At 40.6% G+C, this 60,185-nt stretch overlaps 2 protein-coding genes and 1 long non-coding RNA gene across 13 annotated transcripts; 2 read left to right on the top strand and 1 right to left on the bottom strand.

Moving 5' to 3' along the window:
• Positions 1–418: 418 nt before the first annotated feature.
• tmem183a (transmembrane protein 183A) lies at positions 419–6,781 on the top strand. 2 transcript variants are annotated; one of them, XM_074630831.1, is made up of 8 exons: positions 419–640; positions 1,858–1,947; positions 2,067–2,237; positions 2,355–2,514; positions 3,273–3,453; positions 3,957–4,037; positions 4,149–4,301; positions 4,939–6,781. In XM_074630831.1, the coding sequence occupies exons 1-8, from the start codon at positions 577–579 to the stop codon at positions 5,122–5,124; spliced, it is 1,086 nt and encodes a 361-aa protein (XP_074486932.1). In that variant the 5' UTR covers positions 419–576; the 3' UTR covers positions 5,125–6,781. The 2 variants fall into 2 exon arrangements, with proteins under 2 accessions (XP_074486932.1, XP_074486923.1); XM_074630822.1 differs by having other exon boundaries at positions 430–640; positions 4,146–4,301.
• Positions 6,782–8,936: 2,155 nt separating this feature from the next.
• Positions 8,937–51,316, top strand: tfeb (transcription factor EB). 10 transcript variants are annotated; one of them, XM_074631129.1, is made up of 12 exons: positions 8,937–9,155; positions 37,586–37,692; positions 38,100–38,285; positions 40,337–40,435; positions 41,422–41,610; positions 42,285–42,374; positions 48,161–48,278; positions 48,493–48,549; positions 49,114–49,187; positions 49,299–49,457; positions 50,538–50,821; positions 50,867–51,316. In XM_074631129.1, exons 1-12 carry the CDS (start codon positions 9,080–9,082, stop codon positions 51,168–51,170), a joined length of 1,743 nt encoding a protein of 580 aa, XP_074487230.1. In that variant the 5' UTR covers positions 8,937–9,079; the 3' UTR covers positions 51,171–51,316. The 10 variants fall into 10 exon arrangements, with proteins under 10 accessions (XP_074487230.1, XP_074487194.1, XP_074487212.1 ...); XM_074631146.1 differs by adding an exon at positions 28,107–28,198 and having other exon boundaries at positions 9,014–9,155; positions 50,538–51,316; XM_074631157.1 differs by lacking the exon at positions 8,937–9,155 and adding exons at positions 24,903–25,237; positions 28,107–28,198 and having other exon boundaries at positions 48,499–48,549; positions 49,114–49,189; positions 49,310–49,457; positions 50,538–51,316.
• Positions 49,037–49,437, bottom strand: LOC141765174 (uncharacterized). The gene is made up of 2 exons (XR_012593398.1): positions 49,299–49,437; positions 49,037–49,187 (listed from the first exon to the last, which is right to left on the bottom strand). It is a non-coding gene; the product is annotated as an uncharacterized LOC141765174 (long non-coding RNA).
• Positions 51,317–60,185: the final 8,869 nt, after the last annotated feature.

The following is a 60,185-nucleotide window of genomic DNA, read 5'->3' on the forward strand; positions in this document are numbered from 1 at the left end:
CCCCGCTGCCTCAGCCTGCACTTAGGCAGGAAAAGTCAACACTAGGATCAGATCTAAATCATGTTCATGGAGAGACCTTCGTCTGGTCAGCTAACATTACTGCCAAGCAGCTGAAATATAGAGTGATATTGTGGTTTTAGCTGACGTGTGTCGCCTCACTGTTTTGAGTGATGCTCGTTCAGGTATATTTAGAGCGAGCAAGCGCGAGCCTGACGCTGACTTTCGTTGATTTCACGGCCACAGGTGTCACTGTTAAGAAGCATTTCTGAAAGTTACAAATAGTCCCTTTAAGGAAAGTCTTAACTTGCTCTTGGTCACAAGAAATCATTGAAATGTTGGAAATGACCAGCAGGTGGCAGTAAAGCAGCAGAGGGGGGGGGGGCGAGAAAAAAAAACCCGACAACGATACTCTCGCGATACTTGCACCATTACGTCATTCCATGATGGCTGAAGATCCTGGCGGAACATTTTCCAATTTCTCTCTCATTTTTCTTTCTTTCTCTCTACCTCCGCTTGCCATAGAGACATGGCAGGACCCACAGGCCCGTTAAGCGCCCACAGATCATTGGTGTCGACATGCCCAAGAAAGGGAACCGAAAACGGCTGAAGTTTAAGGCCGGAGACGTTTGTTCGGAATCAGGTAACTAAGGTTACTACATTCGCTAGCATGCTAGCACGTTATCTGCACGGCAAGGCAGCGTTATCTGTAGAGCACATTGCAGCGACACGGCAAGCCAAAGTGCTTCACAGAAACATCCAAGGACATGGCAACAACGTGCAAAAGAACATTAAGACATAATTAAAACAGTTTAGAAGATTATAAAATAAAAACAAGCTAAAAATAAAAGCTAGGATAGAATATAACACAAGAGTAAAAGTGAAAGTGCAGTATAAGATCATTATCTGGTTTAATAAAAGGCAGAAGCAGCAAACAGGACATTTTTAAGCTTTGTTTTTAAAGAACTCAGAGTTGGAGTTGCAGGTTTCTGGGAGCTTGTTCCAGATATTTGGTGCATAAAAACTGAACGCTGCTTCTGCATGTTTAGTTCTGACTCTGAGGACACTAACCAGACCTTGCTTAATTTATTATAAAGGTACAGTGGGGTCACATTTGCGTTGCTGGCTCTCTGCGGTCACATTTCGGTGTAACACCTGTTTGTAACCTTAGCCTTCTGTCAGTGGTGGTCATAGCTGGTTTTCGCTGAAAGAAATATGACTTCTAAAGAGTACCAGGCAGCACTGCTCCCAGTAAACCACTTATACACTTACACACTTAAAACTGACAATAACCTGATAATTTCAGGTGGAATTTCATTTCATTCTCACTGTGCAATATCATTTTCCACTTGTGCAATTTTGTTAATGGTCTGTTTATTGTAAATACTGTATATACTGCTCCTATTTTTATACTTCCTTCTATTTAAATGGTTCATATTTTGTTACACTTTGTTTAGCTCTTTTTTTTATTTTTAACTGTGTTAGCTGATGCATCTTGTTTTTTGCACTATCCCCTTTGCTGCTGCTGTACACTGCACATTTCCCCACTGCAGGACTAATAAAGGAATATCTTATCTTATCTTATGATTCTTTGAAAATATGTCTGTTATTCTTAGTGACTGTTGCTGATTATGCTGATGGACCCAGTTAGCCTACTGTCAGTAGTTGTCATAGCTGGCTTTGCTGATGTATTATTATTAGAAAATACGTCTGTTATTCTTAGTGGCCGTTGCTGATTATGCTGATGGACCCAGTTAGCCTACTGTCAGTAGTGGTCATAGCTGATTTTGCTTATATATTTAAAAGAAATATGATTTCTAAAGAGTATGATTATTATAAAATGTGTCTTGTTTTTCCTAGTGACCGTTGCTGATTATGCTGATGCCGACCCAGCTGTTGTGAAGTCAGGGAGGCTGAAAAAGGCTGTTGCAAATGCAGTTGAAAAAGAAGGTAAATGGTGATGATGTACAGTCAGACATTTCTGTGTATTAATGATTTGAGATTACAGTGTGACTTGGCCATGTCTGTGCACGCGATTCAAGTGCTTAACTTAACACTGTGTGTTTCAGCAAAATTACTCTGCGGCCTGGAAGCATCTCAGGGTGCTGTAGAGGAGGTCCTCTCGTCTTCAGTGAGTGTCACAGCCGATGCTTTGGACAGCAGTGATGACCTAGACCCTGAAGATGATGGAGAAAATGAAACTCAAGTGACCCACAAGAAGAAAAACAAGAGGAGAAAGGGTATTATTTGTAATTTGTTTAAAGTATGCACATCGAGCAGTGAGTCGAAAATGGAGTCAACCTTTTGTGCAACTTTACCAGGGTGTTGACTGTGACGTTTGCATGTTGTCTTCACAGAAAGTAGTGAGCCTAGTAATGGAGGGGAGTATCCAGTGGATATCTGGTTAATGCTCGCCTCCTACATTCGGCCAGAGGATGTGTGCAGATTTGCTCTAATCTGTAGGAATGCCTGGACAGTCACTTGCACGGCAGCTTTTTGGACCAGGCTCTACAGAAGGTGAGGTGGTTTTATTGATCATGTGCATGCAGTCAATGGTGAACAGCAAAGTGGAGTGCTTCTATTTTTTCCTACCAGTATTTTTCTTTTCCCTGCTGCTTTTCCTTTTCCTATTAGCTATTAGATTTGCTGAGTCATTTAGCATGGAAAAGGAAATGAAAAGGTATTTTTAAATGATGTACATATTGAGTGTTTTATTGTGTTTTTGTAAATTGATGGATTAATATTTTATTTGTAAATTATTTTTATAATTCATCTTTTTATTGCCCTCTTTTTATTATTATTTAATTACTTTGTGATTTAGTCGATTTATTCATAGATTAATAAGTTAATTTGTAAACAAATGTATTAATGCCTATATTTATTTTAGAAATAGTTATTAATTAATGACTTGCTTTATTACTATTTCTGTGACTCTTGTGGTCCTCCATAATTGTGAAGTTAACCAGGAAAAACTTGAACGGGGTCTCTTCTCAAAACCAAATTTAAATCTATTGCGTCTTTGCCTTCCATGCTTTTGCTTTACTAATTTTTTTAAAAATGTAAAAAAATATATATACATTTTATCAGAATGGAAACTACCATACATGTCAAGTTCATGATTTGTTGTTAAATTGAGGATCATATCCATTGTTAGTAGTGTGTGTCAAGATAAAAAGTCTTGAATGTGGTCCAATAAATTACCAAAGTAAGGAAGTAAACTGACCATTTGTACAATTAACATGTTTTCTTGCCCTCCCACCTTCCATCTCTCACAGGCACTACAAGATTGACACTGACCTGCCGTTCCGCCTCCAGCCTGAGTGTATTGACAGGATGTGCTCTTTACGTGCCCGAGTGATTCGCTCCCTTTTCCATTTGTATGAGCCGTTCAGCTTGCGTGTCTCGAAAATTCCTGCCCTGCCAGAATCCACGCCCACAACCTTGCTCAACTCCAAGGTAAATAATCTGATGTGTAGTCAGTCACCTAACTCCACGGATTTGGAGCTAAAGTTCTGTTGTTTTTATTTTTTTATGATCTATTAGTATTGCAAGTGATTAGCTTGTATTTAGAGATCCATCTTTTTCATGTGAATGCGCCTATGGCTAAAAAAGAAAACTCAGGGCTAACCAACCCTGCCAATAAACAATTTTGTGATATCCAGGCTATCGACGACCACCAATGTTAGGCTTAGTGGAGCCAGGTAGTTCAAAGAGAGCCAGACTAAGTTGAACTCTGCATGATAGAGGCCCCTTGTGTAGTATTTGGTTGGACTGAAAACTGACCTTCACGGTACATGGTTTGACACATCTGGGTTATGTGTATGTATCGTTTAGTCTCATTTTTGCGTTTTAATTTTCAAAACAAAGAAACCAGTAAAAAACACATATGCATGTCCATAAAAACTTAAACTGGTCTTTCTCATTGTGGAAATGTTGATTTTATGTGTTTTCTGTTGCAGTGTTTACTGTTCTGGATCAGAAAAGTGTCAGGGACTCGGCCTGAGGCATTGTGGGAGTTCAGCTTCAAGTTTCTAAAGCAGGTAAATCGGGTTGTTTAAAACACTCCTTTCCTAATTTGATAACCTTTCAGTAATAGCCTGTCATCATTGCTGCTGTCATATTTTTTTTTCTGGTCATCTCCATCCCAGCAGGGGCACAGTAAGAATGGTTGTGCCAACTCCTTGTGCAAGCCCAGACAATACGAAGACGTCCACACGAACCCAGACTCTGACTGCTACATGCTTCAGGTCACCACCCTCAACTTCATCTTCACACCTGTGGTCATGGGCATGACGCTGAGCCTGGTTAGTAACTCTTGTGTTTGGTGGATATTGGCTACTACCTCATATGGCAGAGAGCACAGATTGTTCTTTGAACTTTTGCATGTGTTACCCTATAGCTGACCCGTGTTGGTAGTAATAGGACCTAGGGAGCAGGATGTTGTTTTTATATGAGCTACAGTCTATAAGGAATTGTAGGTGTTTCTCGCAGCCACATAAAAGGTTGTGTGTAGAAGGTATCCTGCGAGTTGGGAAAACTCGTGAGATGGTTAACTTTAGGCATTGATCTTGAGTAGTTAAGGTTAGGATAGGTTGTCGGGCAGTCAGTAACGTGAGAGTTTTTGCAGATTTCGTAATTTGCGGGTTACCACTAGACATAAAAGCTAACAATGAATGAAGAAAGAGACGGGCAGTCTTAGGTGAATCGCATCAAAAAACATCCAGAATCTCCTCACCTACTGGCAACATGTTTGTCATGATATGCTAACATTTGTATCTTTATTGTTTTTGCCAATAATTTGCTTTATCTTATAATATCTTCTGCCCCAAAGATTAAAATACCACTTTTGATCATGAACTGGTGCACCAAGTAGAATATATAATATTAATAATATTAACTCCTCTCCTAATCTGTACTGGTCTGTCTTTGTTTTTCTCATAGTTCACAATCAACGTTAGCACAGACATGCGCCACCACCGCGTTCGTCTAGTGTTCCAGGACTCGCCGCTCCGACGGGGGAAGAAGAGGGGGGATCATGGCGGGACCCAGGTGGTGCTGGATCCCGTACACAGTGTAAAGCTCATGGACTGGTGGCACCCACAGTACCCCTCTTCACCCCAGACATAGGAGTCCTGCCCCCTTGACAGAACATCACACCAAGAATCCTGCTGATATCTCATCCCACTCACCAGAAATGTGATATCGAGTGACGCTGCAGAACCCTGGATTGTGTTCATTTACATTTTGATTCGGCATTTCAATTGACATTCAAATTTCGATTGTCATTGTTAGATGTTAAAGTCTGAGATGGGATGCAAACCTCACCTTCCAGTGTCAAGATTAAACATGTTGCATGCCCATCTACCACCGCAACCTCCACACCCTACTTGTAGTGTTATTTAAACATTCATAGATCTTCCTGGAAGTAAATCATGTACTGCAGAATTGTCCAGTATGAACATTATTCCTAGGAAGACTGGGCTTTATCTATGTAAACAAATCTGCCACATGGGGACCTTGGCAGTCCCTCTGCTCTTTCAACCATCCTCAGGAGAAATCTAACTTCAGTTTGTTTTGCATTGTTATCTCAGAAAAAAGTGCATGATGTTTCACAAAATAGAAAATACTGTGATATGATCACAGTGATAGTTGATAGTTGATAGATGATAAATATTGATAATATTGTTCAGCCGTACAGAGTCAGGCCTGAGAGGAACCCATTTAGAGCTACCAGTTGCATAAAAAAGATTCACAAGTTCCCCATTATTCTACATTAGTCAACATGTTGCATGTTGAACCTACATGTGCAACACGTTTTCGAGAAGTTTTAAAACTCGTGGATTAACAGGGAACATTTGAACTGACTGTCCTTTTGTTTTTATGCTCACTTGAAAAGTTACTCGAAAAATATCTTGATTTTGCATTGGTTTGAATTGACAATGTTGCATCAACAGATTATTCTTTTAAAACTATGTTTTTTTTCTTGATCTATTTAATTTAAGGCAGCCTCACTTAGTATTATGTGAACATTAATGACACTTATCTTTACTGAAGGGGCCAAAGAGATGATTTACCTCAGACGTCATCTGCTGATTTGGGCAGTGTTTCTTTTCTATACTGTTTCTTGGCTAAAAACATCTTGATTGTCTCCTTGCTGACTATGTGAGTCATGTACCCTACTGCCTCCTTTTTGAATCTTTCACAACTTTGAATGGCTCAAAGTGTTTAAAATGGTCTGTCTTATAAGTGTTGAATCACACCAATCACATGCTTGATTATGATGGGGAGAGAGAGCGACCATTGACATTGATTTATCCATCCATCAGACACAATTATATGATTGATTTGCACATATACATATATTGTGAATGGAAAAAAATAGATTGACCACAAACAGTTTACACTCGGTGCTCCAGTAGCTCACCTGGTAGAGCGGGTGCCCATAAACCAAGGCTGAGTCTTTACCGCAGCAGCCCGGGTTTGAATCCGACTTGTGGCCCTTTGCTGCATGTCGCCCCCCTTTCTCTCTCTCTCTCTCTCTCTCTCTCCCTCTCTCTCTCCCCCTCTCCCCCTTTCCAGTCTATCACTGTCCTAACAAATAAAGGCCAAAAAAAGTTATAAAGGCCAGTTTACACTTCTAGAAATATGAAGTAGAAGACAGCTGGATGTTCTGGTTAGCAGCAGTAGATTGTTTTAGTGGTTGGTCTAGTTTTATCAGATTGTGTCACACTGATAAAAAAAAACATACCGCACTGAAATAAAAACAGAAACTGCCCATTCAAAATGCCTCCAGACAGTCTTCTGTCATGAAATGTTGATTTACTGTATATTATTGTTGATCTTTCTGCCCTCTTGTTGTCATACTGGGTATTACCGGTGTGCTCCAGCAGTCACTGGATAGCACAAGGCCCTCCTTCACATCTCTTTATATGTGTGAATGATTTTCCTCGTACCAGTTAACATGCCATATTCTTTTCAGACCAGTGAAACAAATAAAAACATATACAGAGAGCTGGACGACCTAGAACCTGAAATAACAGCAGATGGACATTGTGTCTTTACAGTCATACAGATGCACTCGTGCTGTGAAATGTCAATAGGTGTAGATTATAAAACTTACAGATATGTGAATTTTAGTTAAACATTATGTCGGTCCTATGATTAAAGGTTTTCACATAATATAAGAAAGACCTGTGCAATCTGGCCTTAGAAATACCAGTCCACTTCCCTATAACAGTCTTCACTAAAATGATAACATTTTAAGATTAAAAATGCAAATATATTGGATTATATCTAAATCAGATTTATTTGCAAAGTACATACATAAAAGGGATTTGACTCCGGTTTTATGCATTTCTCTCAAACAGTCATAGGAATAACAGCTAGGGACAAGGACAACAAAGCTGGACAAATTAAGGTAAAATTGTTGTAAACAATACAAATAGTGCAAAGAAATAAATATTGAATGGATAAACATGGACTGGATTATTATGCACAGTATGTACATGTAAAGATGTCTATATACTGTATGTAAAGTGAATAGGATTCATATTGGTGACAGGTGATATGTACATATATATATGTGTGTATATATATATATATATATTGAGGAAGACACAGATACCACCCCACGAGGGTGAGAGGGAGATTTTGTGCATTCAAGATTATATTGCACATGGTTTCATCTCAACCCCTGCATGCTAACACTGACACATTACACTGAAACGTAACTGGGACTAAACAATCTCAAATATCTTTTTATTGAGCGGTTATATTTCACTTTTTTCTCAATTGACGTGTGCATTCAAGGCTCATTTCATTGTTTTTACAATTGTGCATGTAGTATTGGAGTCATTAGAAAATTCAATAAAGTAAAAGGCACAAAGGTGATATCTAAATAAAATAATAGCAGACAGAATAATAAACATTTAAATAAAGAAAAGAAAAAATAATAATAATACAAAATAATATATATACATACATATATATATATATATATATATATATATAGAGAGAGAGAGTTTTATGAGGTCCTCTAAGTTTAGCCAAAGACTTCCAACACGACTAAAGGGAGACAACTTCATCTTTATCGCTTCTTCCCTCAGTCTACTTCTATATTGTACTCGGTACTCTGTACTTTTTTATTCTTATCATTATTATTATTATACATATATATATATATATATAATTTTGTATTATTATTTTTTCTTTTCTTATATTGTTTGTGAAGGTTCTCAGTCATCCAGGTCATGGAAGGGTTAAATCAGCAGCAACTGGACTTGGTTTAGGTTCTTGAAACCTAAACCAAGTCCAGTTGCTGCTGATTTAACCCTTCCTCTGGTTTTCTTATATTGTTTCATATTTATGATGCATTTAGTTCAGTCTGAGGGGGGGGGGGTATTATAGGGAGAGAGGGGGGTCAACGCAGTACTTTTTTTTAATCATTATATATAAATGATATAATATATATATATATAATAATATATATAAATGTATCATTATATATATACATATATATGTATATAACAATACATTTATATATATTATAATAATTATATATATATATAATTATTATAATATATATAATAATGATAAAAATAAAAGTTCACCAGGCCCCCCTCTCTCCCTATAACAACCTCCATCAGACTAAACTAAATGAATCATACATATAAAACAATATAGAAGTGTAGACTGAGGGGAAGCGATAAAGATAATGAAGTTGTCTCCCTTTAGTCGTGTTGGAAGTCTTTGGCTAAATTTAGAGGACCTCATAAAACTCTCCATACAGTCAACAGGCATCACGTCATGCCCTCAAAATACCAGATATGAGGAAAACTACATTTCCCACAAGCCCCTTCTGCGCTTTGCCATTGGTGGTGGTGGTGGCACAGGTGACCGCGGACGCTCAGAGAGTTATGACAACATCTCGACGGACGAAACGAAAACAAATTAGCCCGAGAGAAGTGTCGGCGGTGCTGCACGCTGTAGCAGTCTGTGTAAATACAGAGAAACCTGAAACTATTATTTATCTTTTAGAGGAGACTTTTCCCTCCTGATAGAGCAGCTTGTAGTCCCAGAGCGCATGAGAGGAGTGAGCACTCACTCTTTCTCTAGTGAGGCTGACTTCTCTACTTCGGTGTGTCTGACCTTCAGAGCTGGTAAGTGATATTTCACCACTGAAGTTGAGCTTCTGCTACAACACCACCACCTCTGGAAACCACGCAGGGCACTCACTTGAAGTGCGTATTTCCCTATTTACATGCAAAGTCTGGTGATTTTAGTGAGTTAAAAATGAAAAGTAGCCAGTTTATTATTTGTCTTTAGGGGAATTAAAGGCAACACTGGCTTGCACTTGTCAAGTTAACTGTTGTTAAATCATTGCAAAATAATTTCTGCATTGAAGACGACACATGTTAACTCACAGCCATGTGCTATCCTTAAACTTTACTTATAGGCATCACAAATCACAGTTGCACCATTTGTTAATTTTATTATGAATCTGAAAAGAATATAGAAATATTTAGACATCCACCAGCACATTATAGACATTTTCACATTATGTTTAGAAGGTATTTTTAAGTTAATATTCTCACATTACATGATTTGTACAAATATAAGGAATAACTATATAATAGTTTGAAATAAAATAGTGCTGAAATCCTGCTGTTTGCCTTTGCAGTGGTACCACTTTGGTTTTGGACCATAATGCACCACTTTCCCCTTTTTACATTCATCACTGGAGAGCTATCCCTCTTGCCATTTATAAGCTGCAGCCAAACTGGTATCAGTAACAACACCTCAGCCCCGGGGTATGCTGCTATGTATAAGCAGTGACTGTAAAGTGTGCACACTTTACTCGGCTGCTGCTTTAGAAGTGCTGCACTAAAATAATGAAGGCAGTCACCACTGACCATTTATGCCCCCTTTGTCACCTCTGCAGAGTGGGCTTTATTTACATACTGTGTGTTTATTATTAGTGTGCGTGTGCAGACAGAGTGGAGGGTACAGTTTTGTTTTTTTGCCTGATGCTATTCAGTAATGCAATGTTTTATTCCAATAATAATATTTGACATACCTGGGATTTAGCTGTGATTTTTTAGAAGGAACTGCATGTTATTTTCCTGCAGAATATGGTCAAAGTTGCTGCTTAAAAGTGTGATATTTGTATAATAATTCACCGAGAAAACTTTATTATTAGGTGTAGTCCTGATCACTTTTGCCATACAAAATTATTTACCATGATGAATGTAGATTTGAAGACTTACAGCTGGTCTGTGTGAAGTCTGTAGGTCGACCTGCGTGTCTCCTCCGAGTATGTGTTCAGCTTAGGCTTGCTTACCTCCCTGCGAGGATGTGATGGTACGTGTCCACAGGATCTGTTCTTTCCAGACTTCCCATTCATTGTCTATGAGGTCTAGGCTACTTTATGCAAACCAGGGGCGTCTGGCACAACTCGCCACCTCTGGAAACTCCCAAGAAACCTTTAAACTAACCACTGTTGATCTAAAACAAAGACAGATTCAGCTACTGCATGGCTTATTTCTCGCATAAAATGTTTTCAGAAACACATTTCGGCGAAATATTTTCGTAACAAAAGGAGAAAAAAAGTTCTCAGATAAGCAGCCATGCTGGTGCCTAGTGCCTTGTGTCTAGTGGCAGCCCATAAAGCGTCCAATACTGGGAAGCGAGGCGATCACTCGCGTCCAAAAATGCCCATGTGGACACGTACCATGAGAAAGAGATGCGAGGAAGAGACGCAATGATGGAGGATCCGAATGAGAAATCCTTGGTTCCACAGTCTTAAGTGACGTCAGTTACTTCAAACTGTGTGCCACTTGCGGAGGTGCGGCCTTTATACATTAGGCCACATGATAAAAAACTTCTGTGTAAGACACATCTGTGTTTCCTCGCTCTAAGCTCCTCCAGAAGCCTCCTCTCTCCTCAAGATCTTCCATGATGGCGGAGGGGGAATGATTTCTGGGTCACGGGAGGAGAGAGGACGCGAGGAAGCATTCTGTAGGTTAAGACAGTGAAATGCACCCCAAGCAAGTGTTTGACATTACACCCCGGTCCCTGACCCCTGACCTCTCCACCTGGCCTCTGTGATCATCCATACCATTCTCCAGAGAACACAATCGGGGTCAAAGGTCAGAGCAGGAAGGTCTCCATAGGTCTGATAGCTTGTAACTGACGAGTATCTTTTTGTTAAGGTTCTGCTTACGTTCATTGTGACTCGTCTACTTTCGTTCTTAGTGTATTTCTAAGAAGTTTCCCTTTAGATGTCCCCATTAGCGCTGATCCAATCATATGGTGAAGACCATGTTGTGTTACAAGACACAATGATGACAGGTCATAAAGTGTGTTACCAGAAATAGAAAGTCTAGAGCTCAGTGATCCCAATAAACTGTATGTGATTATTTATGACCGATTGTGAAAGATGGTCTTCAAGGAATTGTAGCCACAGGAAACCACAGGAAAACCATAGAGCGATATTTAAACAACCCAGACAATTAATCATCTTTTTAATGGCTCTGCGTAGGTAGAAATATTCTTAATTCTGCTTTGCCTTCAGCCGCTTCCAGTAAAATGAGTTTTACAGGGAAGTTGCACAGGATCACTGAGGTCAACCACACTGACAATCTAGGTTTTTTGGTGGCACATGTATTTTCCTAGATGTGTTTCGATATATAAAACATACAGAAATGTGATACTGAAGGAAAAGATGACTTCCACCTCTTTGTTGTTCACTGTTACTGAGGCACGCACAGATGGGCATTCACATGCATGGAGGCCGGTTCAGCTCGTCTGAGGAAATAATGTGTGTTTTGATGCGTAAGAGTAGTTTGTTTTTCATTTACGTATTCAATCACACAAACACAGTGAATGTGTTGTTGATGTGTGTTTAGGCCAGTGGGCAACCTCTGGGTCTGAAAAGTGAAGTCAATGCTGAAGTGCCTTAAACATGTATTCTTTCTAACAGCCAGCAGGGGGCGACTCCTCTGGTTGCAAAAAGAAGTCTGATTGTATAGAAGTCTATGAGAAAATGAGCCTACTTCTCTCTTGATTTATTACCTCAGTATACATGAGTTTATGGTCTCAATCGCTAGTTTCAAGTCTTCTTCAATACAGCATGATGTTCATTTAGTAAATTATGGTCCCATTTAGAGTCAAATAGACCATAAAGCAGGGTATGTTTTAGGACGTGGCTACCTTGTGATTGACAGGTCGCTACCACGGCGTTGTCCGGTCTGGGAGTTGGCCTTGTTTTAATCTTAGAACTTTAACCCTTTCACTGTGTGTTTTCAGTTCATGGAAGTTCATTGTAATATTTTGGTTGCCTAAAAATGTCTTATTCAGCGTTCAGTTGTACTAAGCTCCGACCTCTCGTGTTAATTATTGTGCAAAAAGCCAAGATGGCGACGGCCAAAATGCCAAACTCGAGGCCTCCAAACGGCAGTCCACAAACCAATAGGTGACGTCATGATGACAACGTCCATTTCTCTTGTATACAGTCTGTGGTTTAGGCCGTACTACGGGAGTAGTAGTATTTTTCCACATGCAGAGTTGTAGCATGCGAGTTAGTTAAACAGCAGTTATGTCATCACACGGTTAAACCTGAAGGACCGTTCTCCTGGAAAGACACAAAGCCTTTCTCTCACTATCTCTCTGCTTGGATTGTCTCTCCTTTTCACTGCCCTCTAATTTTTGTGTATCCACGAATGAATGAAAACATTTCCGTTGTGTAACGAGATCAAAAAGATAGATACTGCTGTGCAGCAACACTGGCATGAAGTTTAGCTGGAACTGTGACACTGATGTAGTGCTGCGACATATCAAAAAACATTTCAATTGAATTATTGTCTTGTAATTTTATCATGTGCCTCTTGACGTGTTTGTATAATGTTTCTAAGAAAGCTTCTGAACTTAAATCCTGTCAAAGAGGTCCATAGAAGATTACTTATGATATCTGCTGCCTGCTATTAGGGATGTCACAATACCAGAAATTTTTGCCACAGTAAAAAACAAAAGTAAAACAATAAATCCCATGTACTTCAACATACGTACACTCCTTTATTACCGTTTGCATGCTGGTTTTTGTTAGGAAGTCAAACAGGTCATAATTCCCCCTCTATTATTTTATATTGCTGTGAAAACATCTTCTTCAAACTTTTTCGACAAAAACAACATTTTACAAGATTACATTTGAACACATCATGATATTGTTAGAATTTACCTTTGCCCAATAGTCATTTTTACTGAATAGAGCCTGAACGCATCATAATGCCGTGAAAGTAACGGCCCATACACACAGGGAAGGTCAGCAGCGCGTGGCGGCTGCGGAAACCTTTTGTTTTTTATTTTGGCGCCCATGTTAACAGGTGAGAGCAGCCACACTGCCCGCGTGAGCAGTGCGACTTGGCTGCTGTTTTTTTGCTGCTATTTTTACCGCGAGCCATGCGCGGTTCACAGCAACGACAGACAGTGAGAGAGATCGTTTGACTGTATATTGATATCACACTTGCTATATTACTACAGTTTTAGTGTCTGGATATCTGTAAAACATGTCACAGACATGAAAAAAAGTAAAGATCAAAATCTTCTAAATCAACACTTCCTGCTTCCGTTTCAAAATAAAAGCCCTCAAAGTTTTTTCTGTGGACAGAATTCCTTTTATTCTGAAATATTTACAGGACAGTGCTATAGGAAATGCAGTGACTTGCAGGGCTCCATGAATGAATAAAGTACCGGGTTTTAATTGTGGATTATTACTATTATTTACAAATGAGCACACGCTTCTTAACCTTTTGCTGTCTAAAATAAATATAAATTACATTTATGAGGACTGAAATGGCCATTATGAAAGGCAAACTCTATGTAGAAAGAAAGGGCTGGCAGCAACAGCAGAGAGGCTGCCAGTGTGGAGTGGACACCACACACGTGAGAGACGCAATAGTTCGGCGAGGCAGCCGCCACGTGCTGCTGACGTGCCCTGTCTGTCTCTGCCGCAAGAGGGAAAAAATAGCGTGCATACCCTGGACGCATCAATGTTGAGTTTACTGCATCCCAAACACATTTTCTATCGTCCCCGGGACGCCGTTAGGCTCCAGCCCTGACGGTACCTGCGGTCCTGTAGAAAAAAAATAGTTTCTCGTGACATCCCCTACCTGCTACATAACACAATAATCAAAAACTCTTCATAAGACAAAAGTTGGACGTAATAACCAGTTGTTTTAGAGGAAAATGTATGCAAGGTGTCTGTGCGCTCACTCATTGTCAACACAAGTGTGTGTGTACAGACACACTGTTAAGAATGGGGACAGATGCACATAGAGGAGCCAGTGGGGTTATTGAGTGCACACAGTATGAAGGGTCAAGGGGTTAGTAAACACACCGAGCTGTGAGGTCACTGTGAGCAAGGTCATAGGTGACCGGTCACTATGTAGAGCAGATCGCACTCTCTCCAATAGCACAGCGGCAACCTGCGCCGATGGCCAGCAAAGGAAAACGGTGTCGAGTTTCAAGCACTTCAACCACACCGCAGACTATAGAGGTGACCATTTTTGACTTAATGAAATCATAACTACCAAACTACTGGCTGTGTTGGAGCATTTCTTTTCCCTGCCTTGTGTTTATGTGTGACACGTACGATCCGATCACTTTGTCACAGAAGTGCACAAATTAGCACAAGCTTTACAAACTGTTTATGGAAAAATGTGTGCTTGGGTCATATTTTCAGCCTCATTGGACTCATGTCCGCTTGTAAGTGTTGGAGATGAGGTTAATTTCCTTCAGGTAAACAAAGGCAGCAGTACACACACACACACACACACACACAGAGGCACACTGACTGGGCTCAATGGATGTACTCTAGTGTGAAAGAGCATCAGGTGTGTGTGTGTAAACACAGCTCCATCCATTTGCCATATGGACAGATCTCCCGTGACCCCGTACAGTGTTTTTGCTGCTTCGTGACAAGAGCAGGAAAAGGTGAAATGAGGAAGTGTTTTTATGATGATCTGGATTTCCCTTAAAAATACAAAACAAACTAATGAATAGGTTTGTCGCTATAGCTCGGACTTTTTAAACCACATAAATGACGGCCTGGCATGTGCTATGTGACAACATGACCCATGATCTACCAGAGGTGAGCGTGGGTGGGGCGTTTTAGGGCATGTGCTGAATGTGTGACTCCACTTCCTCATCTTACCTCCATTCCACTGTTTCATATCCTCTTTTGGCCGACAGACAGTAGTGATGGTCTTACGCAGTCTCTCTTGTCTCTGTTAGAACGGAGCCTCAGCTGCATCTGTGAGCTCGCTCTGCAGCTGGCCTCTTGTGTACGTTTGGACAATTTGCTTGTTAGTCTGAACTGCAGGGGTATAGTTTGTAGTTTGCAGTTGTAGCTCTCTGCAACTCTCAGAGGCCCGCAGCTATTTCAAAGAGTTATACTTTTATCTCTTTATAAAGATGTACATCAGTCATCTCAGCTATGTTTTTTTTCACACATGTTAATGCTTACTGTTCCCACACTACCATAAAAAATTTTCACTAAATAAGTTGTCAAGTCTCAGTGTAATTATCTTAAAGGTGCAGTGTGTAGGATTTGGTGGCATCTAGTGGTGTGATTGCAGATTGCAACAAACTCCGCTCACTCATCCCTTTCCAAGACTATAAGGTAATGTGAGCTGCTGAGTGCAAAACCGTGGTAACGCCGTTCCCCTCGCTTAGTGGCCATCCTTAACATAATAACACTACTTAAGGAGCAACAGAAGTCAGACAGCGGCTGGCGGTATCACGCTTTTGCCCTCTGCAGCTCACTTTATCGCAATTTTACAAGTGTTTCGGAGAACTACGGTGGCCTTCAGGTAACGTAAAAACATGAAAGGCTCTCTCTAGAGTCAGTGTTTGGTTTGTCCGTTCTGGGCTGCTGTAGAAACATGCTGGAGCAACATGTTGGACTCCATGAAGAGGACCTGCTCCCTATGTAGATATGAATGGCTCATTCTAATCTAATGCAAACACAATAATTCTTAGTTTCAAGTGATTATACACTAATGAAAACATAGTTATGAATATTATATTCCATTTCTGTTATCGGAAATGGTAACACACAGTTCCTTTAAAAGCTATTCCTCGAAACAAAGCAAATATATGAATAATATGAGGCAATCTCACTTGTTTCTCTTGCAGTTTCACTTCTTTCAGGAAATCATGTGGCTTTGATGCATGTTGTGAAATATCTTGACATAATTTGTGATTTACTTCAATAAAACTAGATTTCAAGGCTCTATAAAGATTTTAAGATGTTCTACTGATATTAACCCCCTCTCACACACAAAATATTTCTATTTCAATGGTTGCTGCGTTGTTGTTGAGAGTCTCTTGGTACTTAACATACTTTCTTTCTTCTCGTATGAACTCGTATGCGCTCTCTTAATAATATGCCCTCTGGGCTTCTCAAACAGGTTTTCCATTATACAATTCCTAATATACTTTCCAGTGGTTCAAGACTATTGCTGGCAATAACAACAGTCTGGTTTCATATGAGGATGTCAAATGACCCACTGATGATTCATGACATGACTGTGCGAATATGCTCATGTTGGATTTCACGTCTGCCTTTGATTGGGCAAATCATGACTTACTCCATATAGTTGGTATTAATGCCAGAGCCTTTGGACTGGTTTTTCCCCTGTTATTTTTTCAACCTTTTCAGTTAAGATGGACAGTTTTTCTGTTCTCCTTTGCTAGTAGCTCCTTATAGCTCACACACATCGTAGGTCACATTGCTCTACATGTTTCCTCTTGATAATTCAGAAGTAGATCATTTCCTTCCACTTATGCTTTCAGTTCAGAATCAAATACAAGGTCTTACTGTTTGATAACAAGATTCTTAATAGCTTGGCTCCTTCATTTGTCTTTAAAGTCCTACATCACATATGTTTCCTCCGTATTACGATAGTGTAGTTTTACCTGAAGCTGCTGGCTGTTTGTTTGCTGAAGGCAGTGTTGTAGTACTCAAGATCGGTCTTGGTCTCCAGGCCACTTTTTGAAGGTCTCGGAATCAACCGCATTTTTACTCGGTCATGTCTCGGTCTCAGAAAAAGAGGACTCTGGATTTTATTTCAAGACAACAACTGCGTGGATATCGCTATATTGCTTGTGCATTGTCTGATGTATTTATTAACATCATTACTGCGGTTGCTAAAATTGACACACCTCTGCAATGCCGTTTAACTATTTTATCAAGACATTTCTCATGCTACACTTATACACATACACACATATACAGTATATATGGCAATAAAAGAGGTGAATGAATTTCTCTGCGTATTTTTTATGGGAATGTGGATCTTTCAGATCAATTTGAGGAGTGCCAATGTTTTGCCCGCATAGGACTCAGACTGGTTTGGTCTTAGTCTTGACTTAGTCTCAAAATCTTGGTCTTGTCTCTGTCTCGATACACTGTGGTCTTGATCATGACTTGTCATAGACGGTGGAACAGACTCCCCTTTTAACATCAAGTGTGCCTCCACTGTTCACACTCTTGAATCAAGCCTCTATCTTTTAGATTGTTCACACTAATGCGGATGAATTTGAAAATGCGTCTTTTTGCGCTCTCACTACACTAAGCTGCCCCTTTCCTTTAACAACTTGTCCAAAGCATGCAGATTTTTCATATTTAAAAAAATCCAACTTTCTGTCACAACTTTCTTTGTGTTTGCTGTCGTCTTACACCATAAAGGTGTTTCAATTTCAGTGTTTCTGCCTGTAAGATGACTGAGCTAAAACAGTATGTCTTTGAGGGTCTCAATGCAGCAGCCTGGGAACTAGTTTTTTTTTACCGAGTAGTATTTATGATCCAGAATCAAATCACAATTTTGGCAGATATATGTACCTATTAAAAGAGGAAGAAAGAGGACCTTTTGCACGTTCAAAATTAGCATCAACGTGCTGTTTTTGTTACACATACAGTTTGAATTAAGTTGACTACTTAGATGACTTGCTCAGATGAATATTTCCAACATGTTTTCATCCCAACTCGTCACACTGACGCTTTTTCAGATCCCTCTGCTCACTTTTTGGTCGCAGTAAACACGTTCTTAATGTTGTGAATTAAACAAAAACACTTGCTTAGGTTCAGGCAACAAAAACACTTGCTTAGGTTAAGGCAACAAAACCACTTAGTCAGGTTTAGGAAAAAACAACATGGTTGGGTTTAAGATTACTATGTTTGTACAATGAAAATGTGACTTGATGTTTTGAAAACGAGACACAAACAGCGGTCTCTTGGTTGAAAGCCTTGTTTGTTGGACCCATAGACCTCTCCTCCCGCCCGCACTGTGTGTCTCTTTCGCTCTTTAAACTACGTCACCACAGCACTTTCTCTGTGTGTTTACTGTTGCCATGCAAGGGTTAGATTGGAGTTAATGGAAAGCTCGGTGCGTCTCATGCCGGCACTAAAGGGTACCTTGTGCGGTGGTATCGAACTCCGACGGCCGTTACAAAGTGTCTGTGTTTGACACCCTGGCAATGAGAACGGTGGTATTTTTTTCCAGTTGTGACTAGTAAATTGATCTTGATCAATCTTAAACATCATTATATCGGGAGTGAAATCGTCTTAGTGGAGATTGTCTCTTATTCAAACCTGTGTGATATCGCTGCTGAATGGATGCTCCTCCTTCAGTCAATAGCAGGCGCTCTTCTCATTTTATAAGGGCTGTTATCTGCTGGGATTAATAACGCTGGATAGCACAGCGATTTTAGCAACAGCGCTGACCTCTGAGTTTATTGACATCTTTATGGTGCAATCTCTTCCTCCTCTCTGTTAGTGTTAGCCGTAGTCCACAGCAGAATCATCTGTAGAGGAGATTCACTGATCTACTGTATAAGGTTGTGTGTGTGTGTGCTTCTGTGTATAGAGACACAGCATTCCTTTGTCTGCACTGCTTAATTAAAAACTGCCTCCATATTTGGTCAGATGACAAGAAATGGATGCTGATCTGGCACACACGCACACACACATACAGCACAGAGGAAGTTGCCTTGTAAACTTATTTATTATCGTTCCTCTTGACCCCTCCTTGAACTCTTCCCGTGTTTTCAATTGTCTCTGTCCTCCTTTACCTTTTCTGCGCTCGCTCTCTCTCCGCAGCTCTTTCTCTCTCGTCCTCTCAAAAGTCTGAAGGGCTCAACGGCAGCCGCATTCCTCATACTAATGGTAATTAGTCTTGAACTTGTCTACCCATAGAGGATGAAAATAGGAGAGAAAGAGCGACAATGAGAGTGAGAAGGAGTGGAACGTGTTTTTAAAGAGCAGGTTTTGGTGTGTGACGGTCGTAGGGAAATTAATTGTGTGTGTGTGTGTGTGAGCGCCTTATCTCACCACTCATCTCCCAGATGCCTTCCATTCCAGCTCACCGTACATGGCGACTCTCAACCATGCAAAAAGAAATGCTGTGCAGCTGGTTGGCTGGTTATTGCGCTACTCTCTCTTTCACACACAAACACACTCATACAGTAGATCCCCACTTTTGTTTACTCAGTACTAATGACGGTTAATTAATACTCTCCAAATAGAAAAAGAGTGCTCTAAACATCTGATTGGGACATCTAGCCATAGCAGCCCAAATAACATCAACTCTTCTGTAAATTAACTACAATTTTGTGCAAAGTTTGCCAAATTATGGAGGTACAATACAAAGATCCATGGAATTATAATAATAATACGATAATATTCCTTTTATTTTGTTGATATCATCAGGGATGGCAGGTGATATGTAACACTAAACCTCAAAAGTCGGCTTGCACACAACCTGAGGTCATCTCAGGTCATATGATGTAGCACTGATGAGGAAGTGTTTGTTTTCCTAGACATATAAGAAATGATAAAAAAGACACACATTCAGTGTCCGATAGGATGGGGGCTGAATCAAAGAAATATCTAGCAGAATTAAAACAGATAGATCTGCACACCAAATATCTCCCGTTAGAAGGATTTTTATTGCTGTAACGTTTTGAGCACCAGGCTCTTTCTCAAGCTTCGGTTATGTTTATCTGCAAGGACGGCTGCACGGATTCTGATCTTTTATACTCCGTGCGGGTTTCTCCTCGTGGCAAACCAACATTTTCAAAGCTCCTCACAGTTCTCTGTTTTCTCCGGCCATCTGCGTAGTTAGAGAAATTTGGATGTGCGCGGACAAAACCTGCCACACAGAGGGCCATGTCTGATGGTGTGACGTCACTTTGACCGCGTGGACACTCGCAACCGTCGCGGATACGGCAAGAATAAATCAAGCTTCAGACTCAACAATAAAAATCCTACTAACGGAAATTTGGTGTGTGGATCTGACTGTTTTAATTCTGTTTTCATACCCATTTTATGGCCAAGGATTGTTTAAACCTATAGAGCTTTAATTGAAAAGATACCAACTATTTAGGCTGATGTAGAAGATAATGTGTATAAGATGATGCTCAGTATCTCTATAATACTTCCATTTGATGTGCAGCCTTATAAAAATGGCATCTTTGTTTGATTATTTCACTCAGCGGCCGTCAGCTGCATCATATAGCTTCAGATACAGAGAATTTATGTGATACAGATACAGACAAAATGTTAAGAAAATGTTTCATGTGCAAATCCATGTATAAATGGTCAAGTTGTAGATATTGGATGTTGACCGCAATGTTTGTCCAACCTAAAGAGAGAGATAGCGGCTAGGTTAGCATAGCTGAGTTAAACCTCACTCAGACGTATCATCAGTCAGTCAACACTTCCAATAGAGCTAGTCTATTTATGCAGTATCTGTATTGTACAACCATGGTGACCGAGGGAGTAAACGAAGGGAAGCTTGCCCGGTGGACGAGTAGAAGAGGGTCTTGGGTGGTGTGTTTTGTGTTCGTGGACGCATGTGTGTATGTGTGTGTTTAGGTCCTGCCTCCTTCATAGGCCATTGTCAAAAGAGTACAAGGCTGTCTTGGTCAATGATTTCCCCCTCCTACACGTACGCCTCATGATTGGCCAGACTTGACAGGAACGCAGCTTTCCCAACCAATAAGCTGAGAGCCTGGGAGGGGGGTCCTGCCCCTGGACCAAAATAACCCAGTAAATACACTGCGGGCACTATGAGAACTGGAGCTGGCCCACTGTTGAATGCTTTGTGTACAAACAAGGGATGCTTGTGAGCCGGGTACTGCTGAACCACGCTGGTCAGTGTTCTCCTCTGTTGTGATAGGCACAACTAGCTGAGTGGCACGTTGATACCACTGTTTGTGTTTCTGCATTCAGGGATGTAGGATAGTAGAGGAGCGTCTGGGTGGAGGGTAGGGCTGCACGATTATGGCCAAAATGATAATCACGATTATTTTGATCAATATTGAGATAACGATTATTTATAGTTTAGGGGACAAAATATTTTCACGTTTTACATAAACAGAGCGATGCTTTCCCTTCCATGTTGTGCTACGCTCCAACCGACAAAAATCTTAAATGTTTTATTTTGTTATTGTCATCTATAGTGGTTATTTGCATAAAAACACAAAATTCAAATGATTAGGAAATAAATTATTCCATTTTTATTTAAATTATGCTTTGATTAAAAAAAAATAATCTTGGCATTAGTAGTTTTAATTATATAATATAAGCTGCTTAGAGATAGTGTTAGGAAGTTAAACGGTTCATAATTCTCTCTATTAACTATTTTATATTGCTGTGAAAACATCTCCTTCTCCATCTCTAAGTTTCTCGCCAAAAACTACATTTTACAAGATTACACTTGAACGCATCATGATAGGGTTATAATTTACCATAGCCTAATACTCATTTTTACTGAGTAGAGCTTGAATGCACCATAACGTGCTCTGTGCTGTCGGCGGACGAGCCGGTCACCGTGAATACTCTGAGCAGCATTCAGGGGAATGAATTATAATATAATAATTGTCTGATTAAGTTAGTTGTTCCAAGGTTGTTTTAAGGTTATTCCTCCACGGCTTACTTTGGACTTATAGTTAAACCATCATGTGGCGGCTGCACGTGTGTCTGACCGACAAAAAACTTGGATATACTGTATAAGACTGCTGAAAACTGTCCGCTTTGATCGGCTGCTGATTGACGGTGAGTCTCCAGCTGTTAGTTTGGGAAGCGCTTGATTTATGCAACGGTGTTTTCTATGAGCGGAGCATTTTAAACGGCAATTGAATGTTCATTTAATTGTGGGAAGCCAAAGTCGTGATCACAATAATATTCAGTGCAGCCCTAATGGAGGGTTGCTAATAGTTGGGTTACATAATGGAAGAGTTTTATAAACACATTACACACAGAGAATCCATCAGACAAGCTGCTGCATGTAATGAGCGTTCTGCATGTGGCCTCTGCGGTATGTATGTGTGGACATATTGTCACAACTCGAAACAGATGCAGATTGATTTGCTAATTGATTTTAAAGCTGGTCTCATTCTAGTTTAATGAGATGAGCTTACAGTGAGGTCTAATGAGGTTTAATGACTTCAGTGATGGGTACAGTTTTTGGCCTGAACAGTAGAAGTCGGTGTCCTGTCAGAACATAAAGGGATATGACAGACAATAAGCACACATTGCTGATTGCTTAAGTAACTCATTTGTGCCAAAAGACTATATTTAGTATAAGGAAAAACGCCACAACATTTGATTTGATCTGTCAAAAGTCTTGAAATTTGGTACAGGCATACGTATAGCAAGTATCTAACAGTACAACTTTTACATTTTTAGATCTCATGTAAAATCGCTCTTTTATCAATAGTCAAAGTCATGATTTTTGAGAAATGAGGAAAAACGCTAACATTGTGTTTATTAAATGTTTTCCAAATTAAATACTTTTTTTACATTGCATGTGTGTGCACATCTTTAATATTCAACTTGTTATGAGTTCATAGATACCAAATACTTGATTGTGCTCCTTGTAGTTTCTGAGATATCACACTATATTTTGACACATGGGACGACTGTTTTTTCCTAAAATAATGGAGTCTATTGTAAAAACAGTAGTCCCATGTGCCCAAATATTAGATAAACAGTAGTATGGTAAGACAACTAACTTTTCAGCCAATCGGTTTGACTGATTTCTTCACATTTGTGCTTATAGGCAAGCCCAAAGAACACCACCAAACAAAATAAAAAATTACAGTTACGGGCACAAATGGGTTAAAATGTTTTTTGAAGTTTTGTCCTCTGAAACTTTTACCGTATTGGTCCTGGAAAACAAACATCCTCCTATTTTGGACCTGTCCATGCATTTCCACATGTTCTGAAGTGAAAATATTCTGCTATTATGCCTGATCTCACCACTAGGAGGCTCCTTTAATGGTCCTGTCAGCAAGTAGACGTCATTCTACCTTCTGTTGTTTCTTTAATCAGTTGTCTGTTGTTGGAGGGATGTGCTTGTGTTTATCTATTTCGTTGAGAATGTTGATAATGTCGAGGCCCTAATCTGTGTTTGCATGCATTTTTGCTTGTGCTGACACAAATGGGTGCACACGTTCTGGAGGAGGGCAAAGGGAGGAGTGATTCATGACGTGAGTGACTTCTGTTTCTTGTAAACAAACCTTACAGCACTTTTTAAGAAGAAGTTTTACTGAGATCTGAACTCACTGTCATGTCACAAGGGAATCAGCCAATGACTGAGAAATAAACATGCAGTCCTGTAGCTCCACTTTATACGCAAAGACACACAAACAGATGGAATTAACCCACTTTTGAATAAGTGGTTATCTGCATTTTTCTCTACTCATAGCCTTGGATTCATAACATTTCATCCAGCATTGTACTTACCTAAATGTAATGATATATTATATTATTTTAATAGTGTAAGTTACAAAAAAATACGCTGCACCACGCTGTCAAATGTATTCAAAACCAGTTTCTTATGCGATCACCTTCACAATGTCACAACTAATCAGTGATGTCTCAGAAATGTATTAATAACATACATTTGCATCAGTCACAAGCTGAGATTCAGTGCTCTGTGGTCGCTTCACCTATGCATATTTTACAGGAGCATCCTTTATTTATTTATTTATTTTTCATATATTTCTACACCTATTGAATAATCTCTTAACAATACAGTGACCATGACTTTCAGTAAAAATTAATAAATGTATGCTATGGAACCTCTCTTTTTATTATGAAAAGGCACAAGTGTATGATAATTTATACTGAATGGACACAGGTTATCTATGACAATTAAAGCTGCAACAATGAATCGCTTAGTTGTCAATTATTAAATGAATCACCAACTATTTTGATCTATTAATTGGTTTGAGTATTATTTTAAGAAATAAAAAGCCAACATTTTTCTGGTTCCAGCTTCTTAAATATTAATATTTTGTGGTTTCTTTACTCCTCTATGACAGTAAACTGAATATATTTGTGTTGTGGACAAAACAAGACATTTGAGGATGTCTTCTTGGACTTTGGGAAACACTGATCAACATTTCTCACCATTTCCTGACATTTTATAAACCAAACAACTAATTGATTAATCCAGAAATAGACGACAGATTAATCGACAATGAAAATAATCATTAGTTGCAGCTCTAATGACAATAAATGTGGAGTAATTTCCTGTCCTCAGGATTGTGTATAGACTTCTTATCTGTCTTATTGCCATGTAAGCATGCCCACACAGTGTGTGGGAGTGCATTTAAAGAAGTAAATAATGCTGATTCACTGCCCTATAGTTCAGAAAAACACCTAAACCACAATGACCTGGCTAGTCAAAAATGAAGAATTGCTTCCAGGCTCTATTGGTGTTTATACACATGTGTAGGTGTTACTGTATGCAAATACTGCACACTGCTTTATGAAGGAGGCTGGACTGAAGGAGGAGGTCCACATTAGAGTGAAAGAGGGAGATGAGTTACTGAAGGACAGGACACAGGGCTCTCGTTGTTGTTGCCCCAGACTTCGGCATTCAGGCTAATTTAGGGGAAGAGGAGGAGAGTGGGAGGACGAGGAGGAGGAATAGGAAGCTGAGCTGTTGGTTATAGAGCGGGAGGAAGGTGACTAATAGTGACTGTCACTCAGACTACTGTAGCTCAGCCGGTGGAGGAGGGAGGAGTGCTGTCACAACCGGTGAACCAGCATATGAATGCACTAGTTGGTCGGGCTGTCTGTGTCTGTCAGGGAGTGTGTGCAATAACACGTGGAGGAGCAGATCTCTATTGGATACACTATGTTGTCTTTGGGATAGTTGGAGAGTTGCTGGTAAGGATCTAACTTTACACATACTCTACATTATGTATCAGTGTTTCTCACGGGCTGGCTGTTGGATACGGCGCTGCCAATCTGAGCTCCATTCAGGCTGATAAATCAGAAATGAAACTAAACATCTCTGAGCAGATTTTTCTGGTGTTGTGACATGCAGTTCCTTTTTAAACTCTGCTGCTGCTGTTGACAGTAAACTGACTGGTACATATTGCATTTTGACCTTTCTAAAACAGAAATAGGATCTCGAGATCTCGAGTCATCGCTCCATTGTTTAGCAATGTAATGATTGTTTGTTACGTGCAGCTAAGTGGAGGCAGAATGGCAGTGTGATGGTACTGATTGTGTTGTAGACTGGTGGGGAGACAATGAAAGTTACTACGTGAAATACGAATTTTCTAATGTTAACTTTTACGCCAAAATGCATCAAATATAAATGTTAAAGTGAGGTCAGAGTGTTGAGAGATGTTTGGAGTGCTGTTATACTAGTTCATAAGTTACTAGCACTACACCTGAGGCACAACAGGAATGATTGATCGGAGTGTGAATACCTGTTATGTGCATTGTTTCCGCTCAGGGAATAGCCTTACTGACACATTAAACATTTACTTTAGTTTTCTTTTTAATCTTTCAAGTATTGTATGAGAAGTGGCCATCGATATCAAACATGTTACAAGCAAAGATTTGCATCTAAAGCATTTGTGGCATGACAAACATCTTGGGTTCTTTCCCTGGGTTTCCTGCAGAGGAAGTTGCTTCACCACTTAACAAAACTAGGAGTTGTGAAAACTGATGGAAGGAAAGGGGAAATGATGCATTGTGGTTATAATTGATGATGCTGGTCTATTGTCTTTCCCGTATGTCATTGTCTCTGTTTGATAAGACATTGTCTGAAAGTGTGTCGGTGCTGATAAGCTGTTGTCCTTTCACATCGCTCTCTTCTCTCTGATCTGTGAAGCAGAGTGACCTGAGGACAGCAGGCAGGACTGAGTTGACAGATTCACTAAGGACAAGAAGGGTCTCTCTTGGTCGGCTATTTATAGACTGTGTTTAGAAGGTGACAGGCTTTGTGATTCACACGCTATGTTGATGAGTTATGGTGATTCATTCAGATGACCTTCAGGAAGTTGGTTACTGAGCAGAAATCGTACGCTGTGGGCACTTTATGCCAGTAAATTAAAGTTCAATTCACCTCAAGTTTACTAACAATCTAAAGACACTGATCATTTTACAGCAGTTGTCAATGCATCCAACCCTTAACCCCAACCACGATAAAATGTATAACAAAAGGAAGAGGGTGCAGTGTTTTGAATGTTTTCCTTGGTTAGTCTTTGTGTTATAGTAACGCTATACAACAGGTCTATTCAATTACTTTTTAGGAGGGCCAAATTTGAAAAACAATGAAGTACCAAGGGTCCGGACATTTATATTTCTGTGTCTGATGTCTGATCTGCAGAGCTATAAAATTTATAAATAAAAAAAAATACACTTTTTTTTTATGTTAGTAGGTTGTTGTTTTAATAAACACAATGTTGCATTTAACATTTTTTTAAATTCACTTTGACTCTCCTAAATTCCCTATTTTTAACAAAATAAGTATTTCTGTGATTAGCAAGACACAACTATTAATGAACTGTCTAATTAGCCGACTAATGATGATTTTCCGATAATCCAACAATGTAAACACCCCATAAACATAGTATGCAAGCAGGTTATTTAAATAAAAACACAATGATATTGCTTTTAACAGTCAGTAACAGCGTCAATAGCATGAGTGGTAACGTTGATGAACAGGAATAAACCCTCTTATTGGAACCCACTTAGACAGGAGTTCTTTAGGGGGAGATAGCAGGTCAGCAGTTGATTAATTAAACACATATGTACTGCATGCAAACAACTGCATGGTTTTTGCCCCAAACTGCATGTGATTATCATAAAGTGGGCATGTCTGTAAAGGGGAGACTCGTGGGTACCCATAGAACCCATTTTTATTCACATATCTTGAGGTCAGAGGTCAAGGGACTTTGGAGTGTTTTTGACTTTGGAGGGATCTTTGGAGCATTATTTAACTTCCTTCCCGACAAGCTAACATGACTCGATTCTTTGTGTTTTCTAGTTTTATATGATACCAATAGCTTCACTCTAGCTTTAAGACTGAGCCCGCTACAACCTCTTAAAGACGGTAATGTCGGCCGGGATCGCCAGGGCCGGGAGGGTTAAACACATTTTTCATATTTATAAATAATCAAAGGGCCGGGTTGAGGTCGTTAAAGGACTGGATTTGGCCCACAGGCCGCCAATTGAATAGGCCTGCTCTACAAGAACATGCTTGAACCTCTACTCATTTGAAAAACGGAGGTGGTAAAACCGCTAGAAACGATAAGAAAGATAGGAGAGTGCTGAAACCCCTCATAGCAAACTTGACACCACGATGGCCAAGAACCAGCTGCAAAAGAGCAACAACAATGTAAAACAACTGAATCAAAAGTGTCTCCTGCTACAGAATTAAGCCTTAAAACAATTGTCCTCTCTTCACACCAATCAGTGTGTGATACTGTATGTATACTCAGGTCTAACATGGTCTGTTGCTTCCTTCGCTTCCGCCACGGAAGTTCTTTTCTTTTCTAAGTTCTTCAGTGTGTTGAACACCTGCTGCTTCCGCCTCTTCAACACTCCACTGACTGCTCTGTTCTTCACTCTACTCACAGTCACATATTATATTTTACAGCTATTCACTCCATCTATTGTCCATTTTGCACTGTTAACCAACCATCTTTTTTTTTCTGTCTGTTTTTGTTTGTATCTTTTCCATCTCACGCCTCCATCTCCTTCCTTCATCTCTCTCTGGCCCCATCACCACCACCTGCAGATTGCCATCCACTTTCTCCAGCATCCAGACATGTAGTCAGCAGCATAAGCAGAGCGTATCCTCCCTTGTGAACTCTTTTTCCTCTCAAACAGGTAATTGCACATCATGTGTCTGTGTCTGTATGTGTCTGTCTCTGTGCACAAATGTGCTTCTATATTATACTGTAGAAATCCACCCATTCAGTGATTGTGGAGCTATTCTGCATTAACAATTCTGACTTAAGGGCACCCAGGGGAACAGGGTAATATATACACATATTTTTTGTATTACAAGTTTTCTGAAATGATATTTTTAAATATGCAAATGAGGCATTATCTTATTTAATGTATGCTAATTTGCAGAACATAAATCTGAACATGGTTAAAGCCAGATTCAAAATTCTTGTTTCATTTTGTTGACATATTATAATCAAAGATTTTTACAGAGGGGATTTTGGATATCTAATTTTATCACTCAAAAAATCAAATAATACTCAACGGAAAATCAAAGGCTATAAATGATATACTGTATGAACAAACCCCTCTGTAAAAACCTTCAGAATATAGAGAGATATGAAACTGGGAAGTTTGGTGCTACTGAAGTGGAGATTTCTGGCTCAGAGTCTGAGAAAAACCTAATTTTTAGAAAACAGCCTTTAAAGATATGTATTGTAAAATTCCATACAGTATATTTTTCACTACAAGTGAATAGGGTAAATATTTGTAACTAATCGATATTACCATGAAACTCCCCTGTTGATTACTCACTTTAGGACAATTATTTTCTGTATAAGTTTTCTGAAAATGTTATGTTTAAATATGCAAATGAGGCATTATCTAATGCTAACTTTTGGTGAATTTAGGAGAAATATACAGATGCAAATAGACAAAGTAGTAAAATAAACACCTAAATGTGTATTTTTGATGTTTTCTTCCCACTGGTCTGAGAGAAGACATGCTATGGAAGCAAAATAGCCCAAAAGTGTCACCTCTTAAATGACATAAATAGAAATGAGAATCATTATTTATAGTCAGCTCATACACAACCCTTGTATGCTGTAACTAAATCCTGAGTATCTGTTGTAATTCTTACAGATGTGAGGTGGCAACAGGAATGTTTTTATATCTAAAGCAGCAATTGACCCAACAGAATACCAGTCCTGAGCGTTTGAAACTGATCTGCCTGTGCGTCCGTCCGCCAGTCTGTCTGTCTGCATGTCCGAATGTGTGCCCTGTCGCTAAGCGATACAGCTGTTTGTGTGTGTGTGTGTGTGTGTGACACCAAAGAGGAAGGGGAAAGGACCCCATACTTGCCATGCCAGTCATGTCACATAATCCTACCAACCATTACCGGCTGAGGGTGTGTGTTGGCGGTGGTTTAGGAATATTGATACTTTGGGTCTGTTTACATGTTGTGAAAGACTCTGTAGAGCGGTAATAAAAGTGCACGCTTACCTTTTGTATGTGCATGTCCCCCTCTCACAAACACACACACACAGATGTGTGCTGATACATATACACAAAACAAAAAAACACACCATAGCTCAGGGGGAACAGGGTGTTCCTGAAAAGGAGAACAGAGAGCAGAGGAGGTTATTTTAGTCATTAGAGCAGGCAGACAGATAGCTTAATGCGGAAAGGGTGTGTGTGTGTGTGTGTGTGTGTGTGTGTGTGTGTTTGCGCATGTGTGTGTGTGAGTGCGCATGTGCAGTGATGGAAAGGCTGGTGAAGTGCACAGTGCAGTGTTACATTTGGAGCCTTTGTGATATTAACAGGAAGTTGGACTAAGCGTTTGATAATCTGAAACTTGGTGTCGAAGTATGAAACGTGATTACTTGCACGTCTTTAACCCGTCACGACTGAGATTGAAGTTCTTGAACAGTATTTCTGATGTGTTTGTGTCTCAGAGCAAGGCCTGGTCTGGTTGAACTCACTTTGTGCCTCACCGGTACGCATTACTGGCACTTCTTCATTTTACTCCTTGGCATACCGGGACTTTTTCATGCGTACCGGCACCTCTCACAAGCCCTCGCCATATCAGGTTCTCTGGGAGATTCATAATTGCGATCCATAACGGCGCAGCGCCTCATAAGCCTTATGAACATAAAAAGGTATGTAGGGAGCATCTGGATGAGCTGACGCACGGCACTGGGTGGGGGGGCAATGTTCACGTCCTTTTTGTAAAATAATTATTAAACTGTCTGTCATAACTTTTTTTAATTTGTGAACAAATATAATAATTGAAACATTATTTAAAAGTCTTCTGAATCTGCTCTTTTGGGGCAAACATTTCCAGAAGATTTCAACGTTCAGATGAAAGCTGAGATATGTGTAAATAATAAAATAATCATTTAACTAGTAAGATAATGTACAGCATTGTCCGATGTGGAGCGGAGGGGTCGACCCCGACCCGCTAGCTGTACATGATCCCGCTTATTACTCGGCTACTATACTTGAGAAATCAATAATTTGACACAAAAACGGTCCGCCAGAGTCCAACATCAGACCTGCGCCCATAGCAACGTTCTGTTATACATAGCAACGGTCTGTTATACATAGCAGCGGTCTGTTATACATAGTAACGGTCTGTTATAAAGAAATAACAGACCGTAGAACGCCGTCATTGACCAATCGGAATCGAGTATTCAACAAAGCCGTGTAATTAGAAATAATAATGGTCCAGAATCATGTAAAATTGCACTAGGTTTAAGTCAAAAACATTCAAACCCAAAATCTAATATCTTTTATTCACAATGTGAGACAATGTCAGAATGTGTCTCTTTATCCTGCTGCATAATATGTCGGAGCATCGTGACTGGGACACTGTTCCTAAAACCTGAATGATACCTACTATAGGCTACAAATAACACAGGAAAGCACTTTAACTATTAACACTAAACTAACCACCTTAACCCTATAATGTTCCAGTTGGAATATTATTGGAGTATTATAGGCCAACTATAGAAGATGCATGAGCCAAGTATAATAATATAGCATAAAAATGCTTAAAGAAATACTGAATAAATAGGAATAAATCCCAAGAGATTGCTTATTCCAGCCGATACGCCAACATGTGAATAAGAGAGTACTGGCACTTTTTTTGTTTTTTTTTCTTCATTTCAAGCACTGAGAGTCGTACAATCACTTGTGTGACCTTGAGGGACTTCTTTCTACTTTTACTCGCCGTGCCGAATTGCTGTTTCTGTACATACGGAAATAAAATGTATTTTAGTTTCTGCACTTGTCAATGTGTCTGTAAATTGTCTTTGAATTTTGTGCAGCAGCTGAGGTCGCATACATGCTTTGTTGTGAAAGAGCACCTGAGTGCATGTGTGTGTGTATTCACATCCCACATTCAACTGCTCAGTGTTGGCTGTTGAAAAGGCCTTTCTTGGCGTGGCACGGTCAATTCTAAAAATATACACCCCACAAATTAACACCATGTCTCTGAGCACAGGTGCCATGGCCCCACACTGCCCCCAAGTGTGTGTGTGTACTTGTGTGTTTGTGTCTATGGATGTGTTGCACATGTATGCATAGGAAGGAACTAAAGCTGTTTAATGCACAGCATGTTTAATGTACTCCATGTTTCCATTGTGTGCTTATTGTGGCATGTTTGATTGTGACTAATCTGTGGCACAATCCAGAGTTGACCTTTGACTCGGGCTTCCTCCGCTCTGCATCCTCCCACTGGCTGTCAGTGTTTGAAGTGAAGGGGCTGTGACATCACAGCGTTGGACACACAATGGCCGCTGTGTGCTCGTACTGCGTCACAGATGCCCGCTTACCCTCAGTGGATGCCAGGCAATGGGAAGGCCCATGTGGGGGATCATGCTGCCTGGTAGCAATGTGTCACCATATCATATCAGGAAGTGATATCCTGTCAAAGTGTATGTGAATCTGTTAAAGGATGCATATTATGTATCATGGCTTAGTCACAGTTGGAGGCTATATGAAATACATCTTTTGGAACGGTAGGTAGTGTTATGTAAACATTGTCGCCACTACATCTGGTGTCATAAGCAGCTCATTTTGCAGAGCTGGGGGATTTTAAATAGCAGTTCAAATTAATACTGGCCAACGGCTGGCTTTACAGTCTGTGCAGCCTACAGGTCTGTCCTTAGACCCTCGAGGCGTAGAGCGCATGTCCTCCTCTGGCTGGCATTCCTACCTTGCCGATTGAGTTTGGAGATGTAATCACCCCATTTGTCAGACTCTATAAATACACCGTGCAACATTCCACCACTGTGTGTGTGTATATGTGCAAACACACTTTTGTTTGTTTGAAAGAGACACCTACTCCTACTGCTATGAAAGGGCCAGTCTCTAAAGCTCCAGATGTTAGCAGCAGGTACGACAGTTGTTCCAACAGCATCAGTAGTTGTGAGCATTATAGGAGAACCTGTGCTGAGATGTGTGTCTCCACTTCTGTACTTTTTGTTTATGGAGAGTCCGTTTTGGCAGCTTGGTCCTGCTGGTGTGGAGTCGGACTGTCCTTGAATCCCCGTTCTGGTAAGGCAGTTCTCATAAACCGTTCGTAGCTATACCTACGAAAAGTAATGCACTTTAATTCTTATATATCCCACGAAATCAGAGATTTGGTCTAAAGTATACTGGAGTACACGGATATGAGGCAACAGACTTTATTAGAAGAGTGACGTTTCTATGCCAAGTAGAAACTTCATCAGAGTCAAGCACCGACAGGCCGGTAATTCTTCGTGAGACGGTTGAAGCTCGTGAAACCGCCGTCCTTTACATCCCATGAATTCAGTTCGTATGTAATCGTGAACCGCTGCATAGAGAGGAGATCGGGGTGGATGGGTGGGTCAAAAAACACCAGACGTTTTTTCCCCAGGAGACCGGTGTTCATATCCCGTGTGAAACCAGAAGTGAACGTTGATTTTTTTTGTCACATAACTTCCGTAGTTATTTTAACCCAAACCACGATCATCTCCTAAACCTAACCAAGTAGTTTCCTGTAAAAATGGAAGTTTATTTTTGAAAAGACTGTATGCATGTAAGAAGCCAAAATTGACACGTGTTGCTGGACATTCGTTAAAAAAAAATGCACAAAAAATTAGGAGTAACTTTTCGTAAGATATCATACGAACCGTTGTATGAGGATACGTTGTTCTGGTACATGGAATGTGTTGGTTTCAATGTGCATCTCTGCATGGGTGTGTGTTTCTCATGTGGGCCATCCAATGGGCACAAAGCGGGCAGTGTGTGCCCCCTCGGGTGCTGAAATGTACACTTCGGACAACAGGCGGCTTCAGTCCTCAATAGGAGCTGCCCTTCTTATTGTACCTCACGCACAATGAGCTTTTCTCTCTCTCTCTCTTTCTCTCTCTCTCTCTCTCTCTGTCTTTCTCTCTTTCTGACCATATACAGACAGTGTTTCTGATGAGAGACCGGAGGATCAGATTCTGATTGGTTGCTCAGACCCTGATGTCCCTGTCACTGCTCTTCTGTGTGTAGTCGTCTCACATTATCAGCAGAGACATTAGAATACAGTAGAAACCTGGCCATTAATAGGTTTCATCACACCTTTGTGGTCCAGACGAGTTGAGTCATTCAGGGGGTGCAGAGGATGATCACAAGTCATTGCAGAAGGGGAACTGTCAGTCCTGGGACTCCCCGCTCTCGAGTGTGTGTGCATGTGTACATATTAGTGAGTGTGTATGTGCAAGTGTGTGTAAGGGGTTTATGGGTGTTCCCCGTCGTCCTGCTGCTCACATGATCACCCAAGAACAACAAGACCACATGACTCTCACATGACCTCTCCACTGTTATCGAGGAAGTACCTCAAAATTCACCCTTTGTTTTTTGGAGGACCAGAGAGTGTTACTGCTAACTTATCTTCACCCCAGTGCCCTCTTTCAAACATAAGAATGCACTTGCAACCTTAATGGATGAAGTCAGCCTGGAGATGTGCTTTGGTTTGCTACTTCTACAACAAGGCCCAGTGCAATATGTATAACCTTATATAAAACTTAATTGACAGAGAGGGCGGATGTCCTTATATGCTCAGTTTAAAACTGGTACCTTATTGCTGGCAATTGAGGTAGGCAGATATAAAGGTACTCCGAAGAGCAGCATTTATTTGTTTTTTGTGATCTTTATGTTGTTCAGGATGAATTTAATTTTGTGTTCCATTGTCCTATGTACAGTGACTTGAGAAATCATTAGGGCTGTTAATCGATTAAAATATTGAAATTGAGAATAATCGCATGATTGCCCATAGTTAATCACGATTAATCGCAAATTAATCACACATTTTTTTTATCTGTTCAAAATGTACCTTAAAGGGAGATTTGTCAAGTGTTTAATACTCTTATCAACATCGGAGTGGGAAAACATATATGTAAACATTTATTATTGGAAATCAATTAACAACACAAAAAAACAATGACAAATATTGTCCAGAAACCCTCACAGGTACTGCAAATATGAAAAGTTATGTGATGTGTGATTGCAGCCAGCAATAGACAGAATGGTTGGATATGTTCTTATTTTACGTCTACATCCATTAGGTATTATCTGTTATAACTTAAGATGTACACAGTATTTTATACAGGCAGCATTCTTAATTGTTTGTTAAGACAATACATTTTAGAAGCTGGGTTTGTTTTGCTGATTAAAAAAAAGAAGCTTTTTGTTGAATAATGTGTCAAAACATTGACATTAAAAGCCTTCTGGTCTGTTTTTCGTATATGTACAAGACAGACGTCACATGAGTGCACTGCACATCCTTTAGAGCAGGGGTCTCAAACTCGCGGCCCGCGGGCCAATTGCGGCCCGCAAGACGATATTTTGTGGCCCCCACCTTGATATGAAAGTTTAATGTTAGTGCGGCCCGCAAATTTTTTTTTTTTATAAAGTTTTTTTTTTGGGGGGCATTTTTTCATTTTTATTGACAGGACAGTGGATAGAGTCTTGGAAAGGGGGGAGAGAGAGAGTGGATGCGGAAAGGGCCACAGGCCGGATTCGAACCCGGGCCGCCGCGGTCACGACTAAGTCTTGTTACATGGGCGCCCGCTCTACCAACTGAGCTAACCAGGCGCCCTCGGCCCGCGAGTTTTATGTGAATGGCAGTTTGCCGTGGAAGGTCCCTTTGTTGCGCGAGCCCGAGCTGAACGAACCTACCAATCACAGTGGGGTATATGGCTCCCGGGGGCGGGCAATCGGCCGGGCTTGATGCAAGCAGAGAAACATTTCACAACAACTATGGCGGCGCCCGTGTAACATCGCATAAGCTTGATTAAAGCTTGATTTATACTTCTGCGTTGAATCGACGCCGTAGCCTGACGTGCACCTCTCCAGAAATGTAACTACACGTCGCGACGACGCAGACCGCAACAGCTGTGATTGGTCCAGTCTCTCAGCGATGCTGAGTGGCCAGGACCAAGTTCTACTTCTCTCTGCCTCCATCTTTTCAATGTTTGTTCACACAAATCCACTCAGATATATTTTCTCTTTTCGGCGTTGCAGTAATGTCAGTAAAAGTTCTGTGGTTCAACAGTTATTAGCTCCAACTCCGCTCAGTTTCTGTTTGTAGTACAAGAAGAAGAGGAAACTCATAGAGACGCCGCCGCCAACTAGCGGTTTGGTGGTGTAATTGCAGAGCAACACAAACACAGCAGGCACAACTTTATTGCGGAGTGACACCAAGTGGAATGAATATATATCTTGTCACACAGCCCCAATCATGTCTTTTTCAAAGCCTGCAGTGAAGAGAAAGGTTGGTGACGAGCACAGACAATTTCAGGAAAAGTGGGAGACGCAATAGGCCATGTTCAGAAGAACCCATTCAAGTTAAAGAACTGTTAATAATGACGTTTGAGAAGATTGTTTTTTTTTTAACAAAGCTTTTTTTGTGGAATACCTGATGCGGCCCAGCCTCACCCAGACTCTGCCTCCAGCGGCCCCCAGGTAAATTGAGTTTGAGACCACTGCTTTAGAGCATTCACTGCTACAGTGTGTCTTTCTGTCTGTATGAGGCCTTGAATGACTGCCTCTGAATAAATCAGGCTGTGTAAAGAGGCCTTGCACAGGTAAATAGGATTAGAGGTCTGACAACCTGTCTTTGAACAACTTGTAGAAAGATCATTGGGTGCCTTTGATTCAGTAGGAAGATTGAGTGCATCATGTGAGTGGCAGACAGGTGATTGATCCAGTTTGCCCAGTGATGCATCAAGACAAAATGTTTCACCAGTGGAAAAGTCCACGGCCCCAGAGCTGACAGAACCCTCAGTGAAAATATGATGATTTGCTGTCTTACCCAGAATTAGATGAGAATCAGTTTCACCTCTGTGCAGACAATGATAGGCCCAGCATGTATTTCAACTAGCTTGAATGGACATAGTAGTGTCATAGTTGGCTTGAACCGAGGGGTAACACTTGATTTTACAGGTTTACAAATTTCATGGTAATTAGGTGATAATTTGCAAGTAACCTATTTGGAATTTCTTTGGGATTACTGCCAAATTACCCCAATGTTTACCTCAAAATTAATTGAAAATGTCTTTATTATAAACCGTATTTAATAATTATATACTAAAATAGCATATAATTGTTAAGATAGGGCCCTTAGGCTTGAGAAGCGGCTGTGCGCTGCTCTTCATCGGAGGTGGAAAACCAAAACTAATAGAAGACACTTCTGATCAGGCACAAATCTCACCATTGTGTGACTTATTGTCTACACAAATGTAACCTGGTAGGTAATGTTATGATTCAGGGAGTTTTTTTAAAGAAATTTCAAATTAATTATTTGCTAATTATCATCTATTTATCAGCAGACATGGAAATAAAGCATATCAATTAACTCTGTATTCTTTTCCTGGAAATGTATTAAATAAATTACCAGCTATTTATTACTGCTTATTGGGAAATAGCAGAATACAATTATTAAATAATGTTTATAATAGAGCAGCGCACAGTTGTTTCTCAAGCCTAAGGGCCCTATTTTAACAATTATATGCTATTTTTGCACATAATTATTAAATAGTGTTTATAATACAGTAATTTTCAATACATTTTGAGGTAAATATTGGGGTAATATGGCAAAGAAATTTCAAATAGGTCACTTGCTAATTATCACCTAATTACCATGAAATTTGCGGACCTTTTAAGATGAAGTGTTACCAACCGTGGTTATCTGTTATGATTGTTGCATTGAAATAAGGAAGCTGTAATGCTCACATTACAGTTTATAATCAATTTCACTGTTAGACAGACACAGACAAATCTGACACATAAGACAAGTATAACGTAAAGAGCGCCTAACCACAAAGACATGGCTCAGTTAACATATAAAGAAGTCACTAACGCACCCATTAACAATTACACACTGAATCAGTTGAGGTAGAAGTGTTTTACACAGCTTCCACTCTTGATAGTCATTCTTCTTGTTTAGGAATCCCTGCAGACCGTTGATATCTTTTTGTTTTTTCCTTCCTCTGGCTCAACTCTCACTTTTCTCTCCCTTCCTTTCTCCTCCAGAGCTTCCTCTACCTCTCGGGCTGGACTGCGGTGCATTAACGTCGGCTCGCCCTCCCCTGCCCCCTCGCCCCCCAGCTATGGCCTCACGCATCGGCATGCGGATGCAGGTACAACACAACCACCCTCCGCCATCCAATAAGCAGCACATGCAAGCCTTTCATTAGCTATGGATATCAAAGTCTGTTTGTAGTGTTGTCTGGTTGAGTGGACGCTGGAAAGGAAGGTATTCTGGTCTATGTCAGATCTTTGTGGCTTTTATTTGAAGGGCATCTGCATGCAGCAACTACTGATAAATTTGTCCCTTGCATATTTGAATATATTTATTGTACATTGTTTTCTTACAGGGTGGTTTAATAGATGTGCTCTCTTAACAGCTCTTCCTGTCCACTCTTTAAAAAAGCACGGGGTCAGAGAAAAGCTAAAAGCAGCATCACCCATTATAGTCAGTTTATAGGTCACAACGCTTTAATGAGCATTCCTGTGATTTGTGTGTGTGTGTGTGTGTTGTGTCCAGCTGATGCGAGACCAGCTGCAGCAAGAGGAGCAGCGTGAGAGGCAGCAGATTCAGCAGCATCAACAGCAGCAGAATGCAGCCCTGCAGTACATGCAGCACTGCATGGCCGTGCCACCGGCACCCACCCCGGCCATCAGCACCCCTCAGCATCACCAAAGCATGCAGGTCCCCGTGGAGGTTCTCAAGGTCAGTAGGGCTGCAACAAATTATAATTTTTTATTATAAATAAATGTATTTATTTTACTTTTACTAATTTAGTATCAAATCAATTACTCAATAAGCCAATAAAAGTGCAGAAATGTGTGAAAAAAAGTCCTGAAGGCCGATACTGACTCAAATAGCTGGATCGATATCAGTGACAATGGGGCTGATCTATTCAATTCAATACTATGTTTATATATATTATATACCAGAATTTAATTTAGCCATTTTACCCGGTTGTTGATGTAAGATTTATTATTTTAATAATAACAATTTAGTAACTTTATATCTATATATTTATTTGGTACATTTTGTTTTACAAAGTTAGTAAAGCAATGTCAAGCCTGATGTTGCGAATGATCCCAGTCTCTTCCACACAGTGAGGCATACAGCTTATTACTTTAACACTGGTATCGGGTCGGTACTCGGTATTGGCCAATACCCAAAGCATCATACTCTCTTTTTTCAGACTTGGACTGGACCACCGTGTGCACTACAGAGACAAAGCGCTAAACAGATCTCATTGAGGGGATTGGTGGAGGGAGAAAAGATGTTGGTTAAGGGGGGTTGTGTTACTTCGCTTAATCCACTCACATGTTGCAGCGGAGGTGGTCAGGACTTCACTGGGCGTCGTGGCCTCTAACGCAGCAGCACTGCCACACAGGGGAAAATCAGGGACAGATTTGAGAAAAAGGCCGAGAGAGAAAAAATGCGGTGGAGCAACAAGCAGGTAGGGAGACAGACGGGGGGAGGAAGACGAGCAGATAAGAGAGCTTTGACATGTTCTGCGACAGGACAGACAGGAGCGATGTAGATAGTCTGAGTCAGACAGCGGCTGATAAAGCTGAAGTGACATTTTACCCGATTCCAAAGATGCTTGTGTGTGTTCTTATCTTTGATGGTGTGTGTGTTTGTGTGTGTATGGGTTGTACGCAATGCTCCCTTACTGTATGTGGGTGGCTTTATGGTGTTTTGAACTGTAAATCTTTTGTATGCACCGGATACTGTGTGGAGCAATTTGCTGTATCGACGGTTTACTGTGTGCGTGCGTGCCTGTGTGTGAGGAATCAGTGTTAAGAGTTGTCGGTGTCTTTCCTTTCTTTGTATAGATAAGGTGATCTGTCTGTCTATCAGTCTCAGCGAGCCTGTCAGAGCTCCTGTGTTTCTTTGGACTTCATCTGAGCTGACAGCGCTGGGTCGAATAGTTACGACTGAATAGTTGTTCCTCACGAGACACAGAGGCATTTAAAGCTGACAGACAATCATGTGTATTTATCCAGTGTGTGCTGTAAAAACATACACAATGTAGCATGAGGGTGTAAAGAGATGTATTTATTAAAAAGTTTCTGGTTCATTTGATGTAATCCTGCAGTTGGTTATAAAACAGAGGGGGGTTTGGAGGGCTGAGTCTCTCTGTAGTAATGGGGAGCAGGGCCGCTCTCTACTCAGCTTTACTCTTTGATGTGAAGGAATGAGGCCAGCCCATTGCTTTCTGTAGCCACACCAGAGGATTTAGTGGCTTTACTACTGACTTAATGTCCTCGTGCCATCACGGTGTTATGGGACGGGGATAATGAGGTGTACATCTGAAGCACATACTCAGTGTTGTGAGTTATGTGTGTAAACCATGCTGAGCTTATAGAACACACTAAACATTTATGTATTAATTATAGGGCTGTCAATCGATACAAATATTTACTCGCATGATTGTCCATAGTTAATTGGGATTAATCGCAAATTAATTGCAGATTTTTAATCTGTTCAAAATGTACCTAAAAGGGAGATTTGTCAAGGATTTAATACTCTTATCAACACGGGAGTGGGCAAATATGCTGCTTTATGCAAATGTATGTATATATTTATCATTGGAAATCAATTAACAACACAAAACAATGTCAAGTATTGTCCAGAAACCCTCACAGGTACTGCATTTAGCATAAAACAAATATGCTCAAATCATAACATTGGATCAATGTGCAAAATTAATAATAGAATAAGAATTGATCACATCCTGTTACTGTCCATCTCTAATACAGGTGCAGACCCACCTGGAGAATCCTACAGACTACCACATCCGTCAGTCTCGGAGGCAACAGGTGAAAGAATACCTGTCCACCACCTTTGCCACCAAACAGGTACCTTTCTGGATGCCTTTACTTTGTACTGTATATCTGTTTACGCCTGTTTGTCTCTCATTAGATCCACTCCATGTATATATGGCCTGTCTCTGTTTTTGCCTGGTTTGTCCAACAATCCACACAGTATTGCAGTACTACATTTATCTGTTTCAGTTCTTCAGTCATTAACCCTAAGAGACCCTGTTTTTGTTTTTTTGAGGGGGGGAGGGGGACTTTAGGGGGAGATAGAGGTCAACAGTATATGCCACATAGAAGTGCTGTACAGCATCTGAAAGCTGAGAACCTGATAATTACATTTAGATGCAAGCCATAGATCCTCTGAATGCCCTAGGTCTCTAGTTTGGCTGTAAAGTTTCATGAGGCTGTGATGATCTTAAAGGTCAACACAGGTCATTTTATACAGTGAAATGGCTATTATGGGAACTAACATCATCATACATGAATACAATTGGGCTCATTGGATCCACAAGAGTCTCAGTTTTACAGTGATTTTTCCCAAAACTGCATTTGATTATATAAAGTGGGCATGTATGTAAAGTGAAGACTCGTCGGTACCCATAGAACCCATTTTCATTCTCATATCTAGAAGTCAGAGGTCAAGTGACCCCTTTGAAAATGCCATGCTAGTTTTCCCTTGCCAAAATGTAGCGTAACTTTGGAGGGTTATTTTGCCTCCTTCCCGGCAAGCTGGCATAATTATTTAAAAGCATAATGGACTCCTTGGGTTTTCTAGTTCCATATGATATCAGTATTTTCACTTCAGCTATAAGACTGAGCCTGTTACAGCCTCTTTAATACAGTATTGTCTCAGAGTTAACACAATCATCACCCTCTTTCTTTCTCTCTCTCTCTTTCTTTCTCTCTTTCTTTCTCTCTCTCTTTCTCTCTTTCTTTCTCTCTCTCTTCTCTCTCTCTCTCTCTCTCTCTCTCTCTCTCTCTCTCTCTCTCTCTCTCTCTCTCTCTCTCTCTCTCTCTGTCCGCAGACGGTCCATGCAGTAGCAGGACTGGTGCCGCCCTCTCCTCCCCCAAACATGGGACCTATCGGGGGTTCAGCGTCCGCCCCCCCACCCCTTCGCTCCCCACACATGCGCACCGAGCAACTCATGTCTGGAAACAGCGCCCCCAACAGCCCCATGGCCATGCTCAACATCGGCTCCAGCCACGAGACCGAGGTAAGCGTGGGCAGACGGTGGCATAATTCCTGTTCATGTTATAAAGCACAGTTTACAAGAACCACATTGAACAAATACCCCTAAAATATGACTTAATTACACTCCTATATAAAATTATGAGGATTGAATATTGCCCCCAAAGTGAAATTATCTCCACATTTTATGAAAGCATCATAATGATTTAATTGGCTGAAGCAGCATTTGTAAATGCGCTGGTGTTAATGTGTCGTGCGTACAGTTGGTGGATGAATGTGTTGGTTAACTGGCAGTAACTGTGACTGGCCATCATTGGAATTTAAATGCTCCATTATGGCCTTGCAACAGTAATTACAGCTTAACAAGTGACAGCAGAATGAAAGGCCCTTTGAACCCTGGCGGACTTTGACCAACTCTCGTCTTTTAGTCTCTCTGAGAGAAAAATAGTCTTACTCCTGTGGTTGAACTCCGTAACATAGAAGTTATCTTTAAAGTCTCTTTCTCTTGAGTCAGACATAAACCTGCAGGCGGGTTCACCTGGAGGCCTACATGCCAGCAGGTTTCAGGTTTTCTCTGTATGGTGTTTGCTAAACACAGAAATGTAGATTAGTTGCATTTTTTTGTCTTAAAGTTATGCATGATAGGCCTTTAAGCTTGTCATAATCACACGAATGACACCCCAGTTTTTTTTTTCCTAGATGGATGAGGTCATTGATGACATCATCAGCATGCAGTCCAATTATGACGATATTCAGGCATACATTGACCCCATCCAGATGCCAAACACAGTAAGTAGAACCAACCCACCAACAATCCTTCGATTTTATTGTTTTTTATACGACCAATGTGCTTTGACATATTCGACATATTTAGGTTTGATTATTACCAAAACATTCCAACATCTCAGGAAAGTTGATGAGTTTTTTGAGGGGCAATCTGTCCTTATTTGAACCGCAGGTCTAAGAATAGAGGATGTCATGTTCAGATTGTAAAGTCCTTCGAGGCAAATTTGTGAATTTGGGCTATATGAAGAAAATTTACTTGACTTGAGTGAGATACTTTGTGGCAACTTCTCTTTTCCTTAGAACATAAGCAACATGCAATATTCTTCAAAAAATACAAATAAATGTGAAGTTAAACTAGAGTGAAGATACTGGCATCATATTAAACTAGAAAACCATCCTTGCTCTAAATTTTGGCGAGGAAAAACTGACATTGCCATTTTCAAAGGGGTCCCTTGACCTCTGACCTCTAGATATGCGAGGGAAAATGAGTTCAACCAAACATGTCCACTTTATGATAATCCCATATAGCTCAGGGCGAAAACCATGCAGTTTTTTACATGCAGTATAAATGTGTTATTTTTGCCTATTCTTAAAATGGTGTATTTCTTATGTGTTCTTTATACTATGACAGTTTTCCTAAAATTTGATTTAAAAAAGTTGCAATATATCAGCTTGCTCTCAGTATTGCGATATATTGAATTGTAATCCCTGTATCATAATGTACGTATCGTATCGCCAGATTCTTGCCAAAACACAGCCCTAATTTGCAATGCAACATACTATATGCATTTGTGTTGGTCCACATGCGTCACACCTTGAATGCATCAGTTGTATTCAAGGAATATGTCGTCCTCTGAAACCCTCGTCCTCTTAAGGTTATATTTTGTGCCCGAAATTATTCATAGGATTGGATATGCCGAGTCATCAGTACCCAGACGTTGGCTTTTCAGTAGTTTCTGTAATCGCTGTTCCTGCATCTATTCAGTCTTTCTCTTTTCATTTATTGTTGATGTACTTAGTTTTTGTTGCTGTTATTGTGGATGGTGATGGTGTTTGTGCAGTTGTTTGTCCAGTTAAAGTACAATAACTGTAACAAATGTTTAGTGCTACAAAGCAGCCATTGTAATTTTGCTTTCTTGGTTGTCCGTGTGTTCCTGCATGTCCCCATACGTGTATGTCCTCATTGGGGCTGCAACTAACGATTATTTTCATTGTCAATTAATCTGTCTATTATTTTCTAGATGAATCGATTAGTTGTTTGGTCTATAAAATGTCAGAAAATGGCGAAAAATGTCGATCATTGTTTCCCAAAGCCCAAGATGATGTCCTCAAATGTCTTGTTTTGTCCACAACTCAAAAGATATTCAGTTTACTGTCATAGAGGAGTAAAGAAACCAGAAAATACTCACATTTAAGAAGCTGGAGTCAAAGAATTTAGACTATTTTCTTCCTTTAAAAATGACTCAAGCTGATTAATTGATTATCAAAGTAGTTGGCGATTAACTTAATAGTTGACAACTAATCGATTATTTGTTGCAGCGCTAGTCTTAATGCACCCATATACACAAACTCACATGCAAAAGTGTATAATTGACTTAAGCACTAAACATTCCTCCTTAAACCGTGCTGGACGTAGTTATAAACTGTGAGGAAGACATGTCAGATGAGGACTGTACAGTGCTTTGTGTCTGAGGGAACAAACTCAGAAAATTAACAATTAAACTGCCAGCAGTTAGAGTTCAACTTGTTTACAAGATTTTTAGAGAGAGAGAGAGAGAGGGAGGGAGGTGGAGAAGGAGAGGGGGAGGAAAAGAAGGGAGGAGGGAAAGGGGGGATGAGGGCAATTTGTGCAAGGAGAAAACAGGCTGAAAGTCCAGTTAGGGGAAAGTTCACTCCTGTGTGGTGGGGAGAAGAGGTAGAAGAAAGAAAGGATCGGTGTTACCGAGGTCAGACTTCCAGGACAGGGGCGGCAGAGCCAGAGAGAGCTGAGTGTGCTGCTGGAGTCTGAGAGAAGAAGAAGAAGAAGAAGGACCGCCGGCCTAGTGAGGGACGGAGTAGAGGATGAAGGAGATGAATAAGACGTATGCCATTGTGGAGGTTATTGAAGGAGAACAGATTCAGCTGGTAAGACACTGAAGCGCTGTTGTTTGTCAGTGTTTAAGAGAGAGTTTCAGAGTATTTAACACGACTTTATACCATTGTAGGAGTTTAGCTTTAACTCTGAGCGAACCACAGGATGCAGCGAGGGCTCTAACTCCCAGCCTCGGGTCTCTGATTATAGAATGAGCCACAGCAGGGGCGGCGGGGTGGGTGAGATTTATAGACAGATTTTTTTTTTGTTTTTGCACGTGATGGGTGCTTCTGCAAGACTGGAATCAGAATTATTGCACGTTGAGTTGATATTGAGCGTCATGTTGGGGGTTCATGGTGCAAATAGAGTATAAATATAAGCCGGTTCAACTAATGCAGGCTCAGCTCATTGTGTGGTCGCCTATCTGACTCACTGCTTCACAGCTGTGTGTGTGTGTGTGTGTGTGAGAGGGAAACCCAAACAGCCTCCTCTAGCTGATAATATGTCCTCTGTGGTTGATAGATTTAATCAATGTGAGTGTGTCTGCATGCATGTGTTTGCATGTGTGTGTGTGTGTGTAAGTACTGTAACATCACACTGATTGATTAGATTAGGCGATTGATCAACCCTGAGGATGATCAGTGTGTCTGAAGCCAGCAACTGAGATAGAAACTCAAAGATCAATATGTTAATAGTGCTGCATTTCCAGAAGATATTACTGACGATGATTGTGTTAAAATACACTGGAAGCAAAATTTAGGGCCTTATTCCCAACTGACAGATCAGTGAGCCAAACTCACCTGCTAATCCTGATGGGGATTAAAGCGGCAAACTCCATGGAATTCTTGGAATCTCAAAGTTTAGTAAAAGCCGGGAACACCACTGAATACCAGGCACACAAGTGAACAGTTCGACTTTTAAGTGTGTGCGAGTGTGTGTATGGATGGTTACACTGAGCCATACCGAGTCCCAGTCACGCTTGCTTGTTCAATTGAGTTTAGATGAGTTCTTATTGGAGTGAGATGGAGGCTGCCTGGCCAGCACAGAAGCATGGAGGAGGCTGGCGATAAAAGTTTATTTGAAACTTTTTTTTCTCTATCATCAGCAGGAAGTTAAGTAATCATAACAGGGTGAGGCATTATAATCAGATTTTATTTGGGACGTTGTCTCTTATGATGATGCACAGTTTTGCTGTTAAAACTTACAGTAAAAAGCAGTTAATATGTTAGTTTTTTTTACATAGACTGTATATATGAAGTGGACGTAGTCACTGTGATGTCACCCATTGGTTTGTGGACTGACATTTTGAAGCCCTTTTTGGCCGTCGCCATACTGTTTTTTTGCAACCAGAAGGGATACAAGAGGGTGGAGCTAAGTACAACTGAACGCTGAATAAGATATTTTTAAGCAACCAAAAAGGTTATAATTAACTTTCATGTAATGAAAACACACTGTGAAAGGGTTAAAATTGTAAAACGAAAAGACAACTTGCAAACCGGACAACGCCGTGGTAGCGACCTGTCAATCACAAGCTAGCCACGCCCTAAAGCATACCCTGCTTTATGGTCTATTTGACTCTAAATGGGACCATAATTTACTAAATGAACATCATGCTGTATTGAAGAAGACTTGAAACTAGCGATTGAGACCATAAACTCATGTTTACAATGTTTACTGAGGTAATAAATCAAGCGAGAAGTAGGATCATTTTCTCATAGACTTCTATACAATCAGACTTCTTTTTGCAACCAGAGGAGTCGCCCCCTGCTGGCTATTAGAAAGAATGCAAGTTGAAGGCACTTCAGCATTGGCTTCGATTCTCAGACCCGGAGTTGCCCACTGGATTTTTCCCAGCTGTATAGAGAGGAAAAGTCCCGCCCCTTCCGGTGGACCACCATGGGACCTTATTTCAGAAATAATATGAATGATAGTTAACGCGCGAGAGACAAATATTATTTTTGATCCCGTTTGAATTGCGCCATGAATAACACATATGATGTTTGTCAATTTTAAAGATAATTTTGCAGGTCAAGAAAGTCTCAGTTTGTTATAAAGCTTTTAAAGTACAAGACTTTGAAAATACGTAATTAGAAAGACTACAAACCCAAAAGGAGGGACTTTGCCTCTCTATTATGTGATGAAGGTCAACTAGACAATTTAAGATGGGATTTTCCATCTAAACCGTTTAACATACAATTACAGTTGGCTAAGGTGTAAAGCATAACAATATAATTTCCTCCTCACAAGTGAAGATTTAAACTTCATCAGATTTTTAACAAAGCCTATCATTTCCATACAGAACCTGTGGAGGTGTGTGTGTTTATGCGTGTGAATGTGTTTGATCTCACATCTCACAGTAGCCATCAGATAACGTATCTTTTCCTTCAACTTCTTTATCTCTCAGGCCTCGTTAGCAGCGTCACATTTGCCCTCGCTTCAGGACGTACGATACAATATGTAACGAGGCATAAAAAGTCCGTAAAACTCCAACTATACAGCACAATTAAAAGGAAATCACGTTTTTTTAGGAGTCCATACAAAACTAAATCACAGCTTTTGCGCAAAGTCTAAAGTGCAAGAGTTAGAAGACCCCTTCACAAGTGTGATTTCAGGAGCTGGAGGAGGCAGAGGAGACAATCGAGCCATAAAGAGAGATAAGGTAGATACGATGATAGTCAATCATTGCTGTGTGTTTGGCAGGCTGCTCTCAGGTGTGATATTGTTGCATTATCTCCTGCTATCTGCTCTTTACAGCAACACTAAACACGAACACTGACTTTATAAAGATACTTACCAAGGTGTTTGGAGCTGTAAATGGGTAGTCTCTAGGAAACAGAGTAATGGCATTTCTCGCAGAAAATGTTTTCAGAAACATCTTGTAGTGTACTGTTTAGCTGTAAAATCAGAACGTTTGTGACCTGGCAGCCATGTTGAGATCAATTGAGGAAATACCAAGCACCACCCACCAGCCAGAGCAAATTTTCTCATTTTACAGCTAAACAGTACACTACAAGATGTTTCTGAAAACATTTGGGGCGATAAATAGGCATTACAGTAACAGAATATTGATTCATATTTGATCAGCGCTGCCTAGTTTGATCGTTTTGTCCGATCAGAGTTCGTGAGTGATTGACAGCTGCCGCCGTTGAATGAACAGCCAATAGGAACGCTCTCTCTCTGAAATGACCTGTGATTGGCCAAAGTCTCCCATCACGGGTTAGATTTTTTAAAGCCTGAAAACAGAGCCATGAGGAGGTGCAGAAGTCTAGATATCTCTCAGAGCACTAGAATTACAATATGCTGAAAGGATATTATGGATTTTTTGCCCAATGATGCCAAAATATTCTGCCTATTGCAGGTTTAAGTTCAACAATCGGTCCTCTCATATTATAGTTAAAATCCCAAATAGAGCTTATTTTACGTAATGTGACATCTTGTTTAATTGTTGACTTTGGAAGAGGCATTGATGCCATTTGGGTTAACTTTGTTGAGTAGAACTCATTGATCAACTGAGTTTAATTCTCAACCAATCTGTTCACGGAGAACAAAGCATTGCATAAAGGTACACATAAATGCGTTTTCATTCTTCTTGCTCCTTCATTCAGCACAGCTCACATAATGGAGTGATATTTAAAAAAAGTAAACTTCATGTGTAGATTGTTGGTTTTCTAAATGTGTATATTTGTTGTGTGTATGTGTGTGTGTGCGTCCTCCCCAGCTCCCCTTGTCTAGCAGTCACCTGGACGTGTATACAGGTCCGGGGATGAAGGGTCCAGGCATCGCTATGACCAGCAACTCCTGTCCCGCCAACCTGACCGTCAAACGAGAACTGACAGGTGCGAAAGACGGAGTTGTGCACTTTGTAAACTGTTAAGATTAGCAGAAGTTGTATAAAAGACAGTGAAATGTAAAACATTTACTTCCTACACAGGACCTTCATCCTGTAATTTATGTCGTGGCATTTGTTGACACCACTGATAAACTGTTTCTGTTCTTGAGAAATGGCTCACAGTCTCAGCCGTTAGCTGATCACTTTTTGTTATTGCCAAGACACAGAAGCCCGTGCGATGGCCAAGGAGAGACAGAAGAAAGACAACCACAATCTGAGTAAGTCTTTCCCTTCAGCATGCTCTTTACCCAGATGATGTACCTCCTTTTCTGCTTTCTCACCCGCAGTACTGCACATTGCCCTTAGAAACACATGCACACACACGCGCACACAACACACACACGCACATACACCATAATCTGTCTCTTGCAAAAACAGTTTTATGTAGCCTTGTGCTGACATAGTGCAACTAGTGGGTGGATGGTTAACCTGGTAATTTCTGCTGTCTTGGCACTTAAGTGTAATTGCCTGTGACAGTGTGTACGTGCCTAAACGTTTGTCCCTTTTTGTCCTTTACCATATATGTGTATATATATATATATACACACACAGTATGCACTGATCTATACGTTTCTCATATGCACCACAATGCCAACCCTGTGTCATGTTTACTGTTTGTGTGGGTGCTATAAATACTTGAGAATTGACTCTTTTGTAGTTCGAAAGACCACAATCTGCCTTGAAGTTCTTTTTTTTTGTGCCGTCTTTCATGCCTTTGCTTTCTCTGCACTATTATTTTCATCATGTATTTTCCTCTTTGTCTCTTCTTTCCTCTTCAATAGTTGAACGGAGGAGGAGATTCAACATCAACGATCGTATCAAAGAGCTGGGCACCATGATCCCCAAAACCAATGACCTGTGAGTTGCTATTACTCAACGCTGTTATTTTCAGTGTGGATTTGAATTTCTGAATGAAATCTGTTACTGCCTGTTACTTATCTATGGAAATGTCCTGTGTATAATTTACTGTGTGCACAGTGACGTGCGCTGGAACAAAGGCACTATACTGCGGGCGTCTGTGGAGTACATCAAGCGCATGCAGAAGGACGCACATCGGTCCAGAGAGGTGGAGAACAGCTTCAAAAGGATGGAGATGGCCAACAAACATCTGGTGCTACGCATACAGGTAACACACACACACATACATGCATGCAGAGGAACTAGGGTGACCAGATGAGGATGGGTGAAACTCGGGACAGTGGACTTGAGTGTGGGCGTGGTCACGTGGCCTCCAGTTCATTACATTTAGTGTCAACAAACAGTAATAATTAATTATTAATTAATTAATAATTAGGGCTACAGCTATCGATTATTTTAGAAATGGAGTTTTCTACCGATTATTCCATTTATTAATTGAGTACTCGGTTAAGAAATACTTTTGATTTATTATTAATGACTAATAGTAAATATACAAAGAAGCAAATAAGCCAGGTCTCTAAAAATAGACATTGGTTTCCTTAGAAAAATCAACATTTTTATTGCTTAAATTGCAAACAATTATATTGAGATTGCGAGATTTATTTGTTCGCACAATAAAACAAAGCAGCAGAAGCACAACAACAAATAAAAGAAGCAAGTTGTGCAGGTGAGATTATTAAAAACCCTCAAGGCTAATAGAAGGAATCTCACCTCAATAAGCAAATACAAAAGTCATAATCAACAAAAACTATTTTTTTCTGTCAAAACTAAACCCATTTATTGCATTTAAGTGCCATATTACATTCTGGGTTTTAAATAAAACATTTTCTGAAATGCAAACAAATAAATTAAAAAAAGAAAGAAATCAAATTGGTTATGGACTACTCCTGTAAAGGTACTATAACTTTAACTGATCGAAATGTGATGATCTGTTCGAATTCAAAATTGATATTGATATTAATAAATATGGAGGCCTCTTGCTCCCTGTGCGCTCCCGTGCTGCACGTTTCTCCTCTCTGCTGTGGACGGGGACTGCGCGAGTCATAAAAACTGATCAAATCATGTGGCCACTATAGGAGCTACAGCATATCCACCATTAAGAATAAAAGGATGTCGGTCATCGTATCAATTGTGGCATAAAATATCGGCAACGAAGTGACTCAGGGACAACTGCTTGTATTCCGAGACTGTCCCAAAATTTTTCGGGATATCTGGTCACCCTTAGAGGAACACAATCACAGTAAATACATTGAGACTGACGATGTTGCCCTCTGCCTACTGTCTGCAGGAGTTGGAGATGCAGGCTCGTATACATGGCCTGCCCAACAACTCTCCCTCCGCCCTGAACCCCACTGACCTGATGGGTTCTTATATAAAACAAGAGACCAGCCCAGAGTCGAACCTCTCTCTTCCCCCTGGCACAAGCCACCACCAGCCCCAGCACCTACCCCAGAACCAGGCTCACCCTCAGGCCCAGCAGCACCACTTCCTCCCACAGAACCACCTCCACCAACAGGGCCAGGTTCAGCAGCAGCAGCAGCCCAGGCAGCTGCAGCAGCTCCCCCAACACCTGCAGCAGCAGCAGCAGCAGCAGCAGCAGCAGCAGCAGCAGCAGCAGCAGCAGCAGCAGCAGCAGCCACCCATCCAGTACCCAGCTGTAGGCAGCTCCCAGCCATTTGACTTTGCCCAGTCGCTGGACTTGTGTGATGGGATACCCGGCTTCTCAGACGGCATGTCAGGGCTGGGCGACCTGGGCGCACTGGACGTCCAGGGGAGGAGAGGCGAGCTGGGCTTCCTGATGATGGACGAGCCATTGTCCCCTATGGGAGGAGACCCGCTGCTCTCTGCGATGTCGCCTGAAGCCTCGATCGACTCCAGCCGCAGATCCAGCTTCAGCATAGAGGATGGAGACATACTGTAGATACATTCACTCACACAAACGCATGCACAAGCACATGCAGAGGTTTCAGTAAAAAATGTAAAACAGCACATTTTACGACAGAAAGGAATCAGCCACCGGACGTGACATCATTCACCCAGCACACACCCATACACATTTTGTACACAATTTGATCACACACTGATGACATTTGTGGTATAATTATCTCCCCTTAACGGTACGAGCAAAAGACTACACAGTTGTCACACAGTTGAAAACATTCTGTATAGTTTGCGCACACACACACAAGCACATGTGAGATAAACTGAGCAGCTTGAAACTTTGCCCATCAGAGCATTTACAAGGGGCGAACCAACACTGCAAGGTCAGGAGTTATACTGCACACTTGGCCATGTTTCCATAAAGGTGGCTCTGAATCATAATTGAACAAGGGACAAAAACCAGCAGTTAATTAGATTGAAGTTATCAGATACAAGGACAACCGAGCGCATTGTCTCCCTTGATAGAGGACAAGTTATTTTCTCCTTACATCAACCTCTTTTAGTAACCATAAATGATTGAATGAACGATAGTGAGTAAAATGGAAATAGCTTCATGGTCCTGCATGCATAATTTATCTGAAGGGGACGCAGTCCAGTCACATTGTTCTCTTCCTCAATCGGTTATTCCAGTGTTGCCTCTAGCACCAGCTGTTTGGTGTTTGACACAGATCTGTGTTAAGGCCCAGACACACCAAGCCGACATCAAAGAACTAGCGGCGATGAAGGCCGACTGTTGCGCCGCCTCACGTTGCCTTTGTCTTGGCCGACAAGTTGTACTTGAACACACTGCAAAGACTACAGCTGACGGTTAGCACGTACGTTCTGCGCCTGTGTGAAAGGAAATAACTCTCCACACCAGCATGCGGCGGTAGTCTGTATTCGTCATTCAAAAAGGGAACCCGGAGGACGGTGGATATACAAGCCGTTGTTATGATACGTACATGAAACAAAGCGGTGTTTGGTGACCATTTTCACACCACTCTCACTCACCACTTAGCTTCATTCCAGATGGCCATGTCGTTGTGAAAATATCCGTGTGTTTGAATCATTAGATGAGATGAAGATGAAAAATGAGAAGAGCCTTCTGTGTTTGACCTTTTGACTTTACTCGTTTGCTTGCTTTCCTCACGTCCGTTTCTCTACTCGTGCACTGATTCGCTTAAGCTGAACAGCCAATCACAATGATTTCTCTCACCGACGGGCTCCGCCGCCGATTCAACGTGCCGAATCTGCCAAAAAAACTCTTAACATGGGCAGACTAGAGCCGACGGTGCGGAACACACCGCAAAAACTAGTCCGACAGACGTTCACCGAGTGCCTCAAACTGTTCGACGGCCGACCGTCGCCTTGGTGTGTCGGGACCTTTAGCATGCTTAGCTGAAGTGTATTCTTCAAGTGTCCACATTTTACTGGAGGAGGCAGATAATCCAGCTTTCAGCAAAGCCCCTTTAATTTATTGCATCCACTCCATGTCTATTTGTAATTATTGTCTTCTTACAAACACACACTGCTGTCCCCCAGTTTCTACACCTTTAACACCGTCATGACCTTTACTGTGGAGGGAGTAGAGAAAACATTTGGACGGTCTCCAGAATACAGCGTGTCGTCCAAAACTGTGAGGTGTCAAAATACTCAGGTACTGTAACAGAATACACAAGCCGGATCATTTTTAAGCGGTAGCAGATGTCAACCTGAACGGTGTCCGGCCCGTAACCCCTATCAATGTGCCTTTTGGTTTATGCAGCTGCTGCTCTTCAAAGGCATGTTTTTATAGGTTGGAGATCACGACCAGGGTTTTAGATTTAATATCAATTATGCCTGTAAATGCTTTGCTTCTGTACCATCTATACGTTTTGTTGTTGCAGGAGATAAACGTTTCGTTTTTCCTCTCTCTAATTGACTCTGTAGGGCCCTGCTTGCATGAGAGGCCCAGGTGAAGGAGATATATAGTGACAGGGTTTAATACTGGAGAGAGAAAGAGAGAGTTTGTCTCAGCTGACAGCAGAAATCTTCACTGTTAAACATCAGTTCTCACTCGCATGCATTCACACTCTCACTCAGTTCACAAACACGCATTAAACGTGCAGATGTTAGCACACGAACATTATAGAGCTCACATACATGCCATACATACAGTGCAGCCTTGAGGCTGTTTTCAAATCAGCATGTTAACAAGTCTCCTGTGCTTCAGTCTCTCCTCTGACGGGTCGAGCGAAGCTGCCGGCTGCAGAGGTCAAACTCAGGTCTGCTGTTCAAACCGCCACCTATAGGGAATCTGTTATCCCACTGGTTGTCACGGTGATGGTTGGCGAAGGCTGAGGTGGACCTGAGTTGTACCTCTGCCGCGGGCGACCTGGGGCTTGGCTTTGATTTGATATAGCTTATGATCAGTACTGATAAAGGTAGAGAAAAACTTTGATGGTGATTTTTTTTTTTGATTAAAAGAAGTGTTTGTTTTCTTTATTATAGTTTGTTGTTTATTTTATCTCCCAAAGCACTGGAAACTATATTATTGTTTTGACTTTGTACATGGAAGAATTATGGAATAAGATTTATTTCAGATGTTTTATGCCACTAAGCCACTTAAATGTATTTTATTTGTATTTGTTGTTTTAGTTCTATTTCAATTTTATTCCAAAACTACCCTTTTCTTCTCAGAGCCATTTTCAGTAAGCACACTGTAAAGGCACACAATGTTTTATTGGGGAAGGAGTGGGAAGCCGTTTATACACTTCCAGATTTCGACTGACTTTAGAGAGATGAAGACATTATGTACATTTATGATACCATTTTTATATGATTGGGTTTTTATTTTTCTCTCTATTTTAACTTTGAATTTTGGAGCCAGACAGAAACTTGATTATTTGATTTGATTCAATTCAAATTGCTCATTTTATGAATGTAAGTTTTACTGGAGGTTCTGGTCAAACCGAAGCAGGCCGGCGTTTTCGCCATGCCTACTTCCTCCCTGACTTTGGTTTCCATGGAGACTGGAAGACGACTGACTTCACACATAAACTCTGAGCCGAGGTGTTGTGGTTTCCACGGCGTTGGTCTTTTGTCTGTCTGCCAGAGTTGTGCCTTTTCCCTTTCAGCCACAGTTTGACTGTTGTTGTACTTTCACCCAGCCGACACTCCAAAGAGCTGCTCAGGCCTCCTCTACTCTTCCACTAGAGGGCGCTCTGCAGAGCAAACTACAGGGAAAAGTGGTTCTGATTTTACTGAGAATATAAAATGTTTTACCAGAATCCATTCACCGGCTTTGAGTGTTTTTTTTATTGATGTGATTTGAGAAGTGTGTGTATGTGTGTGCACTTACATTAATTGGGTGCGGACAAAAATATTGTGATATTGTGGGTACCAAAATCTGATCCCCACAAGGTTAAAGGGTAACACTTAATTTTACAGGTCTGCAAATTTCATGGTAATTAGGTGATGATTAGCAAGTAACCTATTTGAGGTTTCTTTGGAATTACTGCCAAATTACCCTAATATTTAACTCAAAATGTACCAAAAATTACTTTATTATAAACATTATTTAATAATTATATGCTAAAATAGCATTTAATGGTTCAAATCGGGCCCTTAGGCTTGAGAAGCGGCTGCTCTTCATCGGAGGTGGAGAACCAAAACTAATAGAAGACACTTCTGATCAGGCACAAATCTCACCATTGTGTGACTTATTGTCTACACAAATGTAAACTGGTAGCTAATATAATGATTCAGGGAGTTTTTTAAGAAATTATTACAGAAGTTATTTGCTAATAAATTTAATTTATTATTATATTATTAAATCACTTAAATCTGAGTTAAACACGTGTACGTACGAGCATGATTTTGTGACATCACAGCTAGTTTCGAAGCCAACGAGACTTGCACAAGTGTGATGTGGGAATTTGAAGCCTCCGGTGCCCATACACTGAGAATGGACTTTTCAGTGAAGTAGGAGACGTCTTGTGTCCAGTAGTTAAACTTTTGAAACGAACAATATTTGCTTATTCATAGATTCTGGAGAAGGATTGGATATCATTTTAAGATTTTTTTATCTGGGTTATTTTTAAATAATAATAGTGTAATACTGTATACCGTGATGCTGTGAAACCATGTTATTTTCTGAGATGATTATCGTACCATGAAAATCTCATACCGTTACAACCTTCCAAGCTGAATATTTTGCCTGAAAAACATCTACGGTTCACAACTTGTTAAAGTTAGTGTAAATCTCCTGGGAATGAATGCAAGTCAATGAAATGTCCTCCTAAAGTGAAAAGGGATTTGTGATTTTACAAAAATATTTGGTGAAGAAATGCACATACATTTAAATATTTTGTATATGCCCCTTCAGCATTTAGAAATAATCCAAATATAAATTAAATTTGGAAATGAGTCTATTCTGAGAGATGCATTTTGTGACAGTACAGTTAAAATGTTGGAGTGTCGTTGAAGAATAGAAACCGTCTATTAGTCAAATGTAAAACTATAAGTGAATACTTTTTTTCTGAGCATAGATTGTTTATGTTAGTGTTTGTTCTCACCATCTTTGCAGATGACAGATTCATTAATGTTGTTACATTATATATCCACCAGGGAGCACAAGAGGTCTATATTGTAGTAGACGGTTCCCGTGTCTCCTTCAACTCTGATATCATGTCAAAGCAATCACAGAAAAGACTGAGCTGCCGTGCAATTTACCTCCTTTAAATACTGCTACTACCAGTTTTTTCTTATCCACAAATGGCGAGCATCGTGAAGCGCTGTATGTTTTTGTGCAGAAAACAGCAGCAGCTGTTGGAGACATTGATTGCATTTTTTTTTTTTCCCCTGTTAAATTAAAACCCTTTCATAAAACCCCAGCATAGCGGGACATCATTCCCATTACACACCTTTAACGAGGAGGAATATAAAGGTTTTGACAAATTAAATTTATTGGTGCCAATTTAGTAAAATCACCCTATTTTCTCAGAGGTGGCGGCCTTCACATTTCACCTGCCTCCTTTTTTTTGGCCTCTTTTGCAGCCTCTTTCCATCGTCTCCTGATGTATTAGTCCGGGGCTGCTTCAGGATGATCCATAAAACCATTTAACAGCCTTTCTTAAGTTAAATCGGGGTAATCTTATTCCTCATCCACACACATACACACACACGCGCCGACTGATGCCGCAGAGCATGTTAAAGTGTAGTGGTGGTGTCTGCAGCCCATCCACAGGCCCATTCTCCCGGGTCTTTATGATGCTAATGTACTCCCCAGTCTAATAAATCCCTGTAGAGCTGCAAAGAGTAGATCTTATGGCTCACTCTGATCACCACCTTTTCGCCCATCTCCCCCCCCCAACACACATACACGCACTGCTATTACCGCAGCAGAAGTGCCTGCCTTGCACTTCCACAGATACTTGGGTGGCTGTTTAGTAAGAGGGAGAGAGGGGAAAGGGTTGAGACAAATCAAACATGAAGGTGCAATTTAAGAGATGTTGGCAGCGCTCGGCCCTGGCGTAATGCGCTGGTTGTGGAGGCGAGGAGGGACACACTGAGCAACACTCATCACCTCTTTTTTCTGATGGTTGGGCCTCTTGAAGTGGGTTTGGCACGGCACCGCGCCCCACAGAGGGGTGAGGAAGAGGGAGAAGTAAAATAATCACTGAGGTTTCTCTTAATGTTCAACAAGGAGCTCCATTCAGAGCTGAGGATGGATCCTCTATCGGAGCGCTCCATTCTCTCCTCCAAACCAATCCTCCTTTTCATCCTTGCTCCTCCTCACCCCAACGTCTCCCTCTACCTCCCCACCCTCCCTCCATAGTCTTCTTGTGGCCGCTGGGCTGTGTGTGTGTGTGTATGCATGTGTCCTCCTTCACTCCCTCCCTCCCTCCCTCCCTAGGGAGCAGTGTGTCACTCAGCTTGAAGCCCACGGAAGAGAGGTGAAAGGGGGCTGATTGAGCTAATTTAGCCCCTGGATGTGAGAGCAGGAAAGGCCTCACCCTCTGCTAATAGACAGACATCAAAATGGAGATGAGGAGTTGGGGGTGGGGGGGGGGATGTAAGGAGGGAAAGAAGAGAGGAGGGGAGGCAGGACCATAAAACTGAGACGACTTTTTGATGGATTTATCTCTTTTTGTCCGAGGGGATGTGGAGAAAACTTTTATGAACACTGAGTGACATTGTGAAGTTGGTAAAGGTTTATGTGTGTTGCCTCGAATTAAAACCTGCTGATATTACTTATTGATCCGTCCTCCTCCATTAAGATACCGTCAATCACGGTCTGCTTTATGATCTCTTCTTGCTCAGGCCACTCGCCGTACATCCTCCCTGACAGGCAGACTGGAAGTCACACCAAAAATACCGGCTTTTACCACATGGATGGAGATTGGAGACATTGTTTTATAGCTTCTGCAGACATACGTACTCCTGTTAGGACGTGATGGCCCGCTATCAAAAAAGCCTCTAATGAAGATGGCACGATGACACAACATTGATTTTAGCGTCATAAATTATCAGCACTGCAGATTCAGGCTTGTTCTAAAGTTTCGGGGGCACCTCTGAAACTCAAATCTGTTTCCAAAGTTATTTACTTTTTTTTTTTTTTTTTTACAGTATTTTGTCTGTGTTTACATGCATGGGCTTCCAGTTCAGAACTATTCTAATTGTATCTATATTAGATCTCAGTTGAGTGTTAAAGATGTTATTGATAACATTTTTATATAGACAAATATTAAAAAATAATAATAATACATCCACAGAGCCTTTAGAAAAGTGCTAAATAATAATAAAAATAATAAAATAATAATAAAAGTTTGGCTTTTCCTGAAAAAAAATTATGATTGGGAATTAATAATAATAAATAAAAAAATTGGCGGGTCCAAAATGAATGCTTTGTTTGAAGAAAGGATGTTAAATGCGCTCTAACCATTTCACAAAGAATAGGCGTGCCCGGTGCTCACAGAACAGGGTAATCTTGTAACAGGACAGACTTCAGAGACCAAGTCCAAAACACACTGTAGCAACTTTATTAGAAGACTAACCTTTTATAGCCATATTGCTTGGCACAGGCACTCTACTATTGTTATTAATTCAATAGGAAATGTTATCATTGTCTATGGAAAGGATGTTTTGTGTCCCCTTATTTATGTCTTTTTATATCTAATGATAATCTAAATGTAGCCCACTCTCCTACCGTAGACTGTAGCTCCTGATTAGGGAGTGGTATTTAAGATATTTAAGATGATATTTGGATGTTGGATGTATTTACCTTTATCGTTGTGTTACATGTTATTTATTATTCTTACTAAATATGTACAATATGTACATGGACATTGTCACTCATGAAAAGTCACAAACAGCTATTTATATATTTACTTTTACTTATTATTATATGATGTTGTTTAACCTGCCTACATGCAGCTTATTGTCCACCCCTATGCTGAATCAGTTCCCAACTGAGAGTCTCAGATCGTTTTGACTCTGAAGACACAGTTGGCGTCGAAATGTTAGTCTTCTAATAAAGTTGATTTCCTTAAATCCGTGTGCTACAGTGTGCTTTGGTCCTGGTCCCTGAAGTCTCTCTTGTTACATGAATGTTTTGTTTATCTCTGTGGAAGATATCTGCATGACGTTCCCACTTCTAACAAGGCTTGTGAGCCGATAGTAAAACAACGTTGGTATCACGAGGTATCTCTGGGTCGTCAGTTAGTGTGGAAAAAACTGATAAATGGCTGAGGTATAAGTGTTTGGCAACGACTTGTTGTGAAGTAAATGCAGAGAATGCGACATCTAGTGGCTGAATGTTATCAATTATATCTTTAAAAAAGGGCTGAATAAAGGCAGTCAGACATTGTAAAAGTAGCTTTGTCCCTTTGAAAGGTCAAAACTGAGATCTCACAAACACCCATCACACACTCCTTCCTCTCCCTTTCCCTCACAGTCTCTCACTAACTAACTCGGTCTCGACGCCGTCGCCACGCACCCCCTGTCCTTCTTCATTCCCACCTCTCCTGCCCCTCTTTATTCCGCCGCACCTTTGTCCATCTTCCTCTACATATTTAATACTCCTCGCTGACTTCCCTTCAACCCCTCGTGCCTCTATTCCTGAAAGAAAAGGAGCTCAAATTGGCTGGAGAGATGAATAATGTCCCCGCCATTAACAGTGGCGTGGAAGGATCTGTCTTTTCATGTGTGTGGAGGTGAAGAGATGAGTTGAGGACCGGGTGGAGGTGGTGGTGGTGGGCTGGGTCTTTATCGTTCTTTCTAACTTTTACTCAGACTGCAGCAAAGTAAAACGCACAGTAGTGGAAAGTAACAAAGTAGCCTACATTTACTCAAGTACTGCACTTAAGCACAAATTTGAAATACTTGTACTTTACTTGAGTATTTTGATTTCTTCTGCTATTTTATGCTTCTACTCCACTACAATGTGTGGGAAATATTGTACTTTTTCCTCTATTACATTTATTTGGTAACTTTAGTTATTTTACAGATACAAATTAATAATACAAAATATAATCAACAAATAAATTATACTATTATATCAATTACACTTTATCCCCGGGGGGATATTCACAAGCTACCCAGCAGTATATAAGTAATATAAATATAAAATATGTATAAATAGATAGATAAAAAAAAATGCCCCACATTTACCTGCTGCAATATTAAAATGATTTACACATTAATGCATCAATAATCATCATTCAATAATATAGTATACATTATTCTGAAATGGGACATTCTGCATAAGGCTGAGTACTTTTACTTTTGATACTTTAAGTATATTTTAATTAGGGCTGTCAAAGTTAACGCAATATTTACGCGTTAACGCAAATTCGTTTTAATGCCACTTTAACACACACTTTTTTAACGCAATAACGCAACTTGTGATTTTTAGGTTGTAGTGGGCTCAGGAAAGTGGAAAACCTAATGAATCCATTGGTACCAAGCATGTCATACTAGCATGTCGCGAAGGATGCTCCAAACTTACGCTAATTTTTGCGCGGAAAAACGATCA

This window comes from Sebastes fasciatus, chromosome 1, assembly GCF_043250625.1.
Source record: "Sebastes fasciatus isolate fSebFas1 chromosome 1, fSebFas1.pri, whole genome shotgun sequence".
Taxonomy (NCBI): Eukaryota; Metazoa; Chordata; class Actinopteri; order Perciformes; family Sebastidae; genus Sebastes; species Sebastes fasciatus.

Excerpts from the sequence above, each read along its gene's own strand:
- tmem183a (XM_074630822.1), top strand. The coding sequence starts at position 577 with ATGCCCAAGAAAGGGAACCGAAAACGGCTGAAGTTTAAGGCCGGAGAC. Across the intron at positions 2,238-2,354 it reads GAAAAACAAGAGGAGAAAGG|AAAGTAGTGAGCCTAGTAAT; the intron begins GTATTATTTGTA and ends TTGTCTTCACAG. Across the intron at positions 3,454-3,956 it reads CAACCTTGCTCAACTCCAAG|TGTTTACTGTTCTGGATCAG; the intron begins GTAAATAATCTG and ends TTTCTGTTGCAG.
- tfeb (XM_074631093.1), top strand. The coding sequence starts at position 9,080 with ATGAGAGGAGTGAGCACTCACTCTTTCTCTAGTGAGGCTGACTTCTCT. Across the intron at positions 40,436-41,421 it reads CCACCTTTGCCACCAAACAG|ACGGTCCATGCAGTAGCAGG; the intron begins GTACCTTTCTGG and ends CTCTGTCCGCAG. Across the intron at positions 41,611-42,284 it reads GCTCCAGCCACGAGACCGAG|ATGGATGAGGTCATTGATGA; the intron begins GTAAGCGTGGGC and ends TTTTTTTCCTAG.